General features: G+C 42.2%; 1 protein-coding gene across 1 annotated transcript; it reads right to left on the bottom strand.

Moving 5' to 3' along the window:
* Positions 1-18852: 18852 nt before the first annotated feature.
* LOC123408545 lies at positions 18853-34299 on the bottom strand. Its single transcript, XM_045101628.1, has 4 exons — positions 33894-34299; positions 21297-21352; positions 20449-20676; positions 18853-18990 (listed from the first exon to the last, which is right to left on the bottom strand). The coding sequence occupies exons 1-4, from the start codon at positions 34297-34299 to the stop codon at positions 18853-18855; spliced, it is 828 nt and encodes a 275-aa protein (XP_044957563.1).
* Positions 34300-72089: the final 37790 nt, after the last annotated feature.

Raw genomic sequence — 72089 nt, forward strand, 5'->3', positions numbered from 1 at the left:
AAATCGAAAGGGAGAGGATCATTTTGACTTGTGCCTGACTAGTGGTCTGGGGATGAGTCAAAATAAGATTCCTAAGGAAACCAAGTGTGAAATTTTAGTAGATTGAGTTCTCAATTAAAAAAATATTATATGATCTCAACCCATCTCCCACTTCTTGCACGCCAACACCATTTGGAGACATTCGAGTCACGGACAACGAGAGCTCTTGCAGCTTTATGTTCTTACTTTGCTAAACTCAATACTAGATATAAACTCTTGCTTGTTATTGTCTTGACTTGAATTGCATATCTTACTTGCTTTACTTTGAAATTCTTATATGTGTGTTAGCATGTCACCACATAAATTATTGTGTTATCATTTATCTACTCAAGGACGAGCAGAAATTAAGCTTGGGGATGTTGATACGCCCCAACAATATCTATAATTTCTGCTTGTTCCATGATCTTTTGGGTGACATTGTTATATGTCTTGTTACACTTTTATATTATTTTACACATATTTGGACTAACCTATTAACTCAGTGCACCCAATGCCAGTTTCTGTCTGCAGATGTCTACTTTGCAGGGGCTTTTACCCAATTTTCCGAAGCACGAAAAATTCCAGGAAAAATATATAAAAAAATCAGCGAAACAGAAGCTTCTAGATCACCGAAGATGGGCAAGAGGGGGCCCAGGGGCCGTCCATACGACCTGCTGGCACAGCCAGACCCTAGGCCGCGCCAGGAGGCCGCCTGGGTGGGCCTCACCTCCTTAGGTGCCCTCCTTTGGCCTATATTTAGTCCTTCGAGAGGAAACCCTTCCAAAACTTCCATAATCACGAATTTTCTCCATCGTTCCGCCGCAGTTGTGCTTCTGAGATCGGGAGCATCAGGAGACCTCTTCCCGACACCCTGCCGGAGGGAGGATTGACCTCCGGGAGCTTCTCCACCGTGATGGACGCTTCCCGGACGTGCTGTGAGTAGTCCTCCTTGGACCATGGGCCATGACCAGTAGCTATGTGATGTCTTCTCTCCAATCTTGTGCTTCAATGGTTAGTCCTTGTGAGCTGCCCTACATGATCAAGGCATGTATGTAATTCTCTTGCTATTGCTATGCTCGGTTTGTTGGGATCCGATGGATTATGAGATTATGTTCATATTGTTATGAGTTATATATTTTATTATCCTTTTATATTATGTTCCTTAGTGATTCATGCATGTTCTCCGTTGCTATTTATTGCTTTGGCCGAGTAGCAGATTGTAACTCCAAGAGGGAGCGTTATGCATGATTGTGGGGTCATGCCCCTCGATGTCTAGTTTGAGTGACAGAAACATGAGACTAGGGGATGTGATGTTGCCACCAGGGAGAAAACAACAGTGCTTGTGACCACGGTTGCAAGGATTGTTTACCTTACGCATAGTTCGTTAATGCAGTTGTCCGTTGCTTTGAGTTTACACTTTGGGTGGGGCTCGCAACTTAATACCGGAGAGATGTTCTGGATAGATATATCAAGGTGGATTATTGGTAATTAGATGAATAAACGGTCTACTTTTCTTGGCGTACTGCCCATTACTATTGAACCTCTAACTATCAAGTAGCATAATTAGCATTGCGGTGCGTACATAATTCTGTCAATTGCCCAACTATGATTTGTTTACCCAAGCATAGTTGTTTATTGTCTTTTGGGAGAGAGACATCACTAGTGAACGTCATGTGACTCCGGTCCATATCACCATCATTGTTTACACCTCCATCATTTACCGTTTTCATTTACTTTTTAGTTGCAATCACTATTACTTTCCCGCTTGTGTTTTGATCCTTTGCGAACTACAAGGCTGGAGAGATTGACAACCTCTGTGTACTCGTTGGGAGCAAAGTTATTTGTTGTGTGTGCAGGTCCACGTCTTCTGCTAGCACCAGGGTGGAAGACACCTACTTGTTGATCCTAGGAGTCCTCCTGGTTCGATAAACCTTACACTTCTCGTGTGAGGGAAAACTTGTTGTTGACTACATCTCAACCTTCCACTTGGGGTATCCAATGAGGTGCGGGAAGTATATACGTCATCTCGTCATCAGTCGGCCTCAGGAGTCCGTTCGAAGGGCCCCTTTCTCTTCATGATCTTGAAGAAAGGCAGGGCCCGCTCGCCGAGCTTGGAGATGAAACGACCCAAGGAGGTAACACACCCTGCCAACTTCTGCATCTCCTTGAGGGTTGTGTGCGCGCTCATCTTGTTTATGGCATTGACCTTCACCGGGTCTGCCTCAATTCCCCGATGCAACACCAGGAAACTCAGAAGTTTGCCTGATGGGACCCTGAAGACGCACTTCTTGGGGTTGAGCTTCAGGTTCACCTCTCTTAGGCTGGCGAAGGTCTCCTCCAGGTCTTCCACCAAGGTTTTTGCTTGCCTTGACTTGACCCTGATGTCGTCGACGTAGGCCTCTGCGTTCCTCCCGAGCTGCGGTCCCAGAGCGATATGCATCAACCGCTGGAAGGTTGCCCCGGCGCTCCGCAGCCTCAAGGGCATGCACTTGTAGGGGTATACCCCACACGGAGAGAGGAAGGTTGTCTTCTCGATGTCCTCCGCCACCATCGTGATCTGGTGGTAGCCCTAGCATGCATCCAGGGAGCATAGGAGATCGCACTCCGCGGTGGAATCCACGATATGGTTGATGCGTGGTAGCGGGAACGAATCATGAGGGCAAGCCTTGTTGAGGCTCGTGAAGTCGACGCACATGCGCTCCTTCCCGCACTTCTTCGGGACGACCACCAGGTTGGCCACCCATTCCCGGTAGCGCAACTCTCGAATGACCCCTGCCTCCTTCAGTTTGCGCACCTCCTGAGCGATGAACGCCTGCTTCTCCGGGGCTTGCCTCCTTGCCTTCTGCTTCACCGGGCGTGCGTTCGGGCATACCATGAGGTGATGCTCAATGACGTCCCTCGGGACCCCCACCAAGTCGGAGGCGCTCCAGGCGAACGCGTCCTTGTTCGCCCCGAGGAAACCCACCAATGCCTTCTCTTGGTCTTGGGGGAGGTTTGGGCCGATGGTGAAGGTGGGAGCCAAGATTCCTTAATCCACCCGTACTTTCTTTGTTTCCGCCCGATCCTGGGAGAAAAACTGCTTCTTCTTCATGGCATGACATCGGGGGCGTCCCGAGGGTCCTCCGCGGCGTGCGCCACTCCTCTGAGGTTGGCACGTGCCATGGTCGCGGCCTTGTTGGAGAGCTCGAATACCCGAGATGCATCCTCAATGTCCCTCACGACAGTGAGCACACCGCCGCTCCCGGGTATCTTGACTATGTTGTAGTCTGGGTGTGTTGCTTCCATGAACTGCGCGAGGGCGGGGTAGCCGAGTATTACATTGTACGGAAGGTGGATGCGGGCGACATCGAAGTCGATCTGCTCGGTACAGAATTTGCAGCGGGTGCCGAAGGTGACGGGTGATGACCCACAAGTATAGGAGATCAATCGTAGTCCTTTCGATAAGTAAGAGTGTCGAACCCAACGAGGAGCAGAAGGCTCTGATAAACGGTTTTCAGCAAGGTAATAACTGCAAGCACTGAAGGTAGCGGTAACAAGTGATGGTGTAGTGAGGTGAAACGTAGCAAGCGAAAAGTAACAAGTAACAAGTAGTAGCAACGGTGCAGCAAAGTGTCACAATCCCTTTTGTAGCAAGGGACAAGCCTGAACAAAGTCTTATAAGAGGAAAAACGCTCCCGAGGACACACGGGAATTTCTGTCATGCTAGTTTCATCATGTTCATATGATTCGCGTTCGTTACTTTGATAGTTTGATATGTGGGTGGACCGGCGCTTGGGTACTGCCCTTACTTGGACAAGCATCCCACTTATGATTAACCCCTCTCGCAAGGATCCGCAACTACGAAAGAAGAATTAAGACAACGTCTAACCATAGCATTAAACTAGTGGATCCAAATCAGCCCCTTACAAAGCAACACATAGACTGGGGTTGAAGCTTCTGTCACTCTAGCAACCCATCATCTACTTACTACTCCCCAATGCCTTCCTCTAGGCCCAAGTATGGTGAAGTGTTATGTATTTGACGTTCACATAACACCACTAGAGGAAAAACAACATACAACATATCAAAATACCGAACGAATACCAAATTCACATGACTATTATCAGCATGACTTATCCCATGTCCTCAGGAACAAAAGTAACTACTCACAAAGCATAATCATAATCATGATCAGAGGTGTAATGAATAGCATCAAGGATCTTAACATAAACTCTTCCACCAAGTAATCCAACTAGCATCAACTACAAAGAGTAATCAACACTACTAGCAACCTTACAAGTACCAATCGGATTCGCGAGACGGAGATTGGTTACAAGAGATGAACTAGGGTTTGGAGAGGAGATGGTGCTGATGAAGATGTTGATGGAGATGACTCCCCTCCGACGAGAGGAGTGTTGGTGTTGACGATGGCGACGATTTCCCCCTCCGGGAGGGAAGTTTCCCCGTCAGGATCGTCCTGCTGGAGCTCTAGATTGGATCTGCTCAAGTTCCGCCTCGTGGCGGCGGAGAATCCACGAAAAAGCACCACCCTCATTTTTTTCCGGACGAAACCCTTCATATAGCAAAAGAGGGGGGCCAGTGGGCCACCAGGGTGCCCACAAGCCCTGTTGCCGTGGCCAGGGGGTAGGCCGCGGCAACCAGGCTTGTGGGCCCCTGGTTGCTCCCCTCTCACTCTTCTTTCGCCCAATATTTTTTATATATTCCGAAAAAAATCCATCTTGATTTTCAAGGCATTTGGAGTTGCGCAGAATAGAGGACTCAGACTTGCTCCTTTTCTAGTCCAGAATTCCAGCTGCCGGTATTCTCCCTCTTCAAATAAACCTTACAAAATAAGAGAGAAAAGGCATAAGTAAGGTTCCACAAGGTATAATAACAGTCCATAAAGCGATAAATATAAACATGAAAGCATGATGCAAAATGGACGTATCAACTCCCCCAAGCTTAGACCTCGCTTGTCCTCAAGCGAAAACCAAGACCCAAAACATGTCCACATGTTTAGGGATGAAGGTGTCGATAAAACGTAATACGGACATGAGGGCATCATGATCACACATAGAACAGCAATACATCATAGAGATTCTTATGGGAAAGTAACAATTCCTTCACAAAGCAAAGTATGAAACAAAAACCTTACCGAGAAGTAGCCAACAACAGTCCATAGTCATTGAAGCAATTGCAATTTATGATAACATCAGAAAGAGTCAAATAAGAACTTGTAAAGCAAACCACATACTCAATCATCTCTTTTGTTTTCCACAATTGTTACAACTCACGTGGTACTCATGGTATCAAAGTTTCAGTTGGACACAGAGAAAGATATGGGCTTATAATTTTGCCTCCCAACCATTTACCTCAAGGGTAAAATCAACAATAATAAAGCATAAGTACCCAGCTCCAAGTTGATATATGAATATAGATCTTTCCCAAGCATATGACAATTACCAAGAAAAAGGCTAAATAAGGAATTGGTGAAGATCACCATGACTCTCATAAGGACAAAAGTAAAGGTACAAGATATGCCCTTCACAGAGGGAAGCAGAGATTGTCATGCGCTTTTGAGGTTTGGATGCGTGTCCTCTTAGTGCGGAGGAACGTCACTTTATATTGCCTTCTGTGATAAAGAACTTTATTATGCAGTCTGTCACTTTTATGTCTTCCTCATCACAGGTTCATACAAAGCTTATTTTCCACACACTAATAGATCATACATATTAGAGAGCAGTTTTTATTGCTTGCACCGATGACAACTTACTTGAGGGATCTTATTCAATCCATAGGTAGATATGGTGGGCACTCATGGCAAAACTGGGTTGAAGGTTTATGGATGCACAAGTAGTATTTCTACTTGGTGCGGTAGTTTTGGCTAATATGAGGTGGAAGCAATCGTCACATGCTAAGGGATCTCTAATCATATAACATTGTTTGGAACCAAACAAACACAATTCATTATGTTGTCTTCCTTGTCCAACATCTACTTCTAAGCATGTAATAGTTTGGTGAGTGTTCACAATTATAGAAAGTGTCTTAGATGATATATTTATATGTGAACCTCTCTTTCCTTATTAATTCTTATTAATTGCAACAATGACTAAGGTCTATGTTGGTCTACTCTCAACAAGTTTCAATCATCATACTTGTTATATGTGAAGCTATCACTTTCCATAAGATCATCTCATGGTCTTTCATGCTATCATTCTTTTCATACTTTTGATCACGACACAAAGCAAAGCCCTTGACTAAGATACTCTTTATTATATAGCTCGCAAGCTCGAATACATCGGGGGAGACACAAAGCAAAAGACTCAAACTAAACACTAAAGACTTATTCCACTAAGAGAAGAAATAAAACTGAAAAGGAAAGAACTAAAACAAAGGTCAAAGCAAAAGATATAAAGATGATACGATACTAGGGAAACTCCCCCAAGCTTGGCATAAGCCAAGGGGATTGCCCATACCAATGCTTAGTTGTCTTCCTTTGGTGGTGATGGTGGTGGAGTTGGTGAAGTAGTCTCGTCCTCCGTCTTCCAAGGCATAGGTGCTCCATCATGGCAGGATGAACGAGTCGCCGGAATCTTCAAATCTGGAGCCAACCATATTGATTTAAATCTATACTCATACTCAAAGTTTTGGTTCTGCAGGTCATAGATCTGGCCCTGAAGTTGATCAACCCTGTCATAGAGCCTGGAGAGGTGCTTCCCAATGTCAATGGCATCCATCTTGTGATTGCTGGTGAACTCCGTGATCATCATGTGGTTGGCGTTGAGTCCACGCTCCACCATCCCTTGGCACTTGAAGACTTGTTGCTCCATTGCTTCGAGCCTTGTCTCCATGCTTCCGGTCTTCTTAGGCCCCTCAACATCATGGATGTGCAACATCCCCTCGCTCATCTTGATAGACTGGGGGTGCTGCAATACTTCCGTGAGGTAGGTATTGATGACCTTCTCGAAGATCTTGTCCTTAATAACTTTTGGGGAAGTCATGACGATCTAGATCTGCAACAGAAACAGGCTCGAAACAAAAACAAAGGAAAACTACGCAATACGGAGATCAAAACCCTCGGGCGTATATATAATGATTTTTTTGGACCAGAAGGAGTGCTCCGCAAGAAAACGGAGTCCGGGAGGCACACGAGGTGCCCACAAGCCCTGTTGTCACGGCCAGGGGGTTAGGCCGCGGCAACCAAGCTTGTGGCCGCCTCGTGCGCTCTCCGGACTGTTTTTTATTTTTCTAATTTTCCATAAATTCCAAAATGGAGAAAATTTCCTATAGGTAAAGTTTCGGAGTCCAATTACTTACCGAAACAGATACTTCTTTGTTTTCACGGTCTAAAACAGGCTGATAAACATCCCTTATGTACTCCTGTGGAGTTATGATATTGATGATATTGGTCTCAACATTTATGGGAGTACCAGAGATATAATGCTTGATTCTTTGCCCGTTTACCACCCTAGGAAAATTACCTTCCGTGTTATTGATTTTGATGGCACCGGAACGATATACTTCCTCGTCAACGTAGGGACCTTCCCATTTAGAGAGAAGCTTGCGTGCGAAGAATCTTAAACGAGAATTGTATAGCAGAACATAATCACCTACATTGAACTCTCATTTTTGTATTCTTTTATCGTGCCATCTCTTAACCTTTTCCTTGAACAACTTGGCATTCTCATATGCCTGGGCCCTCCATTCATCTAATGCGCTGATATCAAACAACCGCTTCTCACTCGCAAGTTTGAAATTCAAGTTGAGCTCTTTGATTGCCCAATAAGCTTTGTGTTGCAGCTCAAAAGGTAGATGACAGGCCTTACAGTAAACAATTTTATACGGCGACATGCCCATGGGATTCTTATAAGCAGTCCTATAAGCCCATAGTGCATCGTCAAGTTTGCTAGACCAATTCTTTCGAGATCTATTGACGGTCTTTTGTAAGATCAATTTGCTCTCCCTATTACTCAACTCCACTTGACCACTAGACTGAGGGTGATAAGTAGATGCAACTCTATGGTTGACATCATACTTAGCGAGGATCTTGCGGAAAACACCATGAATGAAGTGTGAACCGCCATCAGTCATCAGATATCTAGGGACTCCAAATCTTGGGAAGATGACTTCTTTATGCATCTTAATAAAGGTGTGTTGATCAGCATTTCTAGTGGGGATAGCTTCTACCCACTTAGTGACGTAATCCACAGCAACTAAGATGTGAGTATACCCATTGGAACTCGGGAAAGGTCCCATATAATCAAAGCCCCAGACATCAAATGATTCAGTGACAAGTGAATAGTTCATAGGCATTTCCTGACGCTTACTGATATTCCCTATTCTTTGGCATTCGTCACAAGACAAGACAAACTTACGGGCATCCTTGAAGAGAGTGGGCCAATAGAAACCTGATTGCAATACCTTATGAGCAGTTCTGTCTCCAGCATGGTGTCCTCCGTAGGCCTCGGAATGACACTTCTGCAGGATCTGTCCCTGTTCATGTTCAGGCACACAACGTCTAATAACACCATCTACTCCTTCCTTATAAAGGTGAGCATCATCCCAAAAGTAGTGTCTCAAATCAAAGAAGAATTTCTTCTTTTGCTGGTAGGTGAAACTGGGTGGTATGTATTTGGCTACGATATAGTTTGCGTAATAAGCATACCATGGTGCACTATGTGAAGTGCGGATGACATTCAATTGCTCATCAGGAAAGCTGTCATCAATAGGTCGTGGGTCATCAAGGATATTCTCTAGCCTAGACAAGTTATGTGCTACAGGGTTATCAGCACCCTTTCGTTCAACAACATGCAAATCAAATTCCTGTAGCAGAAGAACCCATCTGATTAGCCTAGGCTTAGCGTCCTTCTTCTCCATAAGGTACTTAATAGCAGCATGATCATAGTGAATAGTGACTTTGGAGTCAACTATATAAGATCTGAACTTTTCACATGCAAACACGACTGCTAAAAATTCCTTCTTCGTAGTGGCAGAGTTTCTTTTGGCACTGTCTAGAGTTTTACTAGCGTAGTGAATGACATTCAACTTCTTGTCAACTCTTTGTCCTAGAACAACACCAACAGCATAATCTCTAGCATCACACATGATTTCAAAGTGCAAGTTCCAATCAGGTGGTTGAACAACAGGTGCGGTTATCAAGGCCTTCTTAAGTATTTCGAAAGCTTCCTCACAATCCTCATCAAAAATAAAAGGAACATCCTTCTGCAAGAGGTTGGTAAGAGGCCTAGAAATCTTAGAGAAGTCTTTAATGAACCTTCTATAGAAACCAGCATGACCTAGGAAACTTCGTATACCTCTGATATCTATGGGGCAAGGCATTTTCTCAATTGCATCAACCTTAGCCTTAGCAACTTCAATCCTCTCTCACAGATTTTGTGTCCTAAGACGATGCCTTCATTAACCATGAAGTGGTACTTCTCCCAGTTCAAGACGAGGTTGGTATCTTTGCATCTCTGTAAGACTCGATCAAGGTTGCTGAGGTAATCATCAAAGGAAGAACCGTAAAGGAGAAATCAACCATGAAAACCTCAACAATCTTTTCACAAAAGTCTGAGAATATTGCCATCATACATCTTTGAAAGGTGGCAGGTGCATTGCACAGGCCAAAAGGCATACGTCTATAAGCAAAGGTACCGAAGGGGCAGGTGAAGGTGGTTTTCTCTTGATCAGATTGTGCAACAGGTATTTGTGAGAAACCTGAATAACCGTCTAGAAAGCAGAAGTGTGTGTGTTTAGATAGCCTTTCTAGCATTTGGTCTATAAACGGCAAAGGATAATGGTCTTTCCTAGTTGCCTTGTTCAGTTTCCGGAAGTCTGTCACCATCCTATAGCCAGTAATAATCCTCTGTGGGATTAGTTCATTCTTATCATTAGGAACGACGGTGATACCTCCCTTCTTAGGTACGCAATGTACTGGGCTTACCCAATCACTATGAGCAACATGATAAATGATTCTTGCTTCCAGAAGCTTTAATATTTCTTTTCTCACGACCTCTTTCATCCTCGGATTTAATCTCCGTTGATGATCAGCAACTGGCTTAGAATCAGGATCGGCTTTAGTGTTGTGCTAACATAGAGTGGGACTAATACCCTTAAGCTCATCAAGAATATATCCAATAGCAGCACGGTGCTTCCTCAAAGTTTTTAATAACTTATTCTCTTCGTGATTCGAGAGGTGAGCACTAATAATAACAGGATATATCTCCTTCTCATCAAGGTAGGCATACTTAAGAGTATCTGGTAACTGTTTTAGCTCGAACACAGGATCATCCTTTGGTGGGGGAGGATCCCCAAGCAGTTCAACATGCAGATTATTCTTGAGAATAGGATATTGTTCTAAGACAATTTTATCTATCTCATCTCTTTCATCCACATGCATATGATTTTCATTCTCAAGCAGATATTGCTCTAAAGGATCCGTAGGAGGTACGACAATAGAGGCAAGAGCATTGATTTCATCCCTACCAGACGACTCTTTTTCATGGGGTTGTCTTCCAAACTTGGAGAAGCTAAATTCATGAGACACACCCTCGAAACTAACAGTGACAGTCTGTTTAATGCAATCAATATGAGCATTGACAGTGTTGAGAAAGGGTCTACCAAATATGATGGGACAAAAGCTATCTTGTGCAGTAGCAAGGACGAGGAAATCAGTAGGATACTTCGTCTTACCACACAAGACTTCTACGTCTCTCACAATTCCCAGAGGGCAGATAGTGTCTCTATTAGCTAGCATAATAGTGACATAAATGGGTTCTAACTCAGCAGGTGCAATCTCATCTTTGATTTCATCAAATAGGGTTCGGGGTATTGCACTAACACTAGCACCCATATCACAAAACCATGATAACAGTGATCTCTTGACAGAAACAACGGGCAGGCCAACTACAGGTCCGCATTTGTCTTTCGCGTGAGGTTTAGGAATTCTAGCGGAGTCCTCACAGAATTTGATAACATGCCCGTCTACGTCTTCCGCTAAAAGATCTTTGATAATAGCAACACTAGGTTCAACTCTAATTTCCTCAAGGGGTGCAAGTGGTCTAATGTAACCCCTACGTATCACAGTTGGAGCTTTAGAATAATCCTTTTTCCTAGCAGGGTAAGGTGGTTTCTCAACGTAGGCACAAGGAACAATAGGATCACCAAAGGCAATGACTTTCTCTTCAACTAGATTGGGTTTAACTATGTTGACTTCTACAGGAGGATGATACTTAAACCACTTCTCTTTGGGAAGATCAACATGAGCAGCAAAAGATTCACATAGAGAAGCTACTATCTCAGAGTCAAGTCCATACTTAGCGCTAAAATCTCTAGAAGTGTTTGTTTCAACAAAAGATTTAACGCAATCAAACTGGAAATTTATACCTGACTCCTTAGATTCTTCGAGCATCCAATCTTTAGAGTTCCGTTTGATTCTTTCCAATAAATTCCACTTGTGGTCAATATCCTTCTTCATAAAAGAACCGGTACAAGAAGTGTCAAGCATGGTACGATCTTCATGAGAAAGCCGAGCATAAAAGTTTTGAGTGATAATTTCTCTCGAGAGCTCATGATTGGGGAATGAATATAGAATTGATTTAAGCCTCCCCCAAGCTTGAGCTATGCTTTCCCTGTCACGAGGCCAAAAGTTATAAATATAATTCCGATCACGATGTACTAAATGCATAGGATAAAACTTTTGATGAAATTCCAATTTCAACCGATTGTAGTCCCATGATCCAGAATCATCACATAGCCTATACCATGTCAACGCCTTATCCTTCAAAGATAAAGGAAAGAATTTCTTCTTTACCTCATCCTCGGGCAAACCTGCAAGCTTAAATAAACCACAAACTTCATCTACATAGATCAGATGCAAGTCTGGATGTGATGATCCATCTCCTGTAAAAGGATTAGCCAGCAGTTTCTCAAGCATACCCGAAGTAATTTCATAAAAGATATTTTCAGTAGGTACCTCAGGTTGAGGAACAACTGCTCGTGCTTCCGTTCATGGTGAAGATACCCCGAACAAACTCCTCAAAGGAATTGTTCCATAGTGACAAGTGACAATAAAATTCAGCATAATATATAAATGTTTCCTTACCAAATTCCACTTACCAAAGGCGCTTCACTCCCCGGCAACGGTGCCAGAAAAGAATCTTGATGACCCACAACTATAGGGGATCAATCATAGTCCTTTCTATAAGTAAGAGTGTCGAACCCAACGAGGAGCAGAAGGCTCTGATAAACGGTTTTCAGCAAGGTAATAACTGCAAGCACTGAAGGTAGCCGTAACAAGTGATGGTGTAGTGAGGTGAAATGTAGCAAGCGAAAAGTAACAAGTAACAAGTAGTAGCAACGGTGCAGCAAAGTGTCACAATCCCTTTTGTAGCAAGGGACAAGCCTGAACAAAGTCTTATAAGAGGAAAAACGCTCCCGAGGACACACGGGAATTTCTGTCATGCTAGTTTCATCATGTTCATATGATTCGCGTTCGTTACTTTGATAGTTTGATATGTGGGTGGACCGGCGCTTGGGTACTGCCCTCACTTGGAAAAGCATCCCACTTATGATTAACCCCTCTCGCAAGGATCCGCAACTACGAAAGAAGAATTAAGACAACGTCTAACCATAGCATTAAACTAGTGGATCCAAATCAGCCCCTTACGAAGCAACGCATAGACTGGGGTTTAAGCTTCTGTCACTCTAGCAACCCAACCCATCATCTACTTACTACTCCCCAATGCCTTCCTTTAGGCCCAAGTATGGTGAAGTGTTATGTATTTGACCTTCACATAACACCACTAGAGGAAAAACAACATACAACATATCAAAATACCGAACGAATACCAAATTCACATGACTATTATCAGCATGACTTATCCCATGTTCTCAGGAACAAAAGTAACTACTCACAAAGCATAATCATAATCATGATCAGAGGTGTAATGAATAGCATCAAGGATCTTAACATAAACTTTTCCACCAAGTAATCCAACTAGCATCAACTACAAAGAGTAATCAACACTACTAGCAACCTTACAAGTACCAATCGGAGTCGCGAGATGGAGATTGGTTACAAGAGATGAACTAGGGTTTGGAGAGGAGATGGTGCTGATGAAGATGTTGATGGAGATGACTCCCCTCCGACGAGAGGAGTGTTGGTGATGACGATGGCGACGATTTCCCCCTCTGGGAGGGAAGTTTCCCCGGTAAGATCGTCCTGCCGGAGCTCTAGATTGGATCTGCTCAAGTTCCGCCACGTGGAGGCGGAGAGTCCACGAAAAAGCTCCACCTTCATTTTTTTTCCGGACGAAACCCTTCATATAGCAAAAGAGGGGGCCAGTGGGCCATCAGGGTGCCCACAAGCCCTGTTGCCGCGGCCAGGGGGTAGGCCGCGGCAACCAGGCTTGTGGGCCCCTGGTTACTCCCCTCTCACACTTCTTTTGCCTAGTATTTTTTATATATTCCCAAAAAAATCCACGTTGATTTTCAGGGCATTTGGAGTTGCGCAGAATAGAGGACTCGGACTTGCTCCTTTTTTAGTCCAGAATTCCAGTTACCTCTATTCTCCCTCTTCAAATAAACCTTGCAAAATAACAGAGAAAAGGCATAAGTAAGGTTCCACAAGGTATAATAACACTCCATAAAGCGATAAATATCAACATAAAAGCATGATGCAAAATGGACGTATCAACGGGGAGGCAAATCCATCCCACAGAAGTGATAGATCCTGCCACCACCCCGTAGAACGACTTTAAAGGCGCAAGCCGCTCTCGGGTCAACTGCAGCGCGTCGAAGGCCTCTACTGAGATGACATTGAGGGATGTGTCACCGTCGATGAGGGTCTTGGAGACGGCCACACCGCATATGGTCGACATGCACAACATAGGAAGTGTACCGGTGGCCTTCATGGCCTTGGGGTGATCGTCGGTGCCAAAGGTGATGTCGACCTCCGGCCATACGCGGTGTTTCGTAGGCTCGGGCCTTGGGTGAACCGCCCTCTCGCGCTGTAGAAAACGCTTGACGTGACAGTAGGAAGGTGGCGCCTGCGATCCACCGAGGATGTAGGCGAATGCAGGGGCGGCCCTGCTTGCCCGGACGCCGTCCACCACCGGGGACCGGCGGCTGTCGGTGGTCGCGCTTGCCATGGAGTCGCCGAGTCGAGGTCTGGCTCTTGCTGTTGGCGTGGAGGCTCCGACACACGCCCCCTACCTAGCTCACCAAATGTCGGATTTCGGGCTCCACAAAACCCTAAGGATTCGAACTCAGGGGCACGTGCGGAGGCCACCAGGCATCTTTGGTTCGCCTGACTCGCTACTCACAGGGGATGGTAGAGAACTCACTTGATGGTGAGAAAGACACAGAACACGGCAGTTTACCCAGGTTCGGGCCGCTGAGAAGCGTAATACGCTACTCCTGCTTTGGTGGATTGCCTCACGTGGAGGTTGTGGATGAACTAGTACAGTGTTCGAGGGCCTCCGGAGGCTAGGTGGCCTTTGTGTGGTGCCAGTGGGCGAATGAATGAATCTGATCCCCTTATGAAGTAACCTACTCTCTCTAAATATAGTGGCGGCCCCGATCCTCTTCCCTTATCGTTTCGGCGGGAAGGGATCCCACAACGACCAATTTTAAAGGGGGATAGGGGAACGTGCTTCCCGTGTCCAAACGTAGTCTTCGCGTGCAAAGTGATTGTCAACACAGCAGGGACCGGTCCAGGGATGAAGTCCATCCTGCTGGTGGGCGGTGGTGGCCTGTTGCACCAGAATGGAAACCTTTGGGAGATACCTTGGAGACCGACGAGTGTCCTCAATCCCTTTGCACTAAAAGGGGAACTGCACCGTCCTGCTGTCTGTTGCTCCTCTGTCTTTCACCTGCATCATCCTAGACTCCTGAGGTCGGGTCTTGCCTCGAAATATGTGCCGCTCCGGAGGGGTCATGAGGAGGCCCCCTGTGGGTCTTGATGTTGTTCCTCCTCGCGGGGGCCTTGCCTCAAGTGGTGCTGGACCTTCTGGTTTTTGGTCGATGAAGTGGGCCAACCCTGGTCCACACACATGCAGGTCTGGGTACCCCCATTCCCAGCACGCTGAGAGATACCCATCTCCCCATTGCATCAATCTCTTGGTGAGCCTTTTCTGGAGGTTTTGGAAGCGTCCTTTCGACATCCGGCCTTCGGGAGTAGGCAGGCCTAAATATTTTTCTTCAAACACCAAACTAGACACACCCAACACAACTCTCACCTATTCGTGTTGCACCAACAAGCCAACTGTACTGAAGAGAAGTGAACATTTATCAAGATTGAGACATTGGCCTGCTACTTTACCATACATCTGAAGTGCGTCCTTCATAGACTTAGCTTGGTTCCTGGACGCCTCAAAGAACAACAATGTGTCATTCGCAAACAGCAAATGGGAAATGCCTGGGACAAGCCTACACACTTTAACCGGGAGATCTCATCCCTCTCAACTTTATTTCGAAGAATCGCCGACAAGCCGTCCGCCACAAACAGGAACAAGAATGGTGAAAGGGGGTCACCTTGACGAAGGACACACGTCGGTGTAAATAAATCTAAGAGGGTCCCATTAATCTTAACAGCATACCTCACCAATGTGACACATGTCATAATCTAGTCAATACATCGTTGAGCGAAACCCATCTTTTGCATCACGTGCCTCAAGAAAACCCAATCCACTCTATCATATGCCTTTGAAAGATCCAGTTTGTAAGCGCAAAAACTTTTAGTGGAGTCTTTTTCATGTTTAATATAATGGATGCACTCAAAGGCAACAAGCGCGTTATCTATGATCATCCTTCCTCGGATAAACGCACTCTCTTCCGGAGATATAAGACCATCCAAGGGAGGCCGAAGCCTATTAACCAGACACTTCGAGATTATTTTGTATATGACATTACACAAACTTATAGGCATGTAATCAAAAAACTTAACAGGGTTAGGAATTTTTGGAATAAGAATAATAGAGGTTCAGTTTACCCCATCCGGCATAATCCCAGTGTTGAAGAAGTTCTTGACCGATGTTGTAACATCAGCTTTGACAGTTAGCCAATTACGCTGGAAGAACCTTGCAGGGAACCCATATGGCCTTGGAGCTTTCAAGGGCCCAATTTGAAGCAGGGCATCGGCTATATCCTTAACGTTGAACGGGGAACACAACTTAGCATTGTCATCCTCCGAGACCGCTACCTCCAAGAGATCCACGATTGATGCGGCGTCAAGTGTTGTATCAACAGTAAAAATACCTTTGAAGTATTCGTTCGCCACCTTCCCCATAGCAGCCAAGTCTGAATGTACCACGCCGACGTTGTCCGTGAGTTGGTGAATCTTGTTTTTCCTAGCTCTCCACACCGCCTTGTTATGAAAGAACTTTGTGTTCCGATCCCCCTCCTTCAGCCAAGAGATTCTAGATCTCTGTAACCACAACATCTCATCTTGGTATAAAAGTTCATTCATTATGTCTGTCACCCTCCGAATGTTTTGTTGATCAGCATTCATCGACATAAGCTCTTCAAGTCGGGTTCGTGACTTGGCCATCTCCCTAGTAATATTCCCAAACTTCTTTCTCCAACTGTCCAACGATGACATAGTTTTAGCAAGAGCATCCCACAGTTGGCTAAGATTTTGCACCTCTCCAACAGCTTCCCATGCCATCCTATTAACCTCAGGTAGAGAGCCGTCTCTTTCCCAAAAGACTTCATACCTCCTGCTCTTTGGAGCAGTCGGACCCTCATCCGCAATACTCTTGAGGACAAGAGCCACATGATCAGAACAAGGGGAGGGTACATGGAGAACTTAAGCAAAGGCAAACAAGTTTCGCCAATCATTAGTAGCCACTGCTTTGTGAAGCCGTACACGGACATTATTAGCACCTGGACGCTTGTTATCATAAGTGTACGGTATTCCTATGAAGCCGAGATCCACCAAACCACGTGTTTCCAAAGTTTCTCAGAATGCGACCATGTGAGGGACAACTCTAGGAGTTGCAGAAAAATGCTCAAAGTCCCATAAAGCTTCGTTGAAATCGTCAGCCAAGGTGTACCATTTACAGTCTTTAAATTTTGAAGTTTCTCCCACATAAGATGTCTATTTTCTACTCTTGGTTCCCCATAGATGCATGTAAGTCTCCATAGCTCCGCATCAGTGTCAACACGAACCATAACATCAATTATCATTTCATTCTTTTCCATGACATCAACCACAAAATACTCATGCCAATACAGAGCAAGACCACCGCTCATCCCATTACTATCAACACCGCAAAATCCCTTCAAACATATCCTTCCTCTAACCTTGTTCATCTTCTCTTCTTTTTGTCGTGTCTCACACAAAAAACCCAGCATGGGGGAATGCGAGTGACACATCGTCGCTAGTTCTCGAACTGTCCGAGGATTCCGCCCACTCTGACAGTTCCAACTTAGGAGATTCATTGGGCCCGGCGGTCCTCCCATTGGAGGCCGCCTCAGAGGCCATCACAGCATCCTCGTCCACACGTGCATCACCACCAGCCTCATCACCATGCCTCCTTCTCTTAACAATAGGTACCTTCCCCGAGGTCGTAGAGGATGCACCACCTGTCCGTGAGGAGCTAACATTCTCGAGCAGTAACATCGTGTTTGAAACTTTACGAACTAAGTTAGGGACCGCCTGTCCCCTAACATTCAGTGTGCCATAAGCATTGATGAGCCTCTTACGAATATTCTTCACACCTTCACCCGAACCTTCCTCTTGCTGGTTAGATTGAAAGATCTATTCCTTGTACGCTCCAGCACCACGGCCCCCCGAGTCAAAAGAATTCCCTTCTCTCCCTCCTCTGCCAATACCATCACCTCTCCGAGTTGATCCCCTTCTTGCATCAACACGACCACCCCTACCAGCAGACCGCCAACCACCTCCATGCTCTACCCCAGCGCTACCCCCATTAGGATCATTATTCCATTGCAGATAGTCTCCCCACTCGCATAAGTTGGAATCATGAATCCCATTGCCACATTCCTCCACCACATGCCCATGCAGCCACAGAAGAAGCAAAAAGCTGGAACTTTCTCGTACCTAACCGGGTATCTCTTCCTTTCCTTGAGAGTTATCGACACAAATCTCACCAAAGGTTTATTAACATTCACAAAAACTCTCACCCGAAGGTGGCTAGAGGGGTTAATCTTCCCTTCATTGACAATGACAGTGAATAGGGGCTCCCCTAGCTTCTTTGCAACCTTCTCCGCAAGCTCCTTCTTCCTCGTCAATCCATTAGGCAAACCCTTGATCCTGGCCGAGAGAGGGTACATGTCAAGCGCATACTCCACAACATTCGTGAATCCATCATACTCCACAAGAACAACCGGATCATGCCTAAATTGCCATGCCTTCCATTACCCTTTTCCAATCCCCTAAACAATGACATTGTGCTAGGAAGAGGTTTGGACCCTTGATGTTGAAGGTGACACCTTGCGCACACGCCCACGCGTTCCTTACGGAATTTAGAAGAGCCGCATTGCTAAAGGGTCATAGGGTATGAACCCTAAACAAAGCGAACCAACGAACCTCCTTGATCAGTTCCTCCACCTCCCCCGAGAGATCTAGATCCTCCTCTTCGTCTTCCTGCAACTTCATCCCTTCAAAAGCATCTTCTTGGTTTGGATCGGGTCCGACGTGATCTGAGTCACCCACATCTTCGTCTGCCATCTCCTCATCCCGCACTTCTGGCACAACCTCCACTATCTTCCCACGCCGCAGCGCATCAGGAGGCTCCACACCCGAATCGCCCTGCAAGTAATAATTGTTCTTCGCCATCTGAACTTCCTTCTCCGCCACCAGCGCTTCCCTCCTTGGTCGATCTCCAACGATTACCTCCATGCAAACCCCTGTAGTAGCTGCGCAAGCTTAGCTAACCTCGGCCAATCAATTTCCAAAGTGATCGACGGTGAAATCACGTGGACTCCGGTGGCGGTGCCGTCGGAGGACGAGAGGACTTTAGGAAAACCCTAAAGGAATAGTCAATGGTCTATCATCAAAGTTGACTCAGTCTTTTCGAAGTGTCCATATTAATACAGTTCCATACATGTTGTGAGCCCATGTATATGTATTGTGTTTCACAGATTCAATGTGATATACGCAGTAGTACCCAACCTTTATCTATTGTTAAACGCAAGTTGTGCACTAGGCCTAGTAGCGCAGGTTGACTTACCTGGTTTTATTTCAAATGTTTATCCAATTTTCATTTTTTCATATTTTTCGTTTCTTTTATATAAACACACAAGCATTTTTCTAAACCTGTGAATATTTTTTATATTTGTATGAATATACTTTTTAGCATGGTTCTTTTAATTACATAAAAATAATTTAAAATGGGAAATTTTTAATTGTTGAATGATTTTTAAAATTACAACACACTTTTCACATACGAATATTTCTTATAGCATATGAACTATTTTTAAACATATGTGAACATATTTAAAATGCATCAATATATTTTTCAATGTATTCCTTTTTATACATATAGGAATATATTTATGACACACGAACATTTATCATGTATTTGAGGCATTTGTCCTTTTTTACTGGATTATATTTATTGAATAAAATTCTGAACCAGGAAAAAGCACTTGTGTGACGTCGGCCGGCTGACCATGGCCCGTCTAAGCCCCGCTTTGGAGATCAAGGCCATATTGTTTTTCTTTGTGACATCATAGAAGCCCATATTGTTAATTGCACTTGAATCCCCCTAAAAAAATAATGTTAATTGCTCTAGAAAAGAAGGCAGAATCAACAAATCTGATATATAAACGCAACTAATTCATAAAATAATCTGTGCGTGAAAGTAATTCATATGTCTAAATTCTTCATATGACGCTCGACAGCCGGACACCATACTACATTGTATAGCATTTGGTATACAGGCGTTACACACTGGCCAATGTGGCAACCGGGGATACACACACAACCAGAAATGTGGCCTCGGTCGCTTCGTTGGCTAAAGACGTAGCGCCCTTATGTCAGACGCTACATAGTGTCATGTGGCGTCCGGTCGTCACACACATAAAAAAGTTAGAAGTGTGGATTGTTTCGCGTACAATATATTTTATGAATTAGTTGCGTCTACTGATCAATTTTGTTCATTTTACCAGAAAAGAAGGAAGCCGAACCCATCACCCAGGTTCGGTGATCATTGTCGGCAGACGGAAACGGATCTATACCCATCCGTTCCCCCAAAACAAAAAAAGGATCTATGCCCATCCGTGATCCGCAACTGCGATCGTGCCTTGCCAGAAAGCGATGCGAATCACGCGGGGTATGGGCAGCGTAATCGTGCAATGCGGCAGCAGCAAAGACACTCCATCGAGATCGAGATGAGATCATCCGTCTGACAATCTGATCCACTGCGGCCTGCGCTACGCCTTTCGCCATCGTCGCGGCCTTGATGATTGGCTCGATGAGAATACGCAAGATTTACTAGGTAAATGCCACCTTTTTTTTTCTGTTCGCATCGTATTCTGGTAACGGTACACATTCTCTGCCAGCAGCCGGCTCGATGGACCGCCGGCAACGGTGACCTGAACCTGCTCCTTGGTTTGTACGTAGCACATCTCAATTAGTGTAGCACCTGAAACTGAAAGTGTCCATCGGACGAGCTGCTCCCCAATCTGGCTGAGACGTTGACGCAATGTTCCCTAATCATAAAGAAAACAACGGTAGTTCAAAAATGGAGTTGGAACCGACTGAAGGGGTTGGGCTTGCAAAATTCATTGGCCTTACTTTAATCAGTAATTATATGTACCCCATGCGAGGTAAGGTGGCCTAGCGTCTCACTACACTGCTACTCCTAGCTCTAATTTACTTACTTTAATCAGTAATTATAGCAGGGTTGTACTACTACTTGATAGTCTAGGTCTGGTGGTACTCCTAAGTTCTCACTAGCTTAGACTCTGGAGACAGGTAACCAGTCACCTGTGATGGAGGGCTTGATTGATTGAACCTTTCATGTGATGCAGCAAAAAGGAGTTGTTTTAAAATGGGACAGGGACACATGCAATTGCTAGAAACAAAAGCTTTTTTGTTCATTTGGGACAATAACCATGTAGTTCAATTAACTAATTTCAACTAGCCCAACAATTGTGATGAACATTGCCAATTGCTATTTGGATCACAGTGCGGTGGGAAGCAAAATATCAGGCTAGTGATGTGGCGATGCGCATTGTATATGTCTGATGCAGCCATGTTCAATTATACATAGGGGAACTTGTTCTTAGGGCCTACTCTTTTGGACTGGACTAATCATTGATCGATATACTTTCTTCCTGCATATGAGAGCATGACTGCCCATGGACACCTGTGTCCGCACCCATACTGTTGAAGTAGGAGTATAAGGTATGCTAAGGAGAAATGCATTGCAGCTCTCGGGTGCCACACACCCCTATATGAAAATCTATATCTATATCTAATATAAAGCGGCTATTGCTTTCGTCGGAAAACCCGCCGCGGCATTTTTATAAAAAAAAACCCTGTAATTTTTGTTATTCAACCCGCGCTTCATCATTTATTTGCAACGCAAAAGGAAAAGACGATTCGCTGCAAAATTATACCCGTACGCATCGCCTCCTCCCGTCGATCCTGGGCCACCCTGGCCTGTGCCCAGGCCGCCGCCACGACCGACCTCAACCGCCACCGCTGCCGATCTCAACCCACCTGCCTCCGTGGCCGTACCTCTCCCCGCTCACTGCCCCCCGTTGCGGCGCTCGAGCGCATCGCGTCGATCCTGGTCCATCCTGGCCTGTGCCCAGGCCGCTGCCACACCACTCGCCGCCGCGGCCGACCTCAACCACCACTGTTGTCGATCTCAACCCACCCGCCTCCGCGGCCGTACCTCTGCCGCTTGCTGCCCCCGTTTCGGCGCTCGAGCACAGCTTCTGGATCAAATCAACTCGACAGCTACAGTGACTGGGGATGATGCGTCTGCTCGATGCAGAACGGTGGCGGCGCGGCGGCGCGAAGTACCTTCAGGTGGAGGCGGGCCTCCATGGCTCACACGGGGAACTCCGAGGTTATGACGCGACAACGGCGACTTCTTATGGCCAGATAGAGGCGCCTAACCCTTGCTCCCCTCATCATATCCCCCCTCCGGCACGAACTCATCATCTCGTGAGATCCCCTCCCCATGCCTCCAACCGTGTGCCAAGCACCGACAAGAAATTTTGTTTTGTGAGGATTTGTTTACTGATGAATGAATGTATTGAATGTAAGATTGTATTGTTGTAGAGACAGAGAATGGAACACCACCTTCAGTTTGTCATGTGATCCCACATTCTCTACCCCATGAGTGAAATAAGATAACAATCCATTGATCAATTCACGTAGCCTCTTTGTTTTGCTTTGCTTGTCCCGCTCAATTTCTCATCATGGTGAAATTAACAATGGACGAGTTGAATTTTTAACAAAATAGGATAGGACTGACTACATTAGTTAGTTAGCTTATTATTTTAATAAATCAAAATGATTATAAAAGGATTAAAAGTGTGTGATATTTTTTTCTCCCGTTGCAACGCACGGGCCCTTTTGCTAGTAGCATTAAAAATATATCAAGAAATTTCAAAAATTCAAAATTTTTGAGATATGAAACCTGAGTGATAGTTGTACACCTGTGTTCATTTTCGTGGGGAATGAATGCCCGTGGTATCCGTGGTGTACAAATTACGGTTCAACATATATTACATTCTGTTTTTTGTTTCTACTGGAATTAGCGCGGATACCCATTCCTCATGAAATTGAACGCGTGTGCAACGGACACCCAAGTTTCATATCACAAAATTTTAGATTTAAAAAAAATTCTAATATGTTTTGTAATGCAATTGTCATGTAGGGGTGTGTGTTACCCGAGAGCCATAAATCTTCATCCATATGCTAAGCTGCTAAACAACAACAATGGCTCTGTTTGAATCCATGGGTTAGAGTTAGAGTTGGTTAGATTGGAGCCAACTAACCTCAAAACATCCAAACAGGAGGGTTAGAGTTGGTTAGATGCATATAACCCATCCAAAGAACTAACCCACCCAAGATGTGCTTGTTTGGGTTAGAGTTAGGTGGGATCAAAAAAAAAACTTTTCCCTCTACCTCCACCACACAGAATTCTGGATAAAGGAGTCAAATGATTGGAAAAATACATTTATTAACAATCTAAATGTTTCATCCAAACACCTTTTTGATAAAGTTAGTTCAGGGTTAGTCTAGAATTAAAATCTAACTCTAACCTCTAACCAAGTTAGAGTATCCAAACAGGACCAATAACAATATACTCTAGCAGAAAACGTGCATGCAAATGCAGTGTGGCATCGTAGAAAAGGTACATGCAGTGTGGAATCGTAGCATCACCGATAATATATAATCAAACCAACTTGCGGTAAGATTGGAGACCACCGTATTTCACAGGGGAAAAAGTGAAAACATGAGAAGGAAGATATAATTTTAGCTAATAATACGTCAATCATCAAAGCATAATTTTAGCAAATTGACCTCCATCATGAACAAAAGTCTTTCTTCCATGCGCTACACATACATTTCTAATATAAAATTCTATGGATAATAGAGATACCATCAAATGTACTAAAAAATCTATGGCATTTATGCAAGGAGGGTAATCTTGGCGAAACACGACTTGTTTAGCATGGAGGCTTCCTCCACCGCCGGTATATCACTGGCCTCCTAATCCACCGCCAACTTCACTGGTGGGGTGAGCAGGGATGCCCGATCTACGTGTCGGACTCATAGTTTCCCCATCTTGGGCCATTAGGTAGGACTCCGATTGTTCGTCACTTCGGCCCTTTCGATGGTGGTGGCGGCGGTGTTCAATAATGGTTCACCACCTTCTTACAACCAAGTGGTGGCCAAGGAGGAGGAGTCCGCCGAGGTCATCAACAAGGGCAATTCTGTAGAGGAGGTTCCCGACCCCATGCTTATCCTTGGTTCATCCTCACCCGCTACAAAGGATTGCAATGAAAACCGTTCGTTTGAGAAGTAGTTTATGCCCCCAACGTGTCACTTATATTTATCATGAAGTTTATGTCATGTTCGTCTCTGTCACTAAATTGTGTGTATTCGTCACTTAATTATCGTAAATATTATGCGCGAGCTTGTGGAGTGTCATTGTATTTGAAATGAAGTTGCAATGATGTTTTTAGTTTTGTATGCAAAATGGAGGTGAACATCGTAAAGCAAATTTTGGAAATTAAATTTAAAGGGGGGGGGGGGTAGTTATAAACATGTTCAAACGTAGGGCCGGGCCGGGATTTGGGCTCAGCTTGTAAAAGCCCAATCTTCTTTTCTCGAGCTCAAGCCTGGCCCGAAGCCTAAAATAAACACTATTTTCAATCCCGAGCGTGACCCAAAATTAAGTTGGAAGCCCCAAAGTCGACTCAAATGTTGTTTTTCAATGCTCGCACTTGTAAGCCTGAAAACCCAGTCCAAAACACATAAAAAAGAGAAGTCTGAGCCCAACCCGAGCTACCTTCTGGGCTGCAAAACGAGGCCCGAGCCCGGCCTGGGTTTTTGGGCATGGCTGCCATGCTTAGGCCTAGTTAGTTTTGAGCCTTCCAATATATAAGTTGTTGGGAGGCTCCCAATGACTATTTCTTCACACATGCTCTGCTTCGAGGCTTAGGCAATGTGGACATTACTTTGTTTCTTGTTTTGATCATTATGCCTAGTGACCCATTGTGCTTTGTAGAAATAATAATGAATACTTTACATGTAGCAATGTGGGCGACCAGAGTGATTTAACCAATGACCGAATAATCGAGGAACTCACTCCCTCCAATATTGAGGATCCCTCGTCGACTTGGGTATTGGTGTGTGGGGTGGGATGTGTCGTCAAAATATTTGTCGCTCGTAAGCTCGCCATAGGCGGTACACCATTCGTGAGCCCTCAGCGGTGAACTCAACACACGACGCCTGCCGGACTCACCATTGAATCCAAGTTATCGAGGGAAAGCTGAGCATTTCTTTGTTGCTTCTTTTTATCAATACATCTGACGAGAGAATCTCTAGCACATACCTGCAAAAAACATGTCCTGGAAAATCATTTGGTGCACTGGGTGCAGTACCGCCCGACTTCGGTCAAAACTTGAGGTACGAGTTAACAAACCAATTTTCATGGTTTTATGCAAATTCATGATTTTGAACAGCATAAATCTTAAAACAACATCTATATGAATGAAACTTACTAACATTGTAGCATCATACAGTACAATAATCTATTATATTATTAAAATGATAGAAAACGAACGGCTCAGATGAAACAGTAGAAAAAGAGTTTAGAAGAACGGCTGTGATTTGTAGCAAAGAAACAAGTACTCATACATGTACGTTTCAAGAAAAAAAAACAATTCATTAGCCTTGCAATATTGGAATCCCTAGGAGAGGCAAAACACGAGGTAAAAAGAGCGTACGCATGCACGTCTCCTATTCCCATACGTTCCAAGGAAAAAAAGCCGCTAGGCTATTAAAATCCGTCAGAGAAACAAAGCACGAGTTCAAAAGAACGTACACATGCATGTTTCCTAATCTCATGTGTTTAAAGAATGTACACATGCATGCTATTAAAATTCGCTATGCTCACACGATTAGAAGGATTCATATGTAGGTGGCAAAGCTGGAGAATATATATATGTGTCTTTCATTATATAAGTCATCATAAGCATTAACGAAAGGTATTGCCTCCTGCAGAATTTTACATTGCTTTTCTCTATTTGGTCGGTACATATTTGAAGGTCAATAACAAAGTTATATTTGGGAAGAAAACATATTAGTCTGTCCGTTTTTAAATATAAATCTTTTTAAATATTTTAATAAGGAACTAAATACGAAACAAAACGAATGAATGTACACTCATATATATGCGTATGTAATCTAATAATGAAAACTTTTAAAAGACTTTTATTTGAAAACGAAGGAAGTATATGTTTTTTATGTCAACACTTCCAAATCTATATGGAAGAGCCAATTCGTAAGCCAATTACAAAAGATGATGTCATTCGGACATCAACAGGAAAGCAGACGTGAACCCCCTTTTTTAACCTAGCGCTTCTTAGTTTATACGCATCAGCCAAAATATTCTAATTTTTTTGATGCCCGTACAAGAAAAGCCAGCAAGCATCAACATTTTTTCCTCATTAGCCAAAAAAAAGCTACTTGCATAGGTGTTTACTTGGCACATAATTAAGTCACGGTTAGCATATCATGGAAGGAGAGATAAGAATAATATGGCTGTGCAAAAAAAAAAACTAACAAACAGATAGTCACAAAATAATAAAACAAAAAATACACACAGACATTTGAAATATTAATAAAAATATAAAGCATACACATAGGATTTTTTTCTTTTGCTGGAAGACATAGATGCTAAATACACAATAATATAAGCTACAAACAGTGAAATGTTCGTCAACAAAAATGCAAGAACAGATGCACAAATGTAAATATGAAGACAGATAATTTATTCCAAAAAATTAAAATCAACATGGATCTATCTATCTAGCCTCCACACGATTTAAAATAGTTAAAAATATATGATTCGTTAATTATGTATTTTAATGGTCGAGAATTAGTGCAAATGCACAACAAAAACATTTCTAATAGCACACCACATATGATATGTGGTCATAAAAACTATCCTCTGATCATGCACATGTGCGACACGATGGACTTTAGCATGACTCGAAAAAGAAATCTACGACACATTAAGCGGAGTAGTCAAAGTTGTGCGGAGTAGAATATCACTTACAATAGTGCATTTAATATAAATATTTATATTTTTTTCTTTAAAATTTCTTATATATTTATTATTGCTACTTTGATAGAACAATTAAACCGCATAACAGTTGGCTACTAGGGAAGACACTGGTAGAGAAGAAATATTGTGGGAACAACAACAAAATAGCAAGTTATGATGTGCATGGGACAAAAGATTTTAGCATTTTTAATACCATCTACCAGTTATTATGTTTATTTAGATTTAAAATGAGAAGACGTCAAAACGCCAAGATCAGACTATTTTGTCTTCCACTATCACACGTCAAGATCTTCAACATCAACTTAGTACTCCCTCCGTTCCTAAATATAGGGTGTATAGTTTTTGGCACGGAAATTAAGGAACACACATAGAGGGAAAATTTCACAAATTTTGGGTGAGATTACACCTCGCTAATTGACATAAGAAAATACAGGAGCTTGCCTGATGTAAGGAAATGTAATCAAATCGCTTAAAAAATATCCAAATGAGTGGTGCAACGCAATACACATTATATACACCTTATATCAAGGAACGGAGGAAGTACAATATAAGAACATTATCAAAATTTATTTAATGCAAATAATAGGTAAAGGATAAAAAGCATGACATAGCAATATATATATATATATATATATATATATATATATATGTGTGTGTGTGTGTGTGTGTGTGTGTGTGTGTGTGTGTGTGTGTGTGTTCTAGCCGCCCAAATGCGTAGGTAACTCCGCTAGTTATCTCAACTATAACAAATATTCAAATCTAAATAATTAAAACAATAATGAATGATCCAGAATAAAATATAATTGTTCAAATCATACATGAACACAAATACGATGAATGAATAAAACGGGATTCTAACTCCCATACAGTTCAAATAGTGCTCAATAAGATCATCACGGAGTTGGGTGTGTGTGGCATTGTCCCGAGTCCGCTGGTAGGTCTCCAAAAATGCAGGGATCCGATCCGGGTACTTGTTAGGCTTGCCACGGTGGCCAATATTTTCACAAAAACTCTCAAATTTAAATCTCTGTCATCCTTGATTATCATATTGTGTATAATTACACATGCAATCATGATATTTGAGAGGGATTTCTTATCCCAAAAGAGAATATGATCTTGAACAATGGTAAACCAAGCTTGTAACACTCCAAATGCCCTCTCAATATCCTTTAGGCATGCTTCTTGTGCTTGGGCAAAAATAGTTTTTTTCTTGCCTTTTAGATTACTAATGGTCTACACAAATGTTGACCACGAATGATAGATACCGTGGCAAGATAATACCCCATGGTATAGTCATGTTCATTGACGATGTAGTTGCAAGACGGAGCATCTCCATAAGCAAGTCGAGCAAAAAGATGTGATATTGATGACCCACAAGTATAGGGGATCAATCATAGTCCTTTCGATAAGAGCGTTCAACCCTACGAGGAGCAGAAGGAAATGATAAGCACTTTTCACCAAGGTATTCTCTGCAAATGTTGTGAGTAACAATGATAGATAGTTCTATAGCAAGATAATTCGTAACAAGTGATAAGTAACAAAAGTAGCAAGTGTGCATCAAGATAGCCCAATCCTTTTTGTAGCAAAGGATAGGCGTGAAAGTACTCTTATATAAAGGAAAGCGCTCCCGAGGATACATGGGAATTTCTGTCTAGTCATGTTCATCATGTTGAGTAGATTCACGTTTGTTACTTTGATAATTTGATATGTTTGTGGACCGGTGCTTAGCTGATCTTCTTACCTGAACAAGCAACCAACTTATGATCACCCCCTCTCACAAACATCCGCAACTATAAAAGAAGAATTAAGATAAATCTAACCATGGCATGAAACATATGGATCCAAACTAGTCCTTATGAAATAACGCATAAACTAGGGTTTAACCTTCTTTCACTCTAGCAACCATCATCTAATTATTATTCCACAATGCGTTCGCTTAGGCCCAAGTATGGTGAGGTTTCATGTAGTCGACGTTCACATGAGACCACTAAAGGAAGCAACAACATACATATCATAAAAATATCAAATGAATACCAACTTCACATGATTATTTATAACAAGACTTCTTCCGTGTCCTCAGGAACAAAAGTATCTACTCACAAATCATCACCATGCTGGACATGAGAGGTATAATAATTATGAATAACAACCTGAACATATTATCTTCCACCAAGTAAACCAACTAACATCAACTATAAGACGTTATCAAGACTACTAGCAACCCACGGGTAGCAATCTGAGGTTTTGAGACAAAGATTGAATACAAGAGCTGAACTAGGATTTGAGATGAGATGGTGCTCGTGAATATGTTGATGAAGATTGGTCCTCCCATGAAGGAGGAAGCGTTGGTGATGATGATGGCTTCGATTTCCCCCTCCTGGAGGGAAGTTTCCCCATCAGAATCACTCTACCGAAGAGCAAAAGGGCGTGTACCCAGGTTTCCGCCTCGACACAACATCACTTCCTCTTGATAGTATCTTTTTTCTAGGTAAAAACCCATCTTATAGGAGAAGAGGGGATTCGTAGGCCCTTAGAGGTGGTCTCAAGCCATCAAGACCGCCTAGGGGGTGGGCACCAACATGTGTCCCCCTATAGCTCTTATTTTCTCCATAAATTCAGATATATTCCATAAAAAAATTCTCGTGAAGTTTCAAGTCATTTGGAATCCAAAGAATTTTCAGTCCTTTTCTTGGTTTTCAGGTCGAGAATTTTAGTTTCCGGCAATTTCCCTATTTATGATGTACCATGTAAATTCAGTATAAATATTTATAATAAATCATGATGCAAAATGGACATATTAACTCCTCCAGGCTTAGACCTCGCTTGTCCTTAAGTGAAAGCCGAAGTCGATAATAATGACAACATAATTTGAGAGAGAGATGTCAATAAAAAAGAATAAGGACATAAGAGCATCATGAATATTAACATAGTAGCAAGTTTTTCATCATATGACTTCTCATAAGGAAGTACTCCCTCCGTCCCAAAATTCTTGTCTTAGATTTGTCTAGATACGAATGTATCTAGTCACGTTTTAGTATTTGGATACATCCATTTCTAAACAAACCTAAGACAATAATTTTGGGATGGAGGGAGTAACAATATATCCACAACACGGAAGTATGAATCATAAACTTTATTGACAATCAAGAAGCTAAGCTCTTAGTCATTAAGGCAATCACAATTTATCATACTTCACACAAGAGTCTATGTAAGAGCTTTCATTTTAGCAAGTTCACATACTAAATTGTCATTTAGTATTCTATGATTGCTAACATTCATTGCATATTTTTTTGGAGCAAATGTTTCCATGAGACACATAGGAAGATAGGGGCTTTATTATTTTTGCCACCCAAATTATTTACCTCAAGTATAATGTCAACAATAATGACTCATGATCACCTACATCCAACTGGATATGGATCTTTAACCAACACATGATGCTTGGCAACTAAAGAATTAATAGCTTGGAATAGGGATAAACATTATTGAATCTTTCATAAAGGTAAATACATTAAAGTAAAAGATAGGCCCTTCGCGGAGGGAAGCAGAGGTTGTCATGTGCTTTTTTGATTTAGGATGTGAAAGCTCTTAATGTAAAGGAACTTCACTTTATATTGCCACTTATGGTAACAACTTTTATTATGCAGCCTGTCACTTTTATTTATTTGCCATCTCAAGATCGTAAAAAGGTTATTTCCCTTACACTAAAAGATCATACCTTTTTAGGAGCAATTTTTATTGCTCTTTGCACCGATGACAACTTACTTGAAGGTTCTTATTCAATCCATAGGTAGATATGGTGGACTCTTATGGCAAGAAACTGGATTTAAGGGATATGGTTGCACTAGTAGAAAAGAGGGCTTTGGTCCACTTGATGAAATCCCATTAGTCCCGGTTCACTTCCGAACCGGGACCCATGGGGGCAATGGACCCAGTTCGTGAGGCCAGGGCGTCGGCCGGGCCTCGTGGGCCATTGGTCCCGGTTCGTCTAGCCCCTTTGGTCCCGGTCCCAGACACGAACCGGGACGAATGTGCCTCGATCCTGGCCCATAACAATTGGTCCCGGTTTTTGGCTCGAACCAGGACCAAATGTTGTCCTTCACTCCCAGATTCGTCCACAAACCGGGACCAATGCTTGGCCTATATATACCACCCGACCACGAGCAGAGCAGTGCACTACTCTGTTTTTTTGGTCGGCCGTGGGAGAGCTTTGTGGTGGTCTAGCTCACCTCCTATGCACATGAGGTGTTCGATGAAATTCCCAAGCCACACTTAAGCTTTCTCCTCTCGAAGCTCCTTGTCCAAGCTCCATTTTCGTCTAGTTTTGTGTAGCTTTGGCGGTCCGTTCGTGTCCCGTCCCCGTCCTCACCGCCATCGATCGCCCGCGCCCATCTCGGTGTCGGCACCACCGTGGTTAGTCTCTTCTTCTTACCTTCTTTCTAAAAGAAAAAAGTTCTTACTTGTATGATTTAGATAGATACTTGTGTAATTTTCTTACATCTATTATTGTTTGTTATTATATAGTGCGATGGTTTTGTTATAGCCTCCGTTGGCCCTCGTCCTATCTATGATTCGGATGTGGTATATCTTATCTTTTATAACTATTTGTTTTATTTAGTGTTTATGACAATTATGCCGACCAACGTGACATAGCTTTTTAATCTAGGAGGTATGTGAACCGGAAATTTGAACCGACATACAAATTCTTGCCGAGAAGTTAAATTTGGTTGAAAAAGAAAACAGTTACTTGAAAGAAAAATTACAAAGAGTTGAAGAGGAGAAGATAATATTGTAGTTGGATGTTGCCGATGTGCGTGACGATCACAAGATCAAGATGAATGCAATGCGCTTGAAGATTAGAAACATTAGAAAATATGCCATTCATACTGAGGCTTGGTATCATTATGTCGTTAGCTCAATTTGTACCTTAGTTGCGGTTATGATCGCATTTGTTGTTGCATTTAAATTTAATAGTTTCAATGTATGTTCTAATTAGATGCTCTAGAGAGCTATATGTTGTTCAATAATGAGAACTATGTAAGAACGTTATGTATTTATTTTGGTCACTACTGTACTTTGGCTTTAATGTAATGATGAATTACTATTAATTTGGTCACTTATCTATTCATGATATGTTGTAATGGTTTTTAATACACGCACCCATGTGGAAAAAATGAAATAAGTTCAAAAAAATGAAATGCCTTTTGTAACACATGAGTTTTCCTATGAAACCCTCATACTTTGAAAGAGATTGTCCGATTTGTACACGAAGTGCAGCCAGTTTTAGCGGCAACCCTCTCAACTTTTTAGCACATGCTATGTGGGTAAAATGATGATACCATGCCAACTTTAACCTATTAAGAGTTCATTTGTAGTGTTTTCCAATTTCTGGGTCATTTAGCTCCAAAAAATCCGTATAAGCATGAAAAATACCAAATGATGTTAGAAAGTGTTGATTGATGATGTGGCCTTGAATGGTTCATTTTGAACACACAAAAAGTTTGGAGTTCAAATAAGTTCGAAAAAAATGAAATGCCTTTTGTAACGGATGAGTTTTCGTATGAAACCCTCATACTTCGAAAGACATTGTCCGATTTGTACACAAAGTGCATCCAGTTTTTGCGGCAACCCTCTCAACTTTATAGCACATGCTATGTGGGTGAAATGATGATACCATACCAACTTTCAACCTATTAAGAGTTCATTTGTAGTGCTTTACTATTTCCGGGTCATTTAGCTCCAAAAAATCAGTAAAAGCATGAAAAATACCAAATGAAGTCAGAAAGTGTTGAAAATTGATGATGTGGCCTTGAATGGTTCATTTTGAACACACAAAAAGTCTGGAGTTCAAATAAGTTTGAAAAAATGAAATGCCTTTTGTAACAGATGAGTTTTCGTATGAAACCCTCATGCTTCGAAAGGGATTGTCCGATTTGTACACGAAGTGCATCCGGTTTTTGCGGCAACCCTCTCAACTTTTTAGCACATGCTATGTGGTTGAAATGATGATACCATGCCAACTTTCAACCTATTAAGAGTTCATTTGTAGTGCTTTTCAATTTCTGGGTCATTTAGCTCCAAAAAATCAGTAAAAGCATGAAAATAACCAAATGAACTCAGAAAGTGTTGAAAATTGACGATGTGGCCTTGAATGGTTCATTTTGAACACAAAAATTATGGAGTTCAAATAAGCTCGAGAAAATGAAATGCCTTTTGTAACACATGAGTTTTCGTATGAAAACCCTCATACTTCGAAAGAGATTGTCCGATTTGTACACGAAGTGCATCCAATTTTTGCGGCAACCCTCTCAACTTTTTAGCACATGCTATGTGGGTGAAATGATGATACCATGCCAACTTTCAACCTATTAAGAGTTCATTTGTTGTGTTTTTCAATTTCTGGGCCATTTAGCTCCAAAAAATCAGTAAAAGCATGAAAAATACCAAATGAACTTAGAAAGTGTTGAAAATTGATGATGTGGCCTTGAATGGTTCATTTTGAACACACAAAAAGTCTGGAGTTCAAATAAGTGCTTAAGATGTCCTGTTTTGGTACTACCCATGAGACTCTGTTTTTAGTGTGGATCTATATGAGATGTTATGTTTCATGTGTCGAATCATGTGAAGAATAGATCTTGTTGGAATTTCTTGAATCATGTGGAGTCATGTCGAATCATGTGAAGAATAAATCTTGTTGGCATTTCTTGAATCATGTCGAATCATGTGAAGAATAGATCTTGTTGGAAAATCTTGAATCATGTCGAATCATGTGAAGAATAGATCTTGTTGGAATTTCTTGAATCATGTGGAATCATGTCGAATCATGTCGAATCATGTGAAGAATAGATCTTGTTGGCATTTCTTGAATCATGTCGAATCATGTGAAGAATAGATCTTGTTAGCATTTCTTGAATCATGTCGAATCATGTGAAGAATAGATATTGTTGGAATTTCTTGAATCATGTGGAATCATGTCAAATCATGTTGAATCATGTGAAGAATAGATCTTGTCGGAATTTCTTGAATCATGTCGAATCATGTGGAATCATGTCGAATCATGTGAAGAATAGATCTTGTTGGCATTTCTTGAATCATGTCGAATCATGCGGAGCTTAGTGAAGAACCACCTGTTCTTGCCGGTCTTGAACCTCTCCTCGAGCATGGCCTTGGCGGACTCGGCGAGGGTGAGCTTCTTGTCCTTGGTGCTGAGGGAGTCGGGGGCGCCGGAGACCACCTCCTTAAGATCGACGTCGAGGGTGTAGCGGGTGAGCATGAGGTGGGTGAAGTTGACGAGCTTGAGGAAGACCTTGACGCGGGACTTCTTGGCCGTCTTCTTGGCTGAGTCCTTGCGTATGACCTTCTTCGGGTATTTGGCCAGGCCGGCGACCAGGCAGTGCCCGTAGGGGTGGTCGCGGGCGCCCTCCTCGAACACGCGCACGATCACCGCCTTCTTCCAGGCGTACCTGCCCTGTAGCAGGATCACCGCCTTGCCCGGCTTCACGAACTTTACCATCTTCCTTCTCCTCTCCTGACGCTGCGCCGCCGCCGGTGGGTTTTGGGTTGGGGGAGGGGTTGGAGGCTGTGGGCAGGGGAAAGCTGGCGGCGTGGGTGGGGAGGAGATTATATAGGGTTGGTGGCACTAGGGTTTCGCCGAATCATGTGAAGAATAGATCTTGTTTTTTGGTGGTTCTTCACCAAGCACCTTGGCCGTGGCAGGCACATGCCATTCGTGTCGATTTGTGGCACCAACCGGGACCAAAGACATCCTTTCGTGTCGGTTGGTGGAACAAATCGGGACAAAAGACTCCCTTTAATGTCGGTTTGCGGCACAAACCGGGACTAAAGGTCTCTTCTTCCCGCCTGTTAGGCTGCTAAAAATTAACCTTTAGTCCCGGTTTGTGGATCCAACCGGGACGAAAGGACAACATTGGTCCCGGTTTGTACCTCAAACTAGGACAACAGGTTTTCGCATATAATATGTTATTATGTGCTACAATGTGTTATAGTTGATGATGATGAGGAGGAAGAGTTCTGATTATGACTACTCGCCAACTTTTGTTATATGATGTCTGATTGACGAAAATGATGATTAAATAGTGTTGGTGGTAATGACTATGATGATTATTAGCTATAGTGATGCAAGAGTTTTTATATTAATATGATGATGATGTTGATCATGATTATCATCATGATTTGTTATTATGATCATGATTGGTTATTATATCATTGGGGGGAGGAAAGCCGATTACACTCATGTGTGGATGAATCTTCGACATTGGGTTCATTAGCCCAGATGTCGTAAATGAATGGTCGATACGCCACAATACCTAAGAGACCAAGGATAACTTGCTAAAGTCGTTACATCTACATCATGGAGAAAGGGAGGACACTTCTCTCTATTAGCTAGCTAACACAATATGAAACCCCTAAGTTAACCCTCCAAAGCTCCCAACACACCCCCATTCAAAAAAAAAACCCACCTCCTGGTCCCGGTTGTATTACTAACCAGGACTATAGGCCCTCCCGCCTAGGCTCCCCGGAGAGGCCACGTGGAGGCCCTTTTGTCCCGGTTGGTAATGTAACCGGGACTAAAGGTTTTGGGATTTAGTCCCGACCCTTTAGTCTCGATTCCGGAACCGGGGCTAATGGGCCTCTGGAACCGGGATAAATGGGCCATTTTCTACTAGTGATGTACAAGTAGTATCTCTACCTAGTGTTAATTTTTGGGCTTGCAAAAGGTCCTAAGCAAGCACCACATGTTAGAGGGTCAATCACAATATAACTTCTATGTGAATTTAAACAAACATAAATCATTACGTTATCTTTCTTGTCCAACATCGAATATTCGATCATTATATAATATTTGATGGGGGCTCATGATAACCCACATGTGTAGGGGATCGCGACATTCTTCACGGGTAGTATTTCACCCTAAATTATAGATTCGACACAAGGGGAGGCTAAGAATACTTATTGGTCGTAAGATTTGAGTTGTCAATTCAACCGCACTTGGGATATCCTTCTGCAGCAAAACTTTCGTAGCGGAACAAGTGATAGTAGTAACAGTAACAGTGATAGCCGCAATTTTGGCAACAGTAGTAGCAGTAGCAACTTAGTAGCAGGTGTGACAGTAGCAGCAATAGTAGTAACTTAACAAGATTCAGTATATGCAACACGTAGGCACGTGGATCAGCAGTGAATAGTGATTTTGATGACATTGGTCATATAACAGTTACACACTAGGGCGACACAGAACTAGCTCCAATTCATCAGTATAATGTAGGCATGTATTTCGTATATAGTCATACATGCTTGCGATAAGAACTTGCAGGACATATTTTGTCCTACCGTCCCGTGGCAGTGGAGTCCTATTGGAAACTAGGGGATATTAAGGCCTCCTTGTAATAGAGAACCGGAACAAAGCATTACCGCATAGTGAATACATGAACTCCTCAAACTACGACAATCACCAGAAAGAATCCCAATTATTGTCACCTTAGGGTATGCGGATCAAAACACGTAATAGGTAACTATAACTTGCAAGATAGGATCCAAATCATTCTTATATTCATGGAAACAAAATAGGTTCAGATCTGAAATCATGACACTCGGGCCCTAGTGACAAGCATTAAGCATAGCAAAGTCATAGTAACATCAATGTGAGAACATGGTGGATATTAGGGAGCAAGCCCTATCAAACTAAACTCGATTACATGATCAATCTCATCTAGTACCACCATTGTCTAGCAAGCCTACACAGTAATTACTCATTCCCGATGGTGAGCATCATGGTGGTGTTGATTGAGAAGGTTCGGTGATGACGACGGCGACAAATCCTCCTCTTCAGAGCCCCAAATAGACTCTAGATCAGCCCTCCCGAGGAAGAAAGAAGGTGGCAGTGGCCCCGTCTCATAAAACGCAATGAAAACTTCTCTCCTATTTTTTTCTCCGTGAATAGGAATTTATAAGACTGGAATTAGGGTCAGAGGAGCCTCGAGGGCCCCATAAGCTATTTGGTCGTGGCCTCGGGGGCTGATGGCTTGTGGCCCCGTGGCACTTCCCCTCCGGCAAGTCATCGCTCCATAAATCCTTATAAATCCCAAAAATATTTCACAAAAAGTTTCGTCTGATTCAGAGAACTTTTATTTCTGCACAAAAATAACACCAAGGTATTCTGGTGAAAACAACGTTAGTCTGGGGTAGTTCCATTCAAATTAGAGAGCAAAATCAGAGCAAAAGTGTTTGAAAAAGTAGATACATTGGATATGTATTAACTCCCCCAAGCTTAACTCATTGCTTGTCCTCAAGCAATTCAGTTGATAAACTGAAAGTGATAAAGAAAAACCTTTACAAACTCTTTTGTTCCCATTATTATACACATGCTTAGCTAGTGTTCAAGTTTTCAGCATAAATCATAAACAAACACATCTATGATAATAATTTAAGCATCATATCAAATCATGGAAATACATAACCAACTAGTAAGCAACAATAAGATATGTCACATGCCAACAATTTGTCAAAACAATAACGATATACTATGGTGGCATGGTATCCCGCTAGCCCTTTCTTAGACCGCAAAACATAAATGGAGAGCACCTCTGAAATTCAAGCAGTGACTAAATATTATAATTCAGAATAGAAAAGATCCTAGTCATACTCATAACCAAAATTAACTAGACTCAATGTATAAAAATGAGAATAGTGCTCTCTCGTGAGGTGCTTTTAGTAAGAGGGTGATGACACAACATAAAAGTAAATAGGTAGGCCCTTCAGAAAGGTAAGCATTGATTTATAGAGCTAGAGTACAAGTTTCTAAAGTAGGATTGAAAATATAATTTTGAGTGGTGTTCTTAACTGTCAACGTTACGACAAAGGTTCTTAGTATCATCCATGCTAAACTCATTACGGGTGGTCCCCAAACAAAATTCTAAAGTTTTACTCCTATCGACCATACATACACAACCATGCCTAACCGAATTCACGACGCCCTCCAACATATCATCTTGCCCGAGGAGTTTTATTTGATTTAGTTTTGGTTAAGCAGGATTGGGCACCCTTGTTACCAACCTCCCTCGTGCAATGACAATGAATAAACACTCACCTTGAGAGTAACCTCCATGAGCGGCACGAGTGCACAAAATAGATGTTTATTTGAAGGTATTAGAGGTAGCACATGCAAATTTACTTGGAACGGTAGGTTAATACCGCATATAGGTAGGTATGGTAGACTCATGTGGAATAACTTGGTTTCACGATATTGGATGCACAAGCAACATTCCCGCTTAGTACATGTGTAGGCTAGAAATAGGTTCGGAAGCGACCAACTATAGTGCAATAACGGTCATGAGCATGCATTGAAAATAATCAACATTGAGCACTAGCATGAGTACAATATGAACACTCTGAATTTAAACATTATGAAGGCTACATTGGTTTTGAATCAACTACATGTTTGCACATGCGCCAAGTCAAACCAATTGAATTACTCAGAGAAAATACCATATTGCCATATCACATCATAACCATTTTAATGCATGTTGACACACAAGGTAAATAATTATTAACTCCTAGCTATTTAAGCATGGCATGAAAAGTGATGATCTCTAATTGTCATCACAAACATGCCTACTCATGATACACTAAATCAAGATCGAACGAGCCAACATATTTACAAAAGCGAAAAACAAGAAGAGTGCATACCCGTTTCCTTTGCCACAATCACTTCATCCAATATCATCATTATTGCCTTTCACTTGCACGATCAAATGATGTGATAATAATAAAAGTGCAAGGTTGTCGTGGCCTAAGCTGGAATCTGTAGGGCGGTTTTAAACAAAGGAGAAGACATGGTGATATTGGCTCTTCGTTAGGTCGACGATAAAGCATATGAGAGTCACACAACATTTTCATCATGGTGTTCTCCTTTTATACTCAACAAATGGGAAAGAAGTTTAGAGAAACAAGATGAAATATTTTTGAAGTTTTTTTTCTTATGAAAGAAGGGTAAACTATGGGAAAACAAGAAAGATAAAAATTATTTACACGGGAAAGCTCCCAACAAGAAACAGGAAATATTTTTTGGGTTTTCTTTTAAGACTACAACTAATTGAACAGGAAAGAAAAACTGAAAAGAAGCAAACAATATTTTTGGATTTTCTAATGTTTTTTTAAATACTCAAGAAGAAAGTGGAAAAATAAAGCTAACATGGGTATACAATGAAAGAGGATCAACACCAACAATTTATATGAAGTGTGTGAACATGAATGTAATGTTAGTGAGAAATACATACTCCCCCAATCTTAGGCTTTTACCTAGCTTGCTAATGACCACTAGTAGTAGCCGTCTGGTCAAGGAAAGTATTTTTGTTGCGGCACTTGAGCACACCAATCTTTGGCCTCGGCCTCCGTAGCAGCTAACTCATTACAGTATGCAATTATGTTCTCTGGCATGATGGTGTATCCATTCCTGGCAAGGAAATGAAAAAAGTACGGCGCATGGAACACAATAATATCACGAGTAACCTCACTGAATACTAAGTTGTAATGAATGCCTTGCAATATATCAGTTGCATGGTTTAAATGATGTTCTGTCATAGATTGGTGGTCAAGATAAACCTGGGGAAATAAATAATTAGTGGGGCGTATAGCTACTTCAAAACTGTTAGCGGGGCATGTGGCATAAATACCACCATGAATCATGCCTCTAGTTCGGTTAAGATGCAAGCGGCGCGCGACAATAGCTCCTAAGTTGTAGGTGTTATCAATAAAGTGTACGGCACAAAATAGCAAGGGTTGGGACACTGAGACTACCACCCTGCTCTTATGCATTTTCTATGAAGAGAGAAAAATAATGCACAGAAGGAAAATGCAGACTAGTGGCTCTGGCGTTCGATACTCCCCTAGTTTACCCCATAGTTAAGGTAAGGAGGAAATCCTCGAATTCCTCAAGCTTAGGGTCACACACTTCCCCATCAGAGGGAAGCAAGTGTATTTCACAAAATCAGTATATATGCAATTCACAAGTTGTTGCATATAGATTTAAGCGTATGGTGGGAGCATAAGGAGTGTTCATGAAATAAAAGTTTTGAACTAAGGAATTAGTGAGAAGGTAGTATTGGTCTCACTTATCTGTGAGGAAGTTGGTCAGCCCAGCATTCACAATAAACTGCATGAGTTCTTTAATAAAACCATCTTCACTCATGAAGGGTGTATGTGGCCATTCGCACGGCCTAACCTCCGTGCTGCGAGAAATTTTGAGGTCGCTATCAATATTACCAATTATTTGGCGTTCATAGGCATTTCCTGATGTTTACCAATATTACCAATTCTTTGGCGTTCATCACAAGAAAGGACATAGTTACGAGCATCTTTGAAAAGATTAGGTCAATAAAAACCAGATTGTAATACCTTGTGAGCAATTCTGTCATGAGCATGGTGCCCTCCATAGACCTCAGAATTACACTTTCGTAGGATCTGTCCCCGTTCATGCTCAGGTACACAACGCCTAATAACACCATCTACTCCTTCTTTATAAAGATGTGGGTCATCCCAAAAGTAATGTCTTAAATAATAGAAGAACCTTTTATTTTATTGGTATGTGAAATTAGTTGGTATATATTTAGCAACAACATAACTAGTATAATCTGCATATCAAGGAGTACTGTAAGAAGCATTTATAATAGCTAATTCCCCGTGAGGAAAATTATCATCAATATGCAGTGGGTCATTAAGAACATTTTCCATTCTAGACAAATTATCTGTTACTCGGTTTTCAGATCCCTTCCTTTGAACAATTTGCATATAAAATTCTTGAAGTAAAGCACCCACCTAACCAGTCTAGGCTTAACATCTTTCTATGCTTTATGTTTGATGCTACTACTTCCTATATTTGAGATATCTATATGATGATCATTCACTCATTTTTGGTATTATGTGTAGTGTAATCTATTCATACTATTTATGTGCACCACTAAGATGTATGTGACATGGAAGAGTAACCCATGATCCTAGTCGATCATGCATTTGCATTGAAATGCAAATTTAAAATAATGCACAAATTTAGGGGGAGCTCTTGCTTATCACATACTTCTTAGAGAAATGATGCTATTCATTTATTATATTTTATGTCGAAGCTTTGATCTTTATGTCGTCATTAGTTACCAAAAAGGGGAGATTGAAAGCACAACCTCTCCCTAGGTGGTTTTGGTAGTTAGTAACAACATATATGTCATTGTACTAATGATTTTATCTAGTATATTTCAGGAAAAGTTCAATCATGGATGGATAAGTATTGTGAGGAGAACCCCTACATGCAAGGAACATCTATTGGAAACAAGCTTAAAGACTCTACATTTTACATTTTGTGAGAAATCACATTTTTGTCCAAAGGAAAGCCAATATTATTAAAAGGGGATGAGGTGTCTATGATGATGTAGTTTCTCAAGTGCTTAGAGATTAGCCACCAAAAATAGTCATGAAATTCTCCCACAAATATTTTATCCAAACCCCAAAGTCAAATTCGGTGCCACCAATATTTCCAAATCAGACCTACCGAGTTTTACCTTAGGAAGATCCTATGCCAAACCCTAATACCTCGGTACTACCAAGTTTGGTTTTGGTCTAACTAAAAAGCAGTACCCAACTCCCTAGATAGCTAGTTGCTAAATTGGAATCTCCGAGTTTAGAAAATCGGTGCCACCGAGTTTTGGTAATTACCTAGGCCAACCAAAACCAGACCCACCGAGGTTTATATATTAGTCTCACCAAAAAGCCTAAAGTTGCCACATTTTGCACTAGTCGGTGTAACTGAGTTTTTACTTCGGTTTAATCAAGTTGGGAAATAATGTTGTAACTATTTGAGTTTTGGAGATGCATATATATACCCATCCACCCGCCTCTCATTCGAAGAGGAAGCACTCAGAACGAACGAACACTTGCCCCATCTATTTTCTGAGAGAGAGCCGCCTACTCATGTGTTTAGATCAAGATATTCCAATCCTACCATATGAATCTTGATTTCTAGCCTCCCCAAGTTGCTTTCCAGCCAATCAATCTCTTGTACCCAATCCAAATCTGTGAGAGAGTAATTGAGTGTTGAGGAGACTATCTTTTGAAGCACAAGAGCAAGGTTTCATCATACTACCACATGTATTACCTTTTGGAGAGTGATGTCTCCTAGATTGGTTAGATGTCATTTGGAAGCCTCCGACTTCGTGTGGAGTTGAAACAGGATGTTTGTAAGGGCAAACGGATCGCCTACTTCGTGAAGATCTACCTCGAGTGAGGCTAGTCCTTCATGGACTTAAGCCATGTGGAATAGACAAGGTTGCTTCTTTGTGGACACTTTATGGGTTGAGCCCTCCATGGACTCTTGCAGTCGTTTCCCTCCATGGGTTGAAGTCTCCATCAACGTGGATGTAGGATCGAAAGAAGGTGTGTGTAGAGGGGGGGGGGTGAATAGACTACTTGTCTAGATTAAAATCCTAGCCTAACCCAATTTTATGGAAGGCGGAAATTTAGCAATTCTAACAAGCCTAGTACACCCTACAAATGCTAGTCAACATATACGACAGCGGAAAAGTAAAGACTTTGCACATGTAAAGGAGTAGGTATTAGGAGATCAAACACAAGAGGTTGACACAATGACTTTTGGCAATGTTCCTATAGGTGGCGCTATCGTACGTCCATTTTAGTGGAGACTTCAACCCACGGAGGGTAACGGCTGCGAGAGTCCATGGAGGGCTCCACCCACAAGGGGTCCATGAAGAAGTGGCTTTGTCTATTCCACCATGGCATCCGCACACGAAGGACTAGCCTTATTCATGGTATATATTCACGAAGTAGGCGATCTCCTTGCCCTTACAAACATCTTGGTTCAACTCCACAACACGAAGTAGGAGGCTCCCAAGCGACACCTAACCAATCTAGGAGGCACCACCCTCCAAAAGGTAATAGATGTGGTAGAACGGTGAAATCCTCGCTCTTGTGCTTCTAAAGATAGTCTCCTCAACACAAAATCACTCTCTCACAGAATAGGCATGGGTAGGAGAGATTGATTTGGTGGAAAGCAACTTGGGAGGCTAGATATCAAGTTTCAAATGATAGGATTGGAATATCTTGGTCTCAACACATGAGTAGGTAGCTCTCTCTCAGAAAAATGGATTTGGAAATGAAGTGTGTGTTCTGGGTGCTTCCCCACAAATGAGAGGTGGGTGAAGGGGTATATAGGCAGCACACAGAATCCAACCGTTACACCTAAAGTGGCAAACTCGGTGACACCAAAGTCATAAACTCAGTGGTACTGACTTGCACTAAAGGCAACAAATTTGAAGCTCGGTGAGACCGATATACGCAACTCAGTGGTACCGAAAAGGTATCTAATGGTCAGATAACACAACTCGGTGACACCGATACGCAAAACTGGAAATTCCGATTTTGTGCACCGAGGCAACAGAAAGTTGGTCACCTTGAACTCGCTAGCACCAATACGGTTTCGGCTGCACCGATTTGGTGGAATGGCTAGGGCTATCTCTGAGATCAAACTCTGTGGGGCCGAAATGGGAAAGTTGGTGGCACCGAATTTGAGTGTGTGTAATTGGACAAAATTGTTATGTGGGAAAAATGACTGAGTATTTTGGTGGCTAACTTTGAGCACTTGAGCAACCAGTTCATTTTAATACCTCGCCCCCTTTTAATAGTATTGGCTTTACTATGGACTCAAAAGTGATTTCTCACAAATATAAAATGAAGAGTCTTCTAGCTTGAAGCTTGAGACAATCTTATTCCTTCCTTGCATCAAGGGGCATCTCCACATAAGCCTTTAGCCAAAGCTCTCTATGGAATATTCTTGAAATATCTAGGTGAAAGTGTTAGTCCAAGAGACGATGTATGTTGTCATGAATTATGAAAACCACCAAGGGAGCATATTGTGCTTTCAGTGGACGTACGGTAGCACCACCTATCGGAACAATGCCAAAAATCTTTGCCTTTGATCTTCCTATCCCTAGCCTCTATTTACATGTGCATGTCTTTACTTTCCGCTGCTATAGTCTTAGACTTGCATGTGTAGGGTGTGCTTGACTTGCTACAATTGCTAAAACTTGCCCGCAACTAAAATTGGGAAAGGATAAATTTATTTGGTCAAGTAGTCTAATCACCCCCCCTCAAGACATACTTCGGATCCTACAAAGACACCCACACTTTTGGGAACAAGCCGTGGAAACAGCTTGTCATGCAAAAAACCGACACACCTACACAAGCTTCTCGGTAAATCAACATACGAGCTACTCACCGGTAACAACCCCCAAGTTGGATACATTCGGGTATTCGACTCAAAGTGCTACATTCTTGATAAGCATCATCATTATAAATTTTCTCCTAAATCTCATGAATATTTCCTACTTGGTTATGGATCAAACTCTCACACTTACCGTGTCTACAACAACTACACTTGAAAAGTTGAAGAGACGGTAGATGTGAAGTTTGATGAGAATAATGGTTTGCATGTCGAACAATTGCCAAATGATGTAGGAGATAAGGAACCTTCAGAAGCCATTAAAGACTTGTCCATCGGCAACATACGTCTCAAGAAGGTGAACGAAAGTACTTCATCAACACAAGTGGAAGCTCCTACCTCACGCCAAGGCGAACCACAAAACAACATCGAGGCATCCACAAGCGGTACACGAAAAGATGAAGAGGAGGAAGAAGTAGATTGTTATGATCCACAATAACCTCCTTAACCCCCATCTCAAGGAGATAACACCTTCAACAAAAACGAAGAAGATGATGATGATGAGGAAGCCCCACCATCCAACAAGAAAAATCTATAATGAGTTCGAGCACGAGTGAACAAGAATCACCCCATTGAACAAATTCTCAGCGACATACAAATCAGGAGAATCACTCGCTCTAAAAAATGTTTAGCTAACTTTTGTGAGCATTATTCATTTATCTCTAGCATTGAATCTATGAAGGTAGAAGAAGCACTTGAAGGCCTGGGTTGTGTAAATGCCATGTATGAAGAGCTACACAACTTCGAGAGGAATGAAGTGTGGACACTAGTGGAGAAGCCCAAGGATGAACACACCATCATTGGTACAAAATGGGTGTTTCATAACAAGAATTGTGAAGATGGTCAAGTGGTACTCAACAAGGCACGTATCATAGCTCAGGGTTACACTCAAGTCAAAGGTATGGACTACGGTGGGACTTATGCCCCTGTTGCTTGACTCTAGGTCATCCGTATACTTCTTGTTTATGTCAATCACCATGATATTACTATTTACCAAATGGATATCAGAACTGCCTTTCTAAATGGTGAAATTGAGGAGGAAGATTATGTTAAACAACCTCTCGTCTTTGTGAACCCTAAGAAACCTAATCATGTTTATAAACTTCGCAAAGCTCTATATGGTCTTAAACAAGCACCTCGATTTTAGTACAAATGCCTAACAAAGTTTCTTATTGAAAATGGTTTTGAGATTGGTAAAACTAACACAACCTTGTTCACTAAAAGAGTTAATGGTGTATTATTTGTGTGCCAAATCTATGTGGATGATATTATCTTCAGATATATTAACACACATTTTAGTGAGAAATTTGGAAGGTTGATGTCCGAGAAATATGAGATGTCCATGATGGGTGAGCTGAAATTTGTTCTCGGTTTGCAAATAAAGCAAATGAGATAAGGTACGTTTATTTCTCAAACCAAGTATACCAAGGACTTTTTCAAAAATTTCAACATGCATGAGTGCAAAGGTATGAAAACATCCATGCCTAGTAGTGGACATGTTGACCTCACTAAGGATGAAAAAACGGTTGATCAAAAGGTTTATCGATCAATGATCAGTTCAGTGCTATATCTATGTGACCCCATCCCAATATCATGCTAAACGTGTGCATGTGTGTCCGATATCAAGCGGCACTAAAAGAGTGTCATATTAAGTCCGTGAAAAGAATGGTGAGATACTTGATACATACACCAAACTTTGGCATTTGGTATCCCAAGGGATCTTTGACATCCCTCGTAGGTGCGTTGGTCTCTCTCCAAGCTTAAAGGGTGATGTAGCACCGTGACGGCAAGTAATTCCCTCAGTTAAGAAACCAAGGTATCAATCTAGTAGGAAGATCCACAATACTATGTAAGTAGCCCCTTCACACAAATACCAAATCCCCACAACACAACACGTAGAGGGGTTGTCAATCCCTCGTGGGTAAAGTAAGGATAAATTGATAGATGCAAATAAGAGTGATAGAAAATAGAATGCAACAAGGTATTTTGGGTTTTTTGATAATATAGATCTGAAATCAAAAGGGAAAATAAAGTAGAAAAGAAAATAGCAAAGTAGAGATTGCAAATAGATGATGTGAAGTAGACCCGGGGGCCGTAGGTTTCACTAGTGGCCTCTCTCGAGAAAATAGCAAGCGGTAGGTAGACAAATTATTGTTGGGAAATTGATAGAAACGCAAATAATTATGACGATATTCATGACAATGAAAATGTATGCATGCATCACTCCAAAATAAGTAGACCGACTTCTGCATGCATCTACTTCTATTACTCAGACATCGACCGCTATCCAACATGCATCTAGTGTATTGAGTTCATGGAGAAACGGAGTAATGCCTTAAGAATGATGACATGATGTAGACAAGATCTATTCATGTAGGAATATACACCATCTTTTTATCCTTAATGGAAATGATACATGCATGTCATGTCTCTTTCTGTCACTGAGATTGAGCATCGCAAGATCGAACCATCACAAAGCACCTCTTCACATTGCAAGATAAAATATCAAGTTGCCGAGACAAAACCGAAATATCAGAGAATAAATATGAGGCTATAACAATCAAACATGAATATGTTTTCATAGATCTGATCATAAACTCACAATTCATCGGATCCCAACAAGCACACTGCAAAAGAAAGAGTTACATCATATGGATCTCCAAGAGACCGTTGTATTGAGAAAAAAATGAGAGAGAAAGCCATATAGCTACTGCCGATGGACCCGTAGGTCTGATATGAACTACTCAAGCATCATGGGAGCAACACCAATGGAGACGGTGAACCCCTCCATTAGCGTGTTCTTCTCTAGAAAAGGCTCTAGATTGGTTTTCGTGGTTGTGGAACTGGTGGCAGCTGGAATATTGGGGTATTTATAGACCTTAGAAGCAGTGGAGAAGCTCCACGAGGGCCCCACTAGACACCAGGTAGCGCGAGGGGCCTCTGGCACGCTGTGGTGTCTTGTGGGCCTTTGGGCCTTGGCTGTTGCTCAATCTTGGCTCCCAAGTTTCCTTCTGGTCCAAAAAAATCTCCATAAAGTTTCATAGCAATTCAACCTTGTTTGATATGGATTTTCCACGAAGGAAAAAACAACAACTCGCACTAGGCACTATGATAATAGGTTAGTCCCAAAAATGATATAAAAATGCTATAAAATGATTATAAATGTCACATCCCTAGAACTACTACCTCGTGTTTAGCAAGTTTGTGCATCATGTTTTATTTTGCATTAAAAATGAAGTGGGGGTTGAATAAACGCTAGCACCTCACTTTAATCAAACCAATTCAAATGATGTGAATTTTCAATGAAACGAAAATGGCCTTGAAAAATGTTCATCTTTTCTGTTAAATTTTGGAATCAATATTTCCGGGGTGATTAATATATTCCAAACACCTTTGGAATTTAAAATAATCCATGAAAGTCACTCGAAATTTCCAAAATAAATAGCTATAACTATTTTAGCCTTTATAAAATGTTGAGTTATTTTGTGGAGCTTGGAAATATTCCAACTAAAACCCCACAAGTATATTCAATATTCTAGGGAATAGTTTGGAGCCAAAAATAAATAAAACAAATGTCAGAATTGTAAAAGAGAAAATAAAAAAAGGAAATAAGTGGAAAACCTTACGTCTCGCCAGGCCCAGCCCATTCCCTCCTTCATGTTGTCTTCCTCCTTGCGAGTGGGCAAGCAGGAGCTCGCGCCGCTCCCTCCGGCGACATCACACAGCTGCATGCCTGCCTCGCCACCTCATCGTGCTGGCGCAGGAGATAAGCATCCCAGGGAGTCGTCCCCATTGCTCTCTCCTCGACATTCGCTCTCCCTCTCTTTCTTCTCTCTGCCGCCATGGCCGCCGTGCAAGGTCGCTGTCGCCAGCCTGCTCCAGCCATCCTCCCCTGCCTCTGAGTCACGCAATAGCTCCGCCTCGACGTCCTGCAGCTCCACGCGTGAAGAAACGACGCCAAGAACCCCTGCAACGCCAGATCACCGTCGTCTTCCTCGTCGGGTCACCGACGATCGCCGCCGTCGTTCTCCGTCTCCAGGCCATCCCCGAGCCCGCTCTAGACGTCTCTGCACTCCCTGTGAGCTCAGGGACCCATTCCCATCATTTCCCCCTTCTTTTCCCCTAGTTGTAGCCCCCGATTCCACCGGAGGCCGACGAGATTCGCCGCGGGAGCTCGTCGCCGGTGAGGCTCCGGTGATCGGCTGGTCCATCTCGGACCCCACCAGCTTCAGCGCGTCGAGTAGCTCATGTTGGTGCTTAGCCGCAGCCGTTTCGTGCCCTGCTTTGATGACCTCGACGAGGCCCGAGCTCCGGCAGCCACCAAGCTCGTCGCCGGCGTCGATTCCGACCATCCCAGCCCCTGGGGCTTGCTCCATCATGCTCACGGGCGAACAACCATTCCTTTGATGCATTCTGCAGTGCGTTTGGTCACCGGAAGGGCATTTCCGATGCCCTCCGCCGTCCCTGGAGCCACCGGCGGCTCATCACCGGTGGGTTTGACCCCCAGCACCGGTGGGTTGACTCCCCAGAGTCTATGACAAGTGGGGCCAGCCCTGGATAATTAGTAATGTTAAACAAAAAATAATTAATTATTTAATCTCTAAACAGACACTAACATGTGGGTCCAGGTCTATTAATCAACCAATTAACCTAAATCTTAATTGTTTTTAACTAGAGTCACTGACCAGTGGGACCCACTGGTCAGGTTTGACCAGCAATGGCCACTTTGACCTGCTGAGGTCATGCTAACGCAGTAAGTCTATTTTAGTAATATAACAATTCCAGAATTAGTTCAAAACTTCAAAAATTCATTGAAATTAATCTGTAACTCAGATTAGAATAATTTATATATGAAAATGATAAGAAAAATCCAAAGAATCCAATGGTGCTATTTTCATGCATGATAAAATAAGTTATACTTGAGAATCAAGTCAAATCAATTAAAAGGAGTATATGGAAATAACTATTTGAAGTGGCTTTTGAAACTATGTTTCAAACCAGCTTCAAATCAAATCATTATAGATGCATTATCTCATCCACCATATTATTGTCATGCCATGATCATGCATCATATTGCTGCACTTGCTGTGTATTGATTGAGATTGTTTGATTCGGTAGGCTCCGCTCCACAGGATACTCAGGAGTATCCGACTCAAGGAGTGTATCCTTCCGCTGATCTTCAAGGCAAGCACCATTTTGATCATCCCGATAAAATCCCATGTTCTCGCTCCTGCTCTCACTTATTGCATTAGGACAAAATGCTTCAAATGCTTTTACTTCGTAGTAGAACCCATTCCTTTACATGACCTGTCTTTGTCATAGTAAATAGCTAAACCTTGCAACCTAACATACCTGGTAGTTGCTTGAGCCATGATATGTCTTATCCTTCCCATGCTTGCTATGCTTAGAGTTGTGTTTGCTATGTTTCATCTGGGTGATGAACATGAATGAATGGATGTGTTCTGGTGACAAAAGTGTAATTGTTGAACCTGTTTTTGGTAAGGGTACCGATGAAAGGCTGTGTACGAGTACATGTCGGGTTGTTTCATTGGAACCGTCCTTAGGATCTAAGTTCCGTGTATGTAATCCAAGACTAGATACTACCACATGCTAGGGCCTGAAATATGACCCACTCGGCTTATTAATCGCCTAGTACTCGGTCCAGGAGTTGCAAGTAGTTTCTGGTGTTCGTAGTCATGCTGGAGGCCGTGCATAGTGCTGACCTTAGAGGTGGGCTACGACGCGGTAGGCAGTGGCATGGTGTACCAAGTGGCACCCGGATGGTAGGCTTGGGAACCCTGCGCACGTCGTTTGGGGCCGTAGCGGAAACCTCGTCCGGACTTTCGTGCGGGTTCACTCTCAAATAGGTGATAAACCTCGACTAGGTATTAGTGTGGTTAGCGGTCATAGCCGGCTCCCTCGCTGGGCTTCCGCTTGAAGGTTCCAAGGTGCGTAAAGTGCACATGGCGATAAGTGGCGAGAGCATGTGTGAAGAAGTACACCCCTGCAGGGTTATGATCTATTCGAACAACCGTGTCCACGGATATGTACTACTTGGAGAAATACGTTGTTCATAGATAACTTTAATGGCTACTCATAAAAGTATCAAGATAAGTGTGAGTATCATGTATGGCATTCCCGTAGGGAAACGGGAATGAATCCATGATGGTGTATTGGCTGGCCAAGAGTCAAAGCTAGCTTGCTGCATGAAACCCCACAACCCCCTTTATTGATACATGTGCATGAGTAGATAGATTTGTTCTAAAAGTCTTGCCGAGTACCTTTGTACTCATGTTTGCTTAATAAATGTTGCAGAAGACACGCACGAGCCATCAAGTGGGTTCTACCTATACCTCGATGATGATGAGTAGCTGGTGTCCCAGCTACGACCTAGTACTACGACAACAAAAGTCCTTCCCCGACAACGGCGCCAGAAATCCTTCTGCTATGTCGACAGAAACCTTCTGTCGTCTCTTGAGCTTGCGTTGGTTTTCCCTTGAAGAGGAAAGGGTGATGCAGCACAGGAGCAGCAAGTATTTCCCTCAGTTTGAGAACCAAGGTATCAATCCAGTAGGAGAATCTCGTCAAGTGCAGAGTACCTGCAGAAACACAAAGAACTTGCACCCAACGCTATAAAGGGGTTGTCAATCCCTTCAAGATTGATTGCAAAGTGAGATCTGAAGGCGGAAAGTGCAACGAGGAAAAAGTGTAAGGCTGAAAATATGGTGTGGACTATAGGCTGAAAATATGTTCACTAGAGGCTTCTCTCAAAATAGCAAATATTACAGTGGGTGAACAGATTATTGTCGAGCAATTGATAGAACCGCGCAAAGTCATGACGATATCAAAGGCAATGATCATACATATAGGCATCACGTCCGAGACAAGTAGACCGATACTTTCTGCATCTACTACTATTACTCCACACATCGACCGCTGTCCAGCATGCATCTAGTGTATTGAGTTCATGACGAACAGAGTAACGCCTTAAGCAAGATGACATGATGTAGAGGGATAATCTCAAACCAATGATGAAAACCCCATGTTTTTACCCTTGATGGCAACAACACGATGCGTGCCTCGCTACCCCTTCTGTCACTGGGTGAGGTCACCGCACGGTATGAACCCAAAACCAAGCACTTCTCCCATTGCAAGAATCATAGATGTAGTTGGCCAAACAAAACCCACAACTCAAACAGAATTACAAGGATATGAAATCATGCATAAGAGAGATCCGAAGAAACTAAAATAAGATTCATAGATAATCTTATCATAAATCCACAATTCATCGGATCTTGACAAACACACCGCAAAAGAAGATTACATCGGATAGATCTCCATGAAGATCATGGAGAACTTTGTATTGAAGATCCAAGAGAGAGAAGAAGCCATCTAGCTACTAGCTATGGACCTGTAGGTTTATGGTGAAGTACTCACGCATCATTGGAGAGGTCATGGTGTTGATGAAGAAGCCCTCCGTATCCAAAACCCCCTCCGGCAGGGCACTAGAACTTGCCCCAGATAGGATCTTGCGGAGACAGAAGCTTGCGGCGACGGAAAAGTACTTTCGATGATCTCCTGATTTTTTCTGGGATTTTATGGAATTTATAGGCAAAAGTCCTAGGGCAGAGGTGGCCCAGGGAGCCCACAAGCCAGGGAGGCACGGGCCCCCCTGGCCGCGGCTAGGGGGCTTGTGGGGTCCGTGCAGGGATTCTCAAGCTTCCCGATCTTTTTCTGTTTCGGAAAAAATCTTTTTGGCAGTTTCGTTCCGTTTGGACTCCGTTCAAAATCCTCCTCTGAAAGGGGTCAAAAACAGGAACTGGCACTTGACACTGAGTTAATAAGTTAGTCCCAAAAAATATATAAAAGGCATACAAAACATCCAAAATTTAACAAGATAATAGCATGAAACCATCAAAAATTATAGATACGTTGGAGACGTATCACCTGGCACCTTTCAGAAGGGATCTATAGATAGTCAGGCTTTATGCCTTTTCCTTTCATCTGTCTGTACTCAGACTGCTTTAATGCTTCCGCATGGCTTGTATGACTTTGTTTATATGACTTGAGTGTCGGGTCATGTGACCCCTACTTGTATGAACTTATTATGCAAGGCTCTTTCGAGTCTTCTAAATAAATGTTGTGATGTTGTATGGTTATGTTGTGATGCCATTGTTGTATCTATGCATATTGAGTATGTCATGCGTACGGGTGATGTGTTGTGATATGTATGGGGTTTGACACCTAGTCGTATGCCTTTAGTAGCTCTCTTTACAGAGAATGCCCCTTTGTGCTTCCACCGAGCCTTGGTAGCTCACTACTACTCCAGACACATTTGTTGACCGACATGTATCCTTCTTATTTGTTGTGTCTGTCCCTACGGGGAAATGTCACGAGGTGTAATGTAGTCCTTCTAGCTTGCTACGACTCGTCTGCACACGCTGATGACCGACACCTGCTTTGCTGGGTTATGTATGCGTGTCTGTGTACAACTGAGCCACTTAAGTATATGACTAGTTATGTCGACTCGGGTTCTTTGACATTGGAATGCTATCGACAAAATTGCATACGTGAGTCAAAAGGGTCAAACGGTCCCGGCTAAGGTAAGGTGGCAGTCGTGGGGTTAACCATGCGTGAGACCGCAAAGTGATGCGATGTGTTACAAGCTGGATTCCTATGGCTTAGGATCGGGGTCTCGAGAATAAAACATCGAAGAATGATAACATAACATCATAGAACAATAAAAAATAATAGATACGTTGGAGACGTATCAATCTTCTTTTAACGTGGTTGGCTATTCTGAATCGGACTATGCCGGAGACAAGGTTGATAGAAAATCCATCTCGGGTACATGTAAATTTCTTGGGGGATCTCTTGACGAAGAAACAAAACTTAACATCTTTATCCACCGCCGAAGTGGAATACATTGCCACCTCATCATGTTGTGTGCAAATGCTATGGATGACACAAAGTCTTCAAAATTGTGGCATACATGTGAAACATGTTCCATTGTTGTGTGACAATGAAAGTGCTATAAAGATTGTACATAATCTCATGCAACATTCTCGAACCAAACATATTCAACTTTGTCATCATTTCATTCGTGATCATGTTGCCAAATGAGATATTAATCTCAAGAATGTTCACACTAAAAATAATTGGCTGATATCTTTACTAAGCCAGTTGATGAGAAAGTGTTTTGTCACTTGAGGAGTGAGTTGAACATCACTAATGCTTCAAACTTGAGCTAGACTCACTAGGATGCATGCAAGGGCATGAGTTTACTTGACTATTCCATGATGCCATTGATATGACTCTATCTTTATACCTTGGAAATCTATACTCCCTTGTATTGCATCTAACCTTATATAGATACTTGGATGAAGCTTACTACACAAGATTGCAATCAACTCAAACCACAAGCAATCTTGTCATGGCTAAGTATCAACAATCCTTCTTTGATGATGGAGGAGCAAGTCAACACAAATCATATCCTTGACAACTATTTCTTAAACAATATAACTCTTATCATTTGCATATATCATGTTCTTCCTTGCATGACTAACCCATGTAGGTGATAAGTGTACCAAAACAATCAAGGATTGCTCCCAACTCAAGATGATCTTCATCAACATTGAGCATCCACAACAAGTACACCTACATGCTACGTCATCTACATCTTTCAAAGGTATGTACTTATATCCTTGAAAAGCTTTACTCCAAGTTATGAGATAAAGCAACTCAAGTGATATGAAGACATTAAAATGCTTAATGAAAAATGGTAACCCAAAGTTGTCAGAATTGCGATTCTGAATCGGATCGAAGCTCTGTTGCTAGGATCGTGAATCGTAGAATCTTAACTATCAAGATCATAGAAACTTAGATTCTATGAGCAAAATCGTAGAATCGGAGGGGCTAGTTTGGATTGTAAGATCGTAAGATTCTAAGACTTGAGTCACGATTCTGACAACTTTGTGGTAACCCCTTTTTGAGCTTAACGATGAGTATGACCTGTGATCAACCATTTTTCCTTGGCTCCTTAAGTCAATATACTCTAATATAGGTGACCTAGTCGTCGAGCATCATCTAGATAAAGTTTCCTGTATGGTTCATTTTTTGTTGCATGCTTTCTTGGAACCATTCAATCTCCATCTAGTTGAGAAAATTCCATGCAAATCCTTTTTTAAAAATATTTTGAAAAGATTTTGGAAAAATGTGTCAAGTCTTTCTAAAGAATTTTATTTGAAAAAATGGCCAAGAATTTTTTTGTTAAGATTTTGTTTGCAACTCGGTCTCTCCGAATTGGGAAAATCGGATTCACCGATGTAGCAGATAAACTGCTCAAAATTATTTTGATACCACCGACATAAATGCTTCGGTATCACTATTTTTTCCTAGTAACCAATATTCATATCGGTTCAATCGATCTATATCAACTCGGAGTCTCCTACTTTAGATATTCCTTGAGTTCTTTGCCATACTTCTGAGATATTTCGACAAAGTTCTCAATGACCCTTAATCTCAAGGATCCCTTACCCTCTGACCTTTTTGGAAGTTAACCCGAAAGGGGGAGAAATATCAAAGCTTATTATTACCCAATTGGGGGTAAATATTAAGCTCACGCAAAGGGAGAGACATTACATTAAGGGGGAGAGCGATCAAATCTACTATCTATCTTTAAAGAAGAGAAAAAGTGTTCTATTTGCCTTCTTGTATTAGACTTGTCTCACCCTACCGACTCCAAATATCTAAATGCTAAGATTCAGGGGAGAGGAAGACCAACAAATCCATACTTTGGGGAGAAAGTTACAAATGTTCTTGGAGACGTTTCTATCCTAACAAATAGGGGAGAAATATCAATCATCAAATGCTATTTTTAATATGTCTTCCATGTCGTGGTTCTGTTGAAGCTCTTTGCATATTTACGTAGAATACTCTTGTCTTATCTAACAATTATTTTCTCAAGTGTGTTCCTACTTTTAAAATGCTCAGGAACTTCAAGGTAAGTATATGCATCATATCCTTGGTCAAGATGATTGATACTTGCGAACTGCATTGGGTTTTCCTGAAGAGGAACGAGTGATGCAACACAATGTAGGTAAGTATTTCCCTAAGTAGAGAACCAAGGTTTATAGAACCAACAGGAGTAACAACCAACCCACAACTTCAGTGACTGCACACAAGAGAATAATTGGTCAAGATGATTGATACTTGTGCACTTGCACCTGACGCGGGCAAGAGGGTCGTCAATCCCCCTGTCATTATTTGCAAGTGATACGTCTCGTGTGTATCGATAATTTATGAAGTATTCATGCCATATTTGCCTATGTTTACAATACTTTTATATGATTTTCATGCACTTTATATGATTTTATTTAAAACTAACTCGCACTGACGTTGTTTTCAGCAGAATTATCGTGGTATTGTTTTTGCCCAGAAAATAAAAGTTCTCGGTATCGCTTGAAAGGTTCATATGATTTTTTTGGAGAAAATAAAAAATACTGGAGCGAAGAACCACCGAAGGGGAGCCACCTGTGGGCCACAATCCAACAGGGCACACCCACCCACCCACCCTTCGACGCGCCCTGATGGCTTGTGGGGCCCACATGGCTCCGTTTAGCATGATTCCAACTCCAAAAAATCCTATATATACATAAACCATCACAAATAAACAAATAACTTCCGCTCCACCGCCGCAACTCTTTGTATCAACGAAAAACCCATTTGGGGCCTTTGTAGTACCATGGCGGAGGGGGGAAATCATATCCGGTGGCCATCTTCATCATCCCGGTGGAGGACATGACGAGGTGGGAGTAGTTCACCCCCGGTGATGAGGGTATGTACCAGTAGCTATGTGTTTGATATCTCTCCCTCTCTCCCGTGTTCTTGTGATGTCTCTCTCTCTCTCTCTGTGTCATATGGTATCTGTCCCTTACCATCTTGTTGTGATGAATTGAATCTTTCCCTTTGATATCTCGTTATGTTGGATGGAATGTTGGATTTGAGGACACTTGATGTATGTCTTGCATGTGGATACCCATTGTGACAATGGGGTAGTCTATTGATGCACTTGATATATGTTATGGCATAAACTTGTGGATTCCGGTGAGCTTGGGGATCTATGCATAGGGATTGATTGCACATTTTCATACTATGTTCTCCGATAGAAATCTTGGGGTACTCTTTGAAGTTCTTTGTGTTGGATTGGATATGATGAATCTGAAATTGTTTGATGCATGTTCTATAATTAACCCACAGATACTTGAGTTGACATTGGAGTATATTGGTGACATTAGGGTTGATTGATATGTGTCGTAGGTGTTATTCTAGTACGAACTCTAGGGCTGTTTGTGACACTTATAGGAATAGCTCAAAAGATTGATCAAAAAGAATAACTTTGAGGTGGTTCTACTACCTACACCAATTGCTTCTTATGTTCTTTGCTACTTATGAATTTTGGACTGGTTATTGTTGCATGCTGAGGGAAGTTATATGATTTAAAATGTTAGCATTGTTGAGAGATTGCACTAGTAAAAGTATGGACCCTAGGCCTTATTACCAAGCATTTATATAACATTTTTCTCTCTATTTTTCACTTGCTACCTTATTGTTTTTACATTTTCAGATTACAAAAGCCTGTATCTACTATTGATATTACACTTGTATCACCATGTTGCTACTTCTTGAGCTTGCGTTGGTTTTCCCTTGAGGAGGAAAGGGTGATGCAGCAGAGTAGATAAGTATTTCCCTTAGTTTGTTGAGAATCGAGGTATCAATCCAGTAGGAGGAACAAGCAAGGCCCCAATCTTAGCACCTACACAAACAATCAAACACTTGCCCCCAACGCTAAAAAGGGCTTGTCAATCCCTTCACAGTTATTTGCAAGGATGAGATCTGATAGAGATAGATATAAAAGATTGCTCGAACTAAAAGTAAATAAATGGAAGCAATATATTTTTGGTATTTTTGGTCTATAGATCTGAAAGTATAATATGGAAAATAGACCCGGGGGCCATAGGTTTCACTAGAGGCTTGTCTCATGAAAGAAAATAATACGGTGGGTGAACAAATTACTGTCGAGCAATTGCTAGAAAAGCGAATAATTATGAAGATATACAAGGCAATGATTATGCATATAGGCATCACGTCCATGTCAAGTAGACCGAAACGATTCTGCATCTACTATTACTCCACACATAGACCGATTCCTGCCTGCATCTAGAGTACTAAGTTCATGAAGAACAGAGTAACGCGTTAGGTAAGCTGACATGATGTAGAGGGACAAATGATGGGGAACGTCGCATGGGAAACAAATTTTTTCTTATGCACACGCAATACCTATCCATGGTGATGATCATCTACGAGAGGGGAGAGTGAATCTACATACCCTTGTGGATCACTAAGCGGAAGTTTATATAACGCGATTGATGTAGTGGAACATCTTCGCGATCCAAATTGCAGCCCGTCCCGCGATCTCATCACGATCAGTCCCGCGATCCCATCCCAATCTAGTGCCGAACGGACGGCACCTCCGCGTTCAGCACACGTACAACTCGATGACGATCCCCTCCTTCTTGATCTAGCAAGAGGGGCGGAGAGGTAGATGAGTTCTCCAGCACGGCGGCATGGTGGTGGTGGTGAACTAATCCAGCAGGGTTTCGCCTAAGCACCGTCGAAAACAGATCTAGAGGAAGAACAGATCTAGAGAGAAGTAGAGGGAGCATGTGGCAATTAGGGTTAGGGCTGCCTCTAATTCTCTAGTATATATACGAGGGAGGGAGGGGAGGAGGCAGCCTCAAACTCTCAAGGTTTGGCCGAAATTGGAGGTGGAGGAGTCCTACTCCAATCCTACTAGGAGTAGGATTCCTCCTCTCCACTTGGAAACCCTTTCCTCCTCTTCCACCTTTGGGTTTTTTCCTTCTCAAACCTCATGGGAATTAGTGGGGGCTTAGGCCAGCCCACTAGGGTCTGGTTTGTCTCCTCCAAAAGACCATGAGGCCCCTTGGGGCGTGACACCCCTCCCAATGATCCCTGGTACCCTCCCAGCACTCCCGGTACACTACCGAAGTACCCGAAACTTTTCCGGTGACCAAAACAGGAGTTCCTATGTATCAATATTTACGTCTGGACCATTCCGAAGCTCCTCGTGATGTCCGGGATCTCACCCGGGACTGCGAACAACTTTCAGTTACCAACACCTATAACTCAATTATACCGAAACATCACTGAACCTAAATTGTGCAGACCGTGCAGGTTCGAGAACTATGCCGACATGACCTGAGACACTCCCCGGTCAATAACCAATAGCGGGACCTAGATGTACATATTGTCTCGTACATATTGTGCGAAGATCTCTCTCGGTTGAACCTCTATGTCAAGGATTCAGTTAATCCCGTATGTTGTTCCCTTTGTCCTTCGGTATGTTACTTGCGCGAGATTCGATCGTTGGTATCTCCATACCTAGTTCAATCTCATTACCGGCAAGTCTGTTTACTCGTTACGTAATACAAGATCCCGTGACTAACTCCTTAGTCACATTGCCGGCAAGGCTTGTAGTGATGTTGTATTACCATGTGGGCCCCGAGATACCTCTACATCACATGGAGTGACAAATCCTAGTCTTGATCCATGCCAACCGAGCATACACCTTCGGAGATACCTATAGAGCATCTTTATAGTCACCCAGTTACATTGCGACGTTTGATACACACAAGGTATTCCTCTAGTGTCCGGGAGTTGCATGATCTCATGGTCATATGAACAGATACATTGACATGCAGAAAACAGTAGCAATAAACTGACACGATCATATGCTACGTTTATAGTTTGGGTCTTGTCCATCACATCATTCTCCTAATGATCTGATCCCGTTATCAAGTGACAACACTTGTCTATGGCCAGGAAACCTTGACCATCTTTGATCAACGAGCTAGTCAACTAGAGGCTCACTAGGGACAGTGTGTTGTCTATGTATCCACACATGTATTTGATTATCCAATCAATACAATTCCAGCATGGATAATAAATGATTATCATGAATAAGGAAATATAATAATAACCAATTTATTATTGCCTCTAGGGCATATTTCCAACAGTCTCCCACTTGCACTAGAGTCAATAATCTAGTTCACATCACTATGTGATTGCAATGAACCTAACACCCATACAGTTATGGGGTTTGATCATATCTTGCTTGTGAGAGAGGTTTTTAGTCAATGGGTCTGAACCTTTCAGATCCATGTGTGCTTTACAAATATCTATGTCATCCTATAGATGCTGCTACCACGTGCCGTTTGGAACTATTGCAAATGACCGCTCCACTATATGAATCCGGTTTACTACTCAAAGTCATCCGAATAAGTGTCAAAGCTTGCATCGACGTAACCCTTTATGACGAACTCCTTAATCACCTCCATAGTCGAGAAAAATTCCTTATTCCACTAGTTACTAAGGATAACTTTTGACCGCTGTTCAGTGACTCAATCATGCATCACTCTCTGTGCCCCTTGACAGACTCATGGCAAGGCATACATCAGGTGCGGTACACATCATGGCATACTTCAAAGCCTACGGCTAAGGCATAGGGGAATACCCTCATCCTTTCTCTTTCTTCTGACGTGGTCGGGTTTTGAGTCTTACTCAAATTTGCACCTTACAACACATTCAAGAACCCCTTCTTTGCAGATCTATTTTGAACTCCTTCAAAAAATTGTCAAGGCATGCATTTCATTGAAAGTTTTGATCAAGCGTCTTGATCTATCCCTATAGATCTAGATGCTCAATGCTCAAGTAGCTTAATCCAGTTTTTCCTTCAAAAAACACTTTTCAAACAACCCTATATGCTTTCCAGAAATTCTACATCATTTCCGATCAACAATATGTCAACCACATATACTCATCAGAAATTCTATAGTGCCCCCACTCACTTTCTTGGAAATACAAGTTTCTCATAAACTTTGTATAAAACCAAAAAATTTGATCACTCATCAAAGTACTTATTCCAACTCCGAGATGCTTGATCTAGTCCATAGAAGGATCGCTGGAGCTTGCATACTTGTTAGCATCCTTAGGATCGACAAAACCTTCTGGTTGTATCACATACAACCTTTCCTCAAGGAAACCGTCGACGAAACAATGTTTTGACATCCTATGTGCAATATTTCATAAATAATGCAGCAACTTCTAACATAATTCCAACAGACTTTTAGCATCGCTACGAGTGAGAAAGTCTCATCGTAGTTAACTCTTTGAACTTGTCGTAAACATCTTTGCGACAAGTCGAGCTTTTTTAATGGTGACTTTTCACCATCATCGTCTGTCTTCCTTTTAAAGATCCATCTGTACTTGACAGTCTTACGACCATCAAGTAGTTCTACCGAAGTCTATACTTTGTTTTCATACATGGATCCTCTCTCGGATTTCATGACCTCCAGCCATTTGCCGGAATCCGGGCCCACCATCGCTTCTCTATAGCTCGTAGGTTCATTGTTGTCCAACAACATGATGTCCAAGACAGGGTTACCGTACCACTCTGTAGCAGTACGTGAACTTGTCGACCTACGAGGTTTGTAGTAACTTGGTAGGAAGTTTCATGATCATTATCTTTAGCTTCCACTTTAATTGGTGTAGGCGCCACAGGAACAACTTCCTGCGCCCTACTACACACTTGTTGAAGTGACGGTTCAATAACCTCATCAAGTTTCCACCATCCTCCCACTCAATTCTTTCGAGAGAAACTTTTCCTCGAGAAAGGACCCGTTTCTAGAAACAAACACTTTACTTCCGGATCTGAGATAGGAGATGTACCCAACTGTTTTGGGTATCCGATGAAGATGCATTTATCCGCTTTGGGTTCAAGCTTATCAGACTGAATTTTTTTCACATAAGTGTTGTAGCCCCAAACTTTTAAGAAACGACAGCTTAGGTTTCTCCAAACCATAGTTCATACGTTGTCATCTCAACGGAATTACGTGGTGCCCTATTTAAAGTGAATGCGGTTATCTCTAATGCCTAACCTAAAACGATAGTGGTATTTCGATAAGAGATATCATAGTATGCGCTATATCCAATAGGGCGCGGCTATGACGTTCGGACACACCATCACACCATGGTGCTCCAGGTGGCATGAGTTGCGAAACAATTTCCACATTGTCTTAACTATGTACCAAACTCGCAACTCAAATATTCATCTCTATGATCATATCGTAGACATTTCATCCTCGTGTCACGACGATCTTCACTCTGAAATAGCTTGTACTTTTCAATATTTTTGACTTGTGGTTCATCAAGAAAATACTCGTGTATCTACTCAAATCGTTAGTGAAGTAAGAACATAACGATATACCGCGTGCCTCAGCACTCATTGGACTGCACACATCAAAATGTATTACATCCAACAAGTTACTTTCTTGTTCCATCTCACTGGAAAAACGAGGCTTTCAGTCATCTTGCCCATGTGGTTTGATTTGAATGCCTCAAGTGATTCAAAATCAAGTGAGTCCAAACGATCCATCTGCATGCAGTTTCTTCATGTGTTTATACCAATAGGCATGGTTTGCATGTCTCAAACGTTTCAAAAATGTGTGAGTACAAAGATCCATCAGCATGGAGCTCCTTCATGCATTTTATACCAATATAACTCAAGCGGCAGTGCCACAAGTAAGTGGTACTATCATTACAACTTTGTATCTTTTGGCATCAATATTATGAACATGTGTATCACTACCATCGAGATTCAATAAACCATTGAAGGTATTTATTAAGCAAATAGAATAACCATTATTCTCTTTAAATGAATAATTGTATTGTAATAAACACGATCTAATCATGTTCATGCTCAACGCAAACACCAAATAACAATTATTTAGGTCTAACACTAATCCCGATGGTAGAGGGAGTGTGCGATGTTTGATCACATCAACCTTGGAAACACTTCCAACACATATCGACGCCCCGCCTTTAGCTAATCTTCGATTATTCCGAAGCTTTAATTTCGAGTTACTGTCACTTAGCAACCGAACCGGTATCTAATACCCTCGTGCTACTAGGAGTACTAGTAAAGTACACATCAATATCATGTATATCCAATATACTTCTGTCGACTTCGCGAACCTTCTCATTTACCAAGTATCTAGGGTAGGTCCTCTTCGGTGATTGTTCCCCTCATTACAGAAGCACTTAGTCTCGGGTTTGGGTTCAACCTTGGGTCTCTTCACTAGAGCAGCAACTGGTTTGCCGTTTCATGAAGTATCCCTTCTTACGCTTTCCCTTCTTGAAACTAGTGGTTTTACTAACCATCAACAATTGATGCTCCTTTTTGATTTCTACTTCCGCGGTGTAAAACATCGCGAATAGCTCAAGGATCATCATATCTATCCGTGATCTGTTATAGTTCATCACGAAGCTCTAGTAGCTCGATGGCAGTGACTTTGGAGAACCATCACTATCTCATCTCGAAGATTAACTCCCACTCGATTCAAGTGATTGTAGCACTCAGACAATCTGAGTAGATGCTCAACGATTGAGCTTTTCTCCCTTACTTTGTAGACAAAGAATCCTGTCGGAGGTCTCATACCTCTCAACAAGGGCACGAGCATGAAATCCCAATTTCATCTCTTGGAACATCTCATATGTTCCATGACGTTCAAAACATCTTTGGCGCCTTAATTCTAAGCCGTTAAGCATTATGCACTGAACTATCACGTAGTCAAAAAACGTTTATGTCAGATGTTCGCAACATCCACACACGACGCTCGAGGTTCAACACACCGAGCGGTGCATTAAGGACATAAGCCTTCTACGCAGCAATGAGGGCAATCCTCAATTTACGGACCCAGACCGCATAATTGCTACTATCATCTTTCAACTAAATTTTCTCTAGGAACATATCAAAAACAGTAGAGCTACATCACAAGCTACAACATAATTTGCAAAGACCTTTTGACTATGTTCATGATAATTGAGTTTAGCTAATCATATTACTAATAACTCGCACTCAAATAGACATCCCTCTAGTCATTCAAGTGGCGCATGATCCAAATCCACTAACTCAAGTCCGATCATGATGTGAGTTGAGTATAGTTTCAGTGGTGAACATCTCCATGTTGATCATATCAACTATATGATTCAAGCTTGAGCTTTCGGTCTCTTGTATTTCGAGGCCATGTTTGTACATGCTAGGCTTGTCAAGTTTAACTAGAGTGTTCCCGTGTGCAACTGTTTTGCACCCGTTGTATGTGAACGTTGAGTCTAGCACATCTGATCATCACGTGGTGTCTCCAAACGACGAACTGTCGCAACGGTGCACAGCCGGGGTGAACATAATTTTATCTTGAAATTTTAGTGAGGGATCACCTTATAATGCTACCGTCGTTCTAAGAAAAATAAGGTGCATAAAAGGATTAACATTACATGCAAATCATAAGTGACATGATATGACCATGAACTTGTGCTTCTTGATCTCCATCACTAGAGCACCGGCATGATCTCCATCATCACAGGCGCTGCACCATGATCTCCATCATTGTGTCACCATTGAGGTTGTCGCGCTATGTATGATATTACTACTAAAGCTACCACCTAGCGATATAGTAAAAGCATATGCAAGCACAAATGTTAGTTTAAAGACAACCCTATGGCTCCTGCTGGTTGCCGTAGCATCGACGTGCAAGTCGCTATTTAACTATTACAACATGATCATCTCATACATCCAATATATCATATCATGACTTTGGCCATATCACATCACATGCATACCCTGCAAAAACAAGTTAGACGTCCTCTAATTTGTTGTTGCATGTTTTACGTGGCTGCTATGGGTATCTAGTATGATTGCATCTTACTTACGCAAAGCCACAATGGTGATATGCAAATTCCTATTTAACCTTCTTCAAGGACCGCCTCGGTCAAATCCGATTCAACTAAAGTTGAAGAAACAGACACCCGCCAGTCATCTTTATGCAACAAGTTGCATCTTAGTCGATGAAACCGGTCTCTCATAAGCGTATGAGTAAAGTTGGTCTGGGCCGCTTCAATCCAACAATGTTGTTGAATCAAGAAAAGATTAAGGAGGGCATGAAATTGAACATCAACACACACAAATTCTTTTGTGTTCTACTCAGGATATCATCTACGCATGAACCTAGCTCATGATGCCATTGTTGGGGAACGTCGCATGGGAAACAAAAAATGTCCTACGCACACGCAATACCTATCCATGATTATGATCATCACATCGGTTAAACCTCTATGTCAAGGATTCATTTAATCATGTATGTTGTTCCCTTTGTCCTTCGGTATGTTACTTGCCCGAGATTCGATCGTCGGTATCTCGATACCTAGTCCAATCTCATTATCGGCAAGTCTATTTACTCGTTCCGTAATACAAGACCCCGTGACTAATTCCTTAGTCACATTACTTGCAAGGCTTGTAGTGATGTTGTCTTACCGAGTGGGCCCCGAGATACCTCTCCGTCACACGGATTGACAAATCCTAGTCTTGATCCATGCCAACCCAGCATACACCTTTGGAAATACCTATAGAGGACCTTTATAGTCACCCAGTTACATTGCGACGTTTGATACACACAAGGTATTCCTCCAGTGTCCGGGAGTTGCATGATCTCATCGTCATAGGAACACATACATTGACATGTAGAAAACGGTAGCAATAAACTGACACGATCATATGCTACATTTATAGTTTGGGTCTTGTCCATCACATCATTCTGCTAATGATGTGATCCCGTTATCAAGTGACAACACTTGTCTATGGCCAGGAAACCTTGACTATGTTTGATCAACGAGCTACTCAACTAGAGTCTCACTAGGGACAGTGTGTTGTCTATGTATCCACACATGTATTTGAGTATCCAATCAATACAATTCCAGCATGGATAATAAACGATTATCATGAATAAGGAAATATAACAATAACCAATTTATTATTGCCTCTAGGGCATATTTCCAACAATAAACTCAAGCAATATGATGAAAACCCCATCTTCTTATTCTCGATGGCAACAATGCAATACGTGTCTCGCTACCCCTACTTGGTCACTAGGTGAGGACACTGCAATATTGAACCCAAAACTAAGCACTTCTCCGAGTGCAAGAATTACCAATCTAGTTGGCCAAACCAAACCAATAACTAGAAGCGACTTGCTAAGATATGAACTCATGCATATAAGAGTTCACATAAGATTCAAATAATATTCATAGATAATCTGAACATAAACCCACAATTCATCGGATCTCGACAAACACACTGCAACAGAGTATTACGTCGGATAGATCTCCATGAAGATCATGAAGAACATGGTATTGAAGAACAAAGAGAGAGAAGAAGCCATCTAGCTACTAGATATTGAGCCGTAGGTCTGTGGTGAACTACTCACGCATCATTGGAGGGGCAATGGAGTTGATGTAGATGCCCTCCATGATCGATTCCCCTATGGTAGATTACCGGAAAAGGCTCCCAGATTGGATCTCAGGGGAATAGAGGCTCCCGCCGGCGGAAAAGTGTTTTCTGGTCTCTTTTTGGTATTGGGGGAATATTTGGGAATTTATAGGCCAAGGATTAGGGTTAGGAGAGCTGTGATACGTCACCATCGTATCTACTTTTCCAAACTCTTTTGCCCTTGTTTTGGACTCTAATTTGCATGATTTGAATGGAACTAACCCCGAGTAACGCTGTTTTCAGCAGAATTTCCATGGTGTTGTTTTTGCGTAGAAATAAAAGTTCTCGGAATGACCTGGAAATTTACGAGGATTTTTGTGGAATATATAAAAAATACTGGCACAAGAATTACCTGGAGGGACGGAGCGAGGAGCCCACAAGCCCAGGAAGCGCCCCCCTGGCCGCACCTGGCAGGCTTGGGGCCCTCAGGGCTCCGCCGCCTCCAACTCCAGCTCTACTTAGTCCCTTTCGCGTAGAAAAAAATCAAGGAGAAGAGTTCATCGCGTTTTACGATACGGAGCCGCCGCCACCACCTGTTCTTCCTCTGGAGGGCAGATCTGGAGTTTGTTCTGGGCTCCGGAGAGGGGGAATCGACGCCTTCGTCATCACCAACCATCCTTCATCGCCAATTCCATGATGCTCTTCACCGTTCGTGACTAATCTCATCGTAGGCTTGCTGGACGGTGATGGGTTGGATGAGATCTATCATGTAATCGAGTTAGTTTTGATAGGGATTGATCCCTAGTATCTACTATGTTCTGAGAATGATGTTACTACTACTTTGCTATGCTTAATGCTTGTCACTAGGGCCCGAGTGCCATGATTTCAGATCTGAACCTATTATGTTTTCATCAATATATGTGTGTTCTTGATCCTATCTTGCAAGTTGTAGTCACCTACTATGTGTTATGACCCGGCAACCCCGGAGTGACAATAGCTGGAACCACTCCCGGAGATGACCATAGTATGAGGAGTTCATGTATTCACTATGTGCTAATGCTTTGTTCCGGTTCTCTATTAAAAGGAGAACCTTAATATCCCTTAGTTTCCATTAGGACCCCGCTGCCACGGGAGGGATGGACAATAGATGTCATGCAAGTTCTTTTCCTTAAGCACGCCTGACTATATACGGAATGCATGCCCACATTACATTGACGAACTAGAGCTAGTTACAAATCTCCCCATGTTATAACTTTTGGATGATGAATGTCATTCGGCATAATTATCCAGCACCTATCCAATGCCGGTTACAAATCTCCGGTTTCATGTGATTCGAAAAAAGTTTGTCAAGGAGACTTGATCAACCTCATTGACGGATTTCTTTTGATGACCATGAGATGGATGAATCTAGGAGTCACAACCCTCTCTTCCGAACTTTTACTTTCGGTTGTTTAGAAGAAAAATGATAAACTTAGCTTTAGTTTTCTGCTTTTTGCGTCCCTTAGAAAAGTGTCCCAAAAATAAAAGTTCTTCAAATGCCGTGAAAATCAAGTATGATTATTTCTGGAATTTTTGAAAAATTCTGAGACAAAGAGCTAGTCAGGGGGATGCACCAGTGGGCCACAAGCCCAGGAGGCGGGGCCACCCCCCTGGCCGCGCCTACCAGGATTGTGGGAGCCACGTGCCCCCCTCCACTTATTCCAGCTCCCATCTCCTTCTCCTACCTCCAAAAAAAATCATTCCACCGCTCAAACCCGTGTTCTTGCTCTTCTTGCTGCGTTTTTCGATCTCCTTGTGCAAGGCCCCATTCACCAAACTGTTTTGGGGGAATTGTTCCTTGGTATGTGACTCCTCCATTGGTACAATTAGTTTTTGCTCTAGTGCCTTGTTTGTTGCGTATTTTTGCTGCCTTGGTGACCCTGTTCTTGAGCTTCGCATGCTAATTTGAGTTGGTCCCAAGTAGTTTTGATGCATGATATGGCCTTTAGGCACTTGAAGGAGTAGTGGCGATGAGTTTTGTTGAGCCTTGTTCACTTTTCTCTTGAGTCACAAAAATTTCAGAAAGAGGAAGATATTTAGGAGAAACTATCATGGTGGTTTCTCAAGCAAGAGGGGTCCCCGTCTCGCGATTCGGGAGCCCGATCCTTAGCAACCGACGAACGCACACGTACAACCATGTGAATGGCCTTCTGATGAATTCGTGATTGATGCAGGTTTCAAAGACGAGTTTGATACATTTGTTCACAACGCCGGGCTCGAAGAATTCATCTCCGATAAATGTGAACAATATACTACTCTCACTGCCTATTTTGTTCGTAGATTCAAATTTTCAGCTGGCCGTGACACATCCATACTGTTTGATCTGTATGACAAATCGTATCCATGGATTTAGAGGATTTCAATAGAATTTGCAAGATACCTAATTGGGGTAGTCTCAATGATCCTCCTAAGTCTTCGATTAGAGATTTTATCTCTAGTATAACTGTTGGAGAAACTAGAGATATTACACACGCTACCATGGGGAGCATTCATTTTCGTGCCTTGCATTACTTTGCCCTCTTTATAGGTAGATGCATTAACGGCAAGATTGAGCATTGTCACCTCTGCGCACCTGACCTTAGTATTCTTAAGGGCGCAGTAACGGGTGATAGAAGTTTCAACATGGGAGCTATAATCGTGAGGAGGCTAAATAATAATGCTAATGAAGGGGATTTGTTTGGTGGGATCTATGCCACTCGCATAGCAAATTTTCTTGGAGTACCTATCCGCGAAGGAGATCCCCCGCTCCATACAACTTTCCTTGATTGCGCCGCCATGACACGTTATCAGTTCCTTGAGAGGGATAATGAATCCCTCCTATACCGGTTAATATTTAACCGACAACGTGTTTTCCATATTACCCTTCCTGCTCCTGCCTTCTTTGACTTTCAGGTAAAACGGAGATATTACATAACTAAAGGAGAGGCAGAGGAGTATGAGAGGGAGGCAAAGGCTGCTCGCCTCCGTGAGGCAGCTATTCAGGCGGTAGCTGTCGCGCTCCCATACAACCCCCATTATGATTTTGGATATCGCCCGGACTAGCCGTGGGAGTAGACCAACTTAGGCCAAAAGCCTAAGCTTGGGGGAGTACGTGTTTCTCACCGACTTTATATTCATGCTCACAGTTTCACTTTGATAGTCGGTTTTCACACCTTGCCACTGTATCATCCATGCTAGTTTACTTCTTTTTCTCGCTTTCTTCTTGTGTGTTTGTTTAGATCGAGAAAACCCAAACAGATTTCCCATTCTTCTTTTGCTTGTTGGGAGCTTTCCTGTGTAAATAGTTTTCTTTTTCTTTGGGTCAAGGTAGAAGACCATGATTAAAATGTTTAGTGGCTCTCACATGCATATCTGTTTATCCGTCAAAGAGCCATATTACTTTGTATTCTCCTTTGTGTTTGCTTGCAGATTCCAGCTTAGTCCAATGCACGAACACTCTCATTATGATTCACATCATTCGGTCGTGCAAGTGAAAGGCAATAATGACAATATATGATGAAGTGATTGAGCGTGGAAAAGCTGGTATGAACTTGATCTATTTTGTTTTTGTAAATATGACTAGCTCCTCGTTCCTAATTCAGCTTTGTTATGAGAGAAACATGTTTGCAATGACAACTTAGAGATCATAGTTTCTGATGCCATGCTTAATTAGCTAGGAGCTTATAATGGTTTGTCTTGGATGCCAACATGAATTTCAAGATGATTATAATGTAGTATGCTAGAGCTTCCCTTGTACATGGAGATGATGTGCTCCGAAGAATCTTTGGCATGAGTGAAGGGACATAAGTGAGGAAGGTATTCAACAGGTACAACTACTTGAAGAATGAACAGGGCACAGTGGTTGAGCTGATTGTCGGCCTCTTCTCTTGGCATGAGATTTCTTCGATCATGTGGGTAGTATCTGTGCTCAATGATTCTCCGAAGTTGTGTCAAGCCGTGGTTCAAATGAGACTTGATACCAAAACCCAGTTAGCAAAATCATTCTTAACAAGATTTGGTGGAGGACCTATATTAACAATATGCGGAGAGTGGACCGGTCCTCCATAGTCCATGGGAGGAGGAAGAGAGGCAAAGGCATTAGCCCCACTTGTTCCTTGAGGCGTATAATCCTTATCACCACTAACAATCTCCTTTTCGGAATTGCCCCCCGAGTTTGAAGTTGAGGGGTTAGCCACCAACAATGGGCCGGTAGGAGGTTTGTAAATATCATGGAAATCCTTAAGCATGTTTTTAACTTAGATAGGTACTGAGGATTTAAATGTGCACATGACTTCATTTAATTCCTCTCGGGACAAAGTTTGCAACAGTTCCCTTGGGCACCTCATCAACCCGTTCCCCGTCGTCAACCATACTCTTTGGGTGGTGAAACCCTTAATAAATAGAAGAGGCTCTCATACCAATTGAAATGATCGATGTGGTTGACTAGAGTTGGCGGTGAATAGGCAACTAACAAATTTTAAACTTTTGTTTAAGCAAATTAGGTTTACCAAAAAATAGGTTCTCTAGATATGCAACTAGGTGAGCAACCTATATGATGTTAACAACAACAATGACAAGCAATAAGTAAATACAAGTAAACGTAAGAAATAACCACAAGTGGAACCGATGAACACGAGGATGTGTTCTCGAAGTTCCTTCCCTTTGAGGGGAAGTACGTCTCCATTTAAGCGGTCTGGAGGCACAATGCTCCCCAGGATGCCACTAAGGCCACCATATTCTCCTCACGTCCTCACACAATGCAAAGTGTTATGATTCCACTAAGTGGTTCCCTTGAAGGTGGCAACCGGACCTTTAACAACAAGGTGGGGGCTCTCTCCACAACTTAATTGCAGGCTCCGAACAAAACCACGGAGCTTCACCACAATGGAATGTGGCTCCGAGGTGACTTCTTCCGTCTAGGGTGCTCAAACACACAAGAGTAACAAAATCCACACAAGAACTTGGGGGAATCAATTTTTGTTTGGTGGAAGTGTAAATCTAGGTCTCCTCCAATACCTAGCAAGACAACAAGTTTGGTTGGCTAGGGATAGAGATCGGGCAAGAAAGCTTGAGTGCATCAATGGTGGAGAGAGAGAGGTAAGAGATAAGAGGGAGGAAGAAGAAACCCCTCCTTATATAGGCCCCCCAATTTCCAACCGTTACAACCACTTTTTACGCTGGGTTGTACAACCGGTTGCCAGGGCGGTACAACCGGTCTTCCTAAAGTAGCGGAACAACCGGTCAACCACCTCCCAACAACCGGGACAAAACAAAGGGTTGGCCTTGAGGTTCCACCAGCCATGGCCGCTGGGCGTGGCTAAGTCCCAAGCGGTACAACCGCTTGTAACACCGGTAGTACCGGCTATATTAAATATAGTTGTACAACTGGGCCACCACCGCCCAGCGACCGCAGTGAAACAGAGCCGTGACCGGTTGTGGACCGATGCCGGGATGGTACAACCACCCACGTGTTGAGCGGTACAACCGCCCATGACAGTGGTACAATCGTCCAGTTAGAAAAATAGGGGCCTCTCTCTCAATGGTGTGATGGAACAAGATGGGTGCAAAAGTGTGTGAGAAGGATTGATTCATCCATAGATTTCCAATGTGGATTCCCTCTTAATAGTACGAGACCCCTACAACCAAAGAGAATACACACGTAGGGAACACGTCTTCGATCTTTTCCGTTTGGAGGGAATACCTAACTGTCTTGTGTTTTATATATGATACCTGCATACTTGACACCCGGTTAGATAACATAGTGAGTTGTCATAATCGCCAGAACAATTAAGCTCGAGAATGCCCTTACAGAGGCCCAACAACGTCTACAAGAATAGAGTTGCTTAGTAGACATCAAGCTCTTTTATGGCGATGTTGTCGGGGAGGTGAGTGCTTGAAGGTATATCTTTAGATCTTGCAATTAATCTTTTAGTTTCTTGTTCTTCACTAGTCTGGTTTCATAAAAGAAAACAAAAATAATTAGGATTTAGGTTGCCTCAATTGCTTCGCCTTTTTAATGTCTTCCGTGAAAATGATGGTTTAGAAAATTGTGCTCAGTTGGTAGAGGAAGAATTTATGAAAAATACATAATGATAATTCCTTGAATGAAGAGAATGATTGCAATGTTGCTAGTATGAATTAATTGAATATGCATGAAGCTAATGATATGCAAAACCACAATCTTGGGGGTGCTATGTTTGATGAAGATGATATTTGTAGTCCCCCAAGTTTTGATGAGCAAATTTATTGTGATGAGAGCATGCCTCCTACTTATGATGATTATTGTGATGATACTTATGTTATAAAAAGTAGTGATGATTATTTTTATAAAACTTGTCACAATTATGAATATCCTTTTTCTAAACATTATTCTTTTAATGTGGAAGCAATTTATAGCATTCAAGTCTACTATGATACTTCCACTATTATGTATGAGAAGTTTACTTATGGGGAGAGTAATAAAAAGTATATGCTTGTGCATCATGAAAAGAATGCTTTATGTGATATTTATATTGTTGACTTCCTTCATTATGCTACTGAAAATTATTATGAGGAAGGAACATATGCTCGTAGGAATTGCAATAATATCATT

The sequence above is a fragment of the Hordeum vulgare genome, chromosome 7H (genome assembly GCF_904849725.1).
Source record: "Hordeum vulgare subsp. vulgare chromosome 7H, MorexV3_pseudomolecules_assembly, whole genome shotgun sequence".
Lineage (NCBI taxonomy): Eukaryota > Viridiplantae > Streptophyta > Magnoliopsida > Poales > Poaceae > Hordeum > Hordeum vulgare.

Coding starts and splice junctions, on each gene's coding strand:
- LOC123408545 (XM_045101628.1), bottom strand. CDS start 34,299: ATGGTAAAGTTCGTGAAGCCGGGCAAGGCGGTGATCCTGCTACAGGGC. Junction 21,353..33,893: donor GTGGTTCTTCACTAAGCTCC/GCATGATTCGAC, acceptor CTACTTCAACAG/TATGGGTGCGGACACAGGTG. Junction 20,677..21,296: donor CTCTCATATGCAGGAAGAAA/GTATATCGATCA, acceptor CTTTATGATTAG/GGAACATTGCGTCAACGTCT.